The 72,089-nt window shown below is 43.7% G+C and overlaps 1 protein-coding gene across 1 annotated transcript; it reads left to right on the plus strand.

The window, feature by feature from the left end:
- Window positions 1–17,708: 17,708 nt before the first annotated feature.
- Window positions 17,709–43,998, plus strand: SERPINB7 (serpin family B member 7). The gene is made up of 7 exons (XM_052660592.1): window positions 17,709–17,876; window positions 23,017–23,067; window positions 23,641–23,760; window positions 36,333–36,450; window positions 39,311–39,453; window positions 42,314–42,460; window positions 43,600–43,998. Exons 1-7 carry the CDS (start codon window positions 17,709–17,711, stop codon window positions 43,996–43,998), a joined length of 1,146 nt encoding a protein of 381 aa, XP_052516552.1.
- The last annotated feature ends 28,091 nt before the right edge of the window (window positions 43,999–72,089 follow it).

Here is a 72,089-nt window from a genome sequence, read left to right on the forward strand (position 1 = left end):
TTGATTTTTGAATCCCTTTTATAAATGGCATCAACATTTAAAATTTGCCAATTCAGCAATGCACACGTCTGAGCGGAAAATGAGGCTCCCTCTCGGGTGCCGGTCCTGGTGAGCAGAGCTCGCTTCTGCGCCGTCATTCCCCTGTCTTGGCCTGCTTGTTTGCTTTCCTCCCCTGGTGGTGGTTGTTTTTTGACGCCTTGAGGTTGATGCAGGATCCTCTGTGGCCAGGCATTTAACCTGTTTTGGCTAGGAAAACACTGTGTTATTCACCAGTTAGTAACAGGGCCACCCTGGGAATTCATTCTTCCAAAAATTTGCCAACGATGTATCTCTATGTGCAGCTTCTAGTAACCCCTCGCTTCCAAGACCATGTCTTTGTCAGGCAACTACTCGCTGCAAAGACGTGTCTTGTTGTCTCAGCAAGTCTCCCCTTGGGGGCTGAATTCCTAGGTCGCACTGTCTCTCTGTCCTTGAATTTCACCAGTCTGTGGCAACCAAAGAGAACCTGCGTGAGGCCGCTTCCAGCCGGACGTGCTGCCCGTCCGCCCGCCGCCTTTACCCTCCGCTTTCCTGTTCAGGTTGGGAGGGCGGCAGGGCCTCCATCACTTTCTCCCTCAAGCTCACTGCTCTCTGTGACGGCTGTTTGCATGAAAGCTCTGGCTGTCTTAACATCTCCAGTACTTACATAACTCACTTCCTTATCATTGTGATGGAGATTTTCTCATTAAATTCTTAAAGTGTCATTTCTATTAAGGTTATATTGGGGAGAAATGAGGGGGTGAGAATTAAATTTGTGTCTTCAAACCTCATCTTTTCGCACAGCTTTGAAATGGTTTTACTAGTCATTACATTGGGATATAATGAGCTATATCTTAAAAAACTTGTCCGGTTACTCCTGATGTTGAAATCCTTAACGGAGGGACAAACTCTTTTCTTTACAGTTAGAGGGATGACTAAGGAAAGTTTCTCTGGGAAAGTGATGCTGAGAAACAGATTCAGATTAAGAAATAAAGACAAAAACCCCTACTTGCTTTATGAAAGAACACCTTTTGTTAGTGGTCAGAGGATGACAACATAAGTCGGGTTTAGTGGGCGTGCTGGGCACTTGAATGAGAGAGCATGAGGGAAAGGGTACATGTTTCACTATTTCGTAAGTCTAGCCTTGGCAATGATCCTGATTTTTTCAGTGTCCGTAGTGTGTATGTGTGCTAGGGAGATTAAGGGAATGTCATTTCTATAAGAGATGTTATTGTTTCATTGCTAAGTCATGTCTGACTCTTTGCCACCCCATGGACTGTAGCCTGCCAGGCTCCTCTATCCATTAGATTTCCCAGGCAAGAATACTGGAGTGGGTTGCCATTTCTCTCTCCAAGGCATCTTCAGGCCCAGGGATCAAACCTTCAACTCTAGCATTGGTAGGCAGATTCTTTACTACTGTGCCATCTGTCAGAAGGCTAGGGTTAGATAAAGTGACAGTAGCTTTGTGAGGTAGCTAGGATTTTCATTTTCTGTACAGATGATAGTACAATATGAAAATGAAACATTTTTCCTCCAAAAAATAATTCAGGTAATGCCTAGGTATTTACGAATTATGTTTACAGTCTGGCCAACAAAAAATACTATTTGAACCACAATGAATTAAGTTCTTATTTATCACATGCTTACCAGGTGTCTTATAGTGTGTTGAATACAAAGGGAATTTTAAAACAGTGTGGAAAAGATCTTGTAGGAGTGACTTGGTAGAAACTATGTAATATTCCATGTAATCATAAAATATATCATAAAATCATATTATCAAGAAAGAAAGAAATCAATATGGGTTCATGATATATGGAAGGTGTTGGAACTGGTGGGACTTGAGATGGACCTTGAATAATTATATGGAGATAGAAAAACACAATCGGTGGAGTTCTCACACACCCTGAATTTCCAGGATTGTCCCGGTCTATTATTATAATAATAACTACATTTATTAAATACCTACTATATTTTAAGTACTTTACATATATGTTACCTATAATCCTCTCAACCATAAATTTATTGAAATTATCCCCATTTTTTCCAAGTGAACAAATCAAGACATAAAGATTCTAAGCAGCGTGCGGAAAGTCACATGGGTGCGAGGAGAGGAGCTGGAATCTCCTTGACGCCGCGCCCTCTGTATTTTGCTGCCTGACGTGCGCCTCCCTGAAGATGCGTCCTGCTGCGTGGTTCATCACACGTGGTCTCCACCGTGTATGTGGATTGCCAGCACTTCTCCAGAGTCGCGCATCGCCGTGTGTCATTTGTAAAAACCACATCGTGCAAGCTTATCGTTAGATCTGGGGCTCGAGTCGCTTAATTTTTCAGGACAGCGCTGAGCCCTAGGTATGACTGCCCTGGGAGTGGATAAAGCTCGGGCATCCGACCGCGGCCCTGGACGGAGGGCAGTGTGGCCTGAGTTCTGCGCCTGAGGCTTGGCCCTCGTGACCATGGCCTGCGCTCGTGTTCATCTGCTCCTCGTGTTCAGTTCTGCGGCTCTGTTCCCCCCTCCCTAACCTATGACCTGCCCCACTTCCAGGCACACAGTTTAGGAGGGAAGTGAAAAGACTGTTGTTAGAATGTCTTGTTTCTGCAGTTTGTTGGGTTTCATTCATGGTGATCAAGCAGGACGATGGAAAACAAGACCTCAGGGCACTGCCCCAGGCTTTCTTTTGAGCAGGGAGCCCCCACCTGCCTTCCTGAGCTGGACAGGGAAGCCTATTTGGTGTCCCTCCTTGCTGTTCCTTCCAAGCGTTTCCTCCTAGTCCAGTCTGGGAGGGAAGGTCTGCGTTGCTGTCACCGCTGCTACGGTCGGTCCCCGACCTCTCCCGTGGCAGCTGAGCCAATGGGAAGTCTGGGATGTTTTCTCTGAACCTTGGCAGAAGCAAGGTGGGAGGAGCGAGGAATCTCAGGTGAGAGGAGGCTGGAGGAGTGGAGCTCAGCAGTGAAGGCCAGAGAGGTGGTGGGAGGAGGTCAGTGTTGTTCTCATGCGCGCTGGCTTCTTCTCGGCTTCCAGGTGTTCTCAGACTCTCGAGATGGATGGGGAAGCCCTGGAGCCCAAGGCTTGTCATGAGCATTCATCTGCCTTTGTAACGGCTTCGCCTCTAGCATCTGGGTCCTGTAGTCAGACATCTCCTTGCCTGGTAGCACTGTAGCCCGCTGTACCTCCCTGAGGACACTGTGAGCTCCCCCCATGCTCTCTGTCCTGCACAGAGGGGCTGTGCTGTGGTCTCTGAGGCCACAGTGGCAGTGAGTGGCAGCAGAGAACACACCGGGTGACATTGGATACAGGAAATCAGCTTTATTCTTGACCTTGTGTGAAAAATGCCTTCAACCGCTGAACAAGTCCTCATGCTTATAAAAAGGTAACTCACACACTGCATATATTTAAGGCTCGCATCTGAGCTTTCTACCCTGGGCTTCACAACAGTACTGAATGCAGTAAGTCCCCTACATACAAACCTGCAGACTTTCAGAGATGCCAGTGTGTGTGCCAGCCCCTGTCTGCCAGCTGTTGTTCTGTGCTATATGCTTTCCAAGGTACTGTATTGTAAGATTAAAAATCTTTTCTTTATTTTTTGTGTTTGTTTTTGTGTATTATTTGTGTGAAAGTATTATAAACCTATTATAGTACAGTACTAGTACCCAATTGTGTTGGTTGAGTACCTAACCTAACTTTGTTGGACTTGGAACAGACTGGACTTACAAAGGCACTCTCGAAACAGAAACTGCTCACATGTAGGGGGCTTGCTGTGAAGGCGTGTGAGTGTGAATGAATGCACGGGTGTTTACAAGATCATCTTTTTCCACTTCTTTTTTTTTTTTTTTTTTTGAGTGATCCAAAGTTCTTCAGGTTTCAGGTCTAAAACAAAAGCTAGAGACCACAATATAATGATGATAATTCTCAAAAAATAAAGAAAGCCTGGTAGGTTTTAGATACTCCTCGTTGATGATATTTCAGGTAATATCAATGATATTTGTCAGCTTTCACATAATGGTGAGAAGCCTGAGTTTGTGGTTGCTATTGCTTTTAGGAATATTAGGCACTTCTGAGTACTTTCAAGGTGAAGTTGGGAATGCCTCTGAGATATCAAGTAGGCACTGGAATATAAAGTCAAAAGAGATCTGGAAATGCAAATATAGGAGTCCTCAGTGGTAGGTGGTCTTGGACTTGATGAGAAAGGGTAAGGTCTCTGGAAGTAAAAGTGGAAAGAGACACGGGATCAAAGTTTAGAGCACAGAGTGAACAGGCAGAGCCGGTGAAGGAGCCTGAGAGGGTGTGGTCCGGGCTCCACTTGGCTCCCATCCATCTCAGAAGGAAGTGTGGGTGGAGCCCCGGCATCTGTAAGACGGCAAGTGAGAAGCCTGGGGTTTGAATGCATTTGGCATTTACTTGTTCTGTGGTTTGAGCATTTGTTCTCTTTAAAGCCAAGTGCTATGAACACTATTACTTTAAAAATTGGTTTTTCAAATAAGGGCTTTCTTAATCTTTGCCTATTTCAGTACAAATATTTAGAAGAGTCATTTAATACAATGACTTAATTCACTGTATTCAGTGATGCATTCTAGATTCATTTTTCTTTATCAATCATTACAATATGATTGTATTTGAGCATGAGTTTTATACATACAACAGTAGAACATTTAAAATTAAACACTGGATTACCCTCATGCCCGTAATGAAAGCAGAATTGTGAATTAAAAGGTTGATGAGATGTATATGAGGTTAGGCCATATCCCTATTTTTAGATTACATCACAAAACAAGAAAGGGTGGGGGATCAGCTTCTGTAGTCTACATTAAGCATATCCCATCACTCTGGGCTTTCGGTGAATTGTGATTACAGACTTGCTTTATAGGTGCTTGTGGGAAAGAATCAAAGAATGGATGAAAATCATACTCACGAAAGAGATTGAAAACCCTAACTAAAATCACAAGAAACTTTACTTTTCATTATCAAAATACTGACACAAGTTTTCTGAATTGCTACAGGGAGTTGTTGAAGATTTTCTGTCTCCTCCATGCAAACTTGTGTTTCAAATTTCCTTGCTACTAATTTTTTTTAACAAGCATAAATAATGTTCTAACAAGTGGGAACAATTAAGACATTATCCAAAAAGTAAATTGGTGATTAGAATAAAGTGTTCTATAGGGTTTCTGTTATTACTTAAATATTAAAAAATTCAACCTAAAATAATTTTATGCTTGAGTTGGTCTAATTTTTAATAATTTAAAGATTAGCAAACAAAGCACTTAAATTTATGATCAGGTCTAACATAGGTTTGTTTTGTTTATTTTATTTTTTTAAATTTATTTTATTGAAGTACAGTTGATTTACAATATTGTGTTAATTTCTACTGTACAGAAAAGTTATACATACATGTATACATATGTATATATATTATATATTCTTTTCATATTATTTTCCATTATGGTTCAAAATAATCCTGGCAAAGTCACAGCCAAAAGCTGAATTTGGTACCATTCACATTCATCACATGCATGACTGAAAGGGTGATTGCTGGTCCAAGATTTAAGCAGTTAATGTTCAGGTGCTCTGGGAATATAAAGCATTTGTGAAGAGTACTTTAAATAATAGAAAGTCAGAGAAGGAGGTTACAGGCGGATGACCCGTAATCTAGGTGAACTTCAGCTTGCAGGGATATCTTTGGTTTGTGGCAGAAATTAGTGGCTATTGGACCAAGAATGCTGTAGCTACTTCCCTTTGTAAAAGATCATGTTCCTTATGCACTCACTGTTATTTTTCCAAATTAAAGACTATTTATGGTGGCAAATCCTAACATCTCATCATGCCACACTTTGAGAATTCCATGACTTGGGAATGTATTCCAGGTCAAGGAACCCAGAAAAGAACAAGCTTGACCTGTGTTTCTAAATGGGTCACTTTATAGAACTGCATTACAAGACAATTACAATTGTGTTGTATTTCTCAAGTTATGAAAACAGAAACCCTGCATGCCGTCTGTGTGGTGTGGACTCACCTGACATGATCGTGGTACAAGAAGAGACTTCTTAGACTCTTATAACAATGTCTGTCTGTCCGTCTGTGTGCACTCAGTCACAGCTGACCCTTTGCAGCCCGTGGACCATAGCCCACCAGGCTCCTCTGTCCACATTCGGTAGCTGGAGAATCAGAACTTTCTGAGATTGGCAGCCGTGACATCAAAGCTATGCGTGGAAAAAACCCACTTCCTTGTAGATTGAGCATGAAGATAAAGCACGTGTGAAAACGGTGTGTGCCCCACCAGACACTGAGAGGTCCCTCTGTTTATAAACTCGCCCCCTAGTTGTGCAAGACGTTGAAATTTTGGAGTAAAGAATGACTTTGGGTTAGGCAGCCCACTTCCTTTTATTTCTCATCTTTCTGTTGTGCAAGGTGGACACTTCTATTCACTTTGTATCAGCTTTTAGAAAGAAGAAACAGCTAGCAGTTCATTTAGGGAGAAGAGCAGGTGGATAGTCTTTAGACAAAGCCTTCATAGAAAATGGTAAAGATGATGACAGTAGAGAAAATGCAGGCCTATCTGGGTCAAAGGATGGTTTGGTAGTCCCCTCAGAGTGCCTATTTAGAATCATTAGTTTAATTGAGACAAGGAATCTTCCGGAGGCTGTTTATGCCTGGGTGTCTCTGAGCGCAGTGGGTGGATGGAGGAACCTCTTCCTGTGTTTCATCTGTTCCCAAGGAGAGCGTCAGGCAAACGAACTGTTTAGATGACAAGCTCTGAAGATGCAGTGAGTGTAGTAAGAGTCTCTGTTGGCTGTCTATCAATACAAGAGTTGGGAAAGGGACCTTCTTCCCATTTCTTCATGGTACCAAATGCAGGTGCTGGCTTCCTGCTTGGCATCTATGAAGGGATCAGGAAATGGTATTCTTTTAAAACATTTATTGATTTCTTTGACTATGCCAGGTCTTAGTTGTGGTGTGTAGGCTCTAGTTCTTTGACCAAGGATGGAACCCAGGCCCCCTGCCTTAGCAGCGTGCAGGGGAAGCCACTGGACCAGCTTAGAAATCTCAGGAAATGGTATTCTTAACGAGGAAGCAGTGCTCTCCCAATGAGCAGCAGCAGCAGTGACAAACGTGAGGGGTCCTCAGGGGTGACGCCGATGGGGGAACCAGAACAGAGGGAAAACGTGGAAGGCCCTTGTGATGGATGCAGCTGATGGGCAATCTTGTTTCCCTGGCAACGCTCAAAGAGTTCAGCAGGCTTAAGTCCTAGGTAAGTCAGTGGGGACAGATGACTGTCAAAGTCAGATTGTTACGATTCACATGACCTCCATCTGTGCTCATGAGCTGGCAAGGCCTCTGCATATTTGGGTCACCATTGTATCGCAAGGGAGAAGAGTTATGTGACCTGCCAGTTCCTGCTGCTGAGTTTCCTTCCTGGACTGATGTCATTTGGGGATTGGTTAATTCTGAATGAACTGTTGCCAACACAGGTGTGGGAGGCTTGTCTGCATCAAAGCGAAGAAGGAACAATGGGGAGAAGAATTCAGATGCGGCTGACTCTTAGTATATTCTAGAAGGGTCATCCTGTCTGAATATCACTCAGATCTTTTGCCTTGTACCTACCAGCCATTTTATTTCCTGAAAGGACTTTATCCCTACTTTATATTTCTTTGTAGCAGAAATGATGTGGAATTAAAAATATTTCAGCTCGTTCTAGTCAATGATCACAGCCATCAGAATACAGAAGACACAATCCATTTCTAAGCTTGTATTTTCCATACTCACAACAAGCATCAGAAAACTGACTGCAAATGCTAAATCAAAATTAGGTTTCAGGGATTATTTGTGACTTTAGTTTCCTCTGCTATTATGTTAGTTATGAATCATCATGGAAATGAGCACTGGCTCTGTATAAACTGGCAGGAAAGAGGCAAAACTCATAAAATTGACAGGCAGCCGTACAGCGATGGTGCCTTGTGACTCTAATAGCTTTCACAACAGAGGACTCAGTCATCTGGGTAACCACTGGCTTTGCACTGGGAAATATTCAGCCAGAAGAACCAGGTTTGTGATTGGCACTTGTGGTAAAGAACCCACCTGCAAAAGCAGAAGACAGAAGACGTGGGTTCAGTCTCCGGGTTGAGAAGATGCCCTGGAGGAGGGCATGCAACCCACTCCAGTACCCTTGCCTGGAGAATCCCATGGGCAGAGGAGCCTGAGGGCTACAGTCTACTGGGTCACACAGGCTTGGATACAATAAGGAGACAGCATGCACACGCACTGGGCCCAGCAGACGCAGGGGCTGTAACACAGTGCTGCGCAAAGTGACGCTAACCTGGGGTGCTCGCCCACACTCTGACGGCCAAGGTGTCAGCAACCTGCCAGTCCTAACCCACCTCTCCCCATACCTGGCCACTTTTCAAAGGGAAAGCCCCCTTGAAGGAGCTCTAGCCTGTACTCCAGCAGGGAGGATCTGGGTGTTACAGACATAACTTTCCATTACCAGACCAGAAGGGTGGAGAAGAGGCTGGCAGGGTGCCAAGAATGAACTAACGCCCCAAGTTTCAGCTAAAGCTGCTTCATCCAGGCAAGCATCTATAGAAGCCAGGTGAGATGACTAACCCAACAGATACACTTCTGGAAAATTCCAAGAAGAGAAAATTGGGAATAAGAGCAGATGGGAAAGGAGTTGAGAACAGTGCAAAGAGAAGCCCACCGAAACAGCTTAGGGTCCAGATGAACGTCTGAGTTTAAAGAATGACAAAAAATACTGCATTAAACTCTATTTGATTCCACGCACCTTCCTAAGTGCATGGGGAAAGTGGACAGTCTAGACGCGGAACGATTTGTGAGTGAGAAAGGAGACCAGACTCTCATCACTGCTTTTGTGTACCAGGATGGCGGTGTGAATTGGGTTATGGTTTTGCATATTCAAATACGCCTCTCCTGTTCCTGCTGTTGTGAGCAAGAGGTGAGCTCCTGACTGAGTTTGGAGAAAGGTGGAGAAAACAGCCGGTGGCCACATGCAGCAGCCTGAAATCTCTCCAGCCGCATCTTTGGAAAATTGCCCTTCAGGGGAATCAGTCTGTATTCCCTTTGGTAAACCGTGCTTGGTTTGGGGAGCGCTGGGGTCCCTGGTCTCTGCTGAGTGCATTGCATCAGTCCTGATCTTTCAGTAGCATATTCTTGACCTTGGGGCCACACTGTTCAGCCTTGGCTCAGGGTCCCGGCCTATCTTCCACCAAAGCTTTCTCTTAGGAATAGGTCAACTATCAATTATAGACAATGAGCTGTGACCCTATCTCTGAGGCATTTTCTTTCTTTATATTCTGATTTGCTTAAAAAAAATTGAAAGGTAACTTGGATCCATAAAAGTGCGTTCAGTATATGCAAACAGAACCTGATCAGAATCTCTGAAGTCTCCCTCGCTTATTCCTTTCACAAAAAACAAAACAACAACAAAAACTCCCTCTTCTCTTCCCGCTAGAGGCAATCATTTCTTCAGGACGGTCTGCCTGCCAGTGTTAAATCAGCATCCTTGAGAACCCGGTTTTGCTTTTGCTATTGTTCAGCTGCTAAGTCATGTCTGACTCTTTGTGACCCCATGGACTATATACAGCATGCCAGGCTTCCCTGTCCTTCACCATCTCCCAGAGCTTGCTCAAACTCATGTCCACTGAGTCAATGATGCCATCCAATCATCTCATCCTCTGTCGCCCCTTCTCTTCCTGCCTTCAGATTTTCCCAGTATCAGAGTCTTTTCCAGTGAGTCAATCCTTCGCATCAGGTGGACAAAGTATTGGAGTTTCAGCTTCAGCATCAGTCCTTCCAATGAATATTCAGGACTGATTTCCTTTAGGATGGACTGCTTTGGTCTTCGTGTAGTCCCAGGGACTCTTGTGAGTCTTCTCCAGCACCACAGTTCAAATGCATCAATTCTTTGCTGCTCAGCCTTCTCTTTGGTCCAACTCTCACATCCACACATGACTACTTGGTTGGACCATTTCATCAGGGAGCTCGTGTTGTGTGCATTCTTTTCTTCCTGAATTACTTGGTTCCCTAAGCATTACTTCTAACTGTGGGGTGGGACTTCAGGTCTCCTGCATGGTGATTTTGGGCATCAGTGAGCAGAGGAAGATGAATTTTGGGTGTCCAGAATATGTTCTGGGTGTCTATAGTTTGGATTGAGTGACCGCGACCTCGTGTGGAGCAGAGCTTTGGGTGACTAGATACACCTTGGTCTCGGGAGAAGCTCTGGGAACACTGTCTGCAAGGAGAGGATGCATTCTAGTGGACGCCACACCAGGACCAAGGGTAACCCTTGGAGGCAGGACTTTCAGTGCTAAAACCAGGAAAATCCCAGGTAAATGAGGACCAGTGGGTAACCTGGGTCCTTGCCTCCACAGATCCACCTCCAGCTGGGCTCTCTGTCTACTGTGTTAGTTCTGGAATTTTTACTCACGGCTGCTCATTATCCCTAAAGGCTCTCCACACTCTTCCTGTGACAAAAATCCCTGTGAAGAAGCCACTGTAGTATCTGCCTTAGGAAGGGAGATAACACACTAGAGAGATAAACTTCCTGATTTTGGAGGGTAAAATGTAACAAAGGCAAAGAGAGGGTGGAGGGCAGGTAGGGGAGAATTAAAACTGTGTGTGTGTGTTAGTCACTCAGTCACGTCCGACCCCTTGAGACCCCGTGGACCGTAGCCCACCAGGCTCCTCTGTCCATGGATTTCTCCAGGCGAGAATACTGGAGTGGGTTGCCATTTCCTTCTCTAGAGGATCTTCCTGACCCAGGGATTGAACCCGGGTCTCCTGCATTGCAGGCAAATTCTTTACCATCTGAGCCACAAGGAAGTCCCTGAAATTAAAATTAGTGAGGACTTACCCGCATTGAATCTGATGATAGTGAATATATGCGTACATAGGAGATGCAGGGGACATGGATTTGATTAGAGACACGGTTAGGTTAGGGTTACCATGGGGTGAAGAGTCGGACATGACCAACAGCACAGGTAGGCAGGCATGTACACATACACATACATATACATGTATGTAGAACCTAAGTATGTAATATATGACTACACATTTTAAATAAAAATATGAATATAATTGATACTAACTCTTATTCTTGGGCTTCCCTGGTGGCTCAGAGGTTAAAGCGTCTGCCTTCAATGCGGGAGACCCAGATTCGATCCCTGGGTCGGGAAGATCCCCTGGAGAAGGAAATGGCAATCCACTCCAGTATTCTTGCCTGGAGAATCCCATAGACAGAGAAGCCTAGTAGGTTACAGTCCACGGGGTCGCAAAGAGTCGGACACGACTGAGCGACTTCACCTCACCTTACCTTATTCTATGGATGAAAATGGGGGCTCAGAGAAGCTAAGTCACTTGCTGGAAGCCACACAGCTCAGTGAGCTGCCAAGCTGAGATTTAGGGGCCAGTATTTTATCCTTCATTTGTTTCGATTTTGCTATGGTCTAGGTGGTGAGGGAGTCGGAAGCAGACCACACAGCTTGTCATGCGAAGCAGCAGGCTCCTCCACTCTCCCCCTCGCCCTCTGCTCTCACTCAACAGGAGCAATTCTCCCCACTGCTTTTTAAAGACAAGGCCACTGTATCGGAGCGTGACTGCTTGTTGGATTGGTTTCACGGGTGGATGCTTCTCTCCAATCTCAGTCGCTTTTGGTGTTACTTCTTGTATCTTTTCAGACATCCAAGTAACAAGCTAAGGTGGCTCTTTTTTGTTTTACGTTTAGAGATGATCTGTTGCCTTCCTTTCATGGAAGGACAATGGACTCTGTGGACGTCCAGTTCCCTATCCCGTCCCCTACCACCTCCTCCTAATATCCCTACAGTATCAATACACCCTCAATCTTGTTTAACTCAATACTCCATATTGAAACGGAGAAGGCAATGGCACCCTACTCCAGTACTCTTGCCTGGACAATCCCATGGGCAGAGGAGCCTGGTGGGCTGCAGTCCATGGGGTCGCGAAGAGTCGGACACGACTGAGCGACTTCACTTTTCACTTTCATGCATTGGAGAAGGACATGGCAACCCACTCCAGTGTTCTTGCCTGGAGAATCCCAGGGACGGGGGAGCCTGGTGGGCTGCAGTCCATGGGGTCGCGAAGAGTCAGACACGACTGAGCGACTTCACTTTTCACTTTCATGCATTGGAGAAGGACATGGCAACCCACTCCAGTGTTCTTGCCTGGAGAATCCCAGGGACGGGGGAGCCTGGTGGGCTGCCGTCTATGGGGTCGCGCAGAGTCGGACACGACTGAAGCGACTCAGCAGCAGCAGCAGCAGCAACATTGAAATCGCTGTTGTTTTTCGGTCACTAAGTCACGTCTGACTCTTTGAGACCCCATGGACCACAGCCCACCAGGCTCCTCTGTCCATGGGATTTCCCAGGTAAGAATATTGGAGCGGGTTGCCATTTCCTTCTCCAGGGGATCTTCCTTAAGCAGGGACTGAACTTGGGTCTCCTGCATTGGCAGGCAGATTCGTTACCGCTGAGCCACCAAGGAAGTCCACTGAAATCGTCACAATAGGAGACGATTGCCACGGCCCAGCTGCCAAGTGTAGCACGATATGCATTTCCCCGCGCAATCCTGTTTTCTCTGGAGTTAATCATTTTACCTTTTCCTTTTGTTTCAATGTTCTCATCAGTAACATATTCCTCTTACGATGGAGGTAGCTACTCTCCGTCTTGTTCGATATGTTCAAACACATCTGTCCCTCTGAGAGGATATTCATCTGAGGAGACTTCACATGGTCAGGGTATTCCTCTTTAGAATGAAAATGTACACTGAAGATGAGGCTGGGAGGGGAAGAATGTGTAAATAATGTGTCACGCAAGGTCCGAGACACTGTGGGGACTTCCCTGGAACTCCAGGGATAAAGACTTCGCCCTCTAATCCAGGGGCTGTGGCTTCATTCCCTGGTCGGGGAGGTAAGATGTCACAGGTCTGGTGGCCAAGAAACCAAATATACCAGAAGCAATATTGTAGCAAATTCAATAAAGACTTTAAGAATAAAAAATGGTTCATAGCAAAAAACAGAACCAAAACCAACAGCAAGCGCTATGCAGAGTGCAGCCCTCTCCGTGCGGAACGAGCCCGCTCACCCGCTTCCCGTGAGCACAGCGAGCGCTCGGGTCCCAGCCAGAGCGGCGTCTGCCGCGCTCTCCCTGCCCTCTAGTAACTTGCCTCCTCCTCTTCTCTGGACTGCCTGCTGCTCCTCCACGACAGCTTTGCACACGCGCCGGGACACGGCTCCTCAGAGGCGAGGAGCTGAACAAACACAGCACGATCAGCGAGTGAATACGACGAGTATACCATTCCATACCCAAAATACCATTCGAACCACCATATGCCACATGAAAAGACTGCGCGGTGCTCATGTCAAAGTAAGTGAAATTTCATGCTGGGCTTGGATTCATCAGAAACTATCTGCTTTGACTGTTTTGAATCGAGTCTATAGCTAATACTCTGCACACTTTGAATTTGCACTATAAAGGGCCTGAACATCACTCCATTTTAATGACATTATTTCAAATTATCATGGTCATTACAAAAGGAAGTAGGGAGTGTCTGAGTCAGAGGCTTTATATTTCAGAGTAACGCAAGACTCTTTCAGACTCATCCAACCAGCGGCTCACTTCCTCTATGAAGAGAGTAAGGTAAATATTTCCAAAGCTCAGAACTTTAAGTCTGGCCAGACAGTTTACAAGAGACAGACAGAGACAGAGAGAGACACACAGACAGACAGAGAGAGAGACACACAGCGAGATAGAGAGACAGAGAGAGAGAGACCCACACACAGAGACAGAGAGAGAGACACAGAGAGACAGAGAGAGACACACAGAGACAGAGAGAGAGACACAGAGACAGAGAGAGAGAGACACACACACACAGAGACAGAGAGAGACACAGAGAGACAGAGAGAGATAGAGAGAGAGACACACAGAGAGACACAGAGACAGAGAGAGACAGAGAGAGACAGAGAGAGACACAGAGACAGAGAGAGAGAGACACACACACAGAGACAGAGAGAGACAGAGAGAGACAGAGAGAGACACAGAGAGACAGAGAGAGAGACACAGAGAGACAGAGAGAGACACACAGAGAGACACACAGAGACAGAGAGAGACAGAGAGAGACACACAGAGAGACACACAGAGACAGAGAGAGAGACACACAGAGAGACAGAGAGACACACACACACAGACAGACACACAGAGAGAGAGACAGAGAGACAGAGAGAGACACACACACAGACACACACACAGGTAGAGAGACACAGAGACAGAGAGCAGTGCGGGTGGGGAGAGAGGGCAGTGAGTGCGTCTCTGTCGAGAGCCCGTCCCTCAGCGTGGCCCTGGGTCTGCCCTCCTCCCAGCTCCTCTGTCTCGGCTCGTCTGCAGCTGCTTACCCTGGGGCACCGAGGATAGGGGCGCCTGCCACTCAGAGGGCATCCGAGACCACTCAACATGTCATGTTCCATCTTGGAGAAGAGAAACAGGATCAGGGAATTATGGACAAGTCTAAAATTCTATATTTATGATGTTCTTATTTAAGGCATTATATGTTGGAGTATAAACGTTCTTGACGTTAGAATTGAATTCTGTTTTGTCTATCTCAGCTTATTTGATTAGGAATTTGTCAAAATTTTAAACTATGTTTTTGAAAAAATGGAAAGATTTGAATGCATTACATTTGACTTACATGATAAGAGTAAAAATTAAGTCTGTTCAACTGTAGTTTCAATTTTCCTCTATGTGTACTTTAGTTCAGTAAAAACAGGAGGCATTTTTTCCCCTCAGTAATGTACCATGAAACATGGTTACTTTTTCTTGTGCAGACAGAATTATCCTAAGAAGAAATAATATTTTGATCAAACAATAAGGCACACAATTTATCAATTTGGTATAATAAGCTTAGATCCATGAAATATTTTCAATATAATTTCATGTTTTACTAAAAGTGTTTGTCCCTGGTTTTTCTCATGCTTTAAAATTTATTTTTCTTACTTTTTAATTAGACTTTTAAAAAGCTTTACTGAGAACATACCTATTCTGTTTGGTTTGACACAAAAAGTATGCTAACAAAAGAAGCAAGGAATAAAAAAATTTCTCAAGTTGAAATGCACCATAAGTAAGTGAATAGGCTTCAGTCTTCCCTGGACTTTGACATCCTTAAATTTGCTGTTTAGGATTTAAAGACCTTCATAAGCATTTGATTCATGTTAACTTGAAAATTATAAATTAATTCCATATCTGTATATTAGTTTTGGAAGCATTTTTGCAGTTTTAGTGAAATGAAAGATTAATTTAAATTTCTGCATGATTTAAAAAGAATTTTCCTTCGCTGCTGCCCGGGATAGCGGCATCCTTGGAGCGCTGTGCTGATGCTGTCTTCGGCAGCTGGATGTGGATGTGATTAGTTTTCCTCTTCAGTTTAGTTATTTAACTGGGACCCAAATCACTGAGTGTTTGTTGATGACTTGTTTACATTTAATTATATTTTTGTGTGTTTAATTTTTTTTAAAGTTGCTGGAAAAAGAAATTATGGGAGAAAAAAATTAGTTTTGGTAGCATGTTAATTTTCTAATATTAATTCTATGTCATCTGATGGAAATTCAGGGTGAAAAGCAAGTAATTCAGCCATGTATATTGGCACTTATTTGCAGTGGGGTTCAGTCTTCGCATCAGATGAGGGGAATGAAGCTTGCTTTCATTTCTGGAAACCACAAAGCACTTGCATAGAGAGGAACCAGAAGCAATGGCGCGGTGGGCACACTCCTTGGCACTTCGCACGGAGTGTGGACACGTCTGTGCGAGAACATCTAATTGTACATTACCCAGAACAGTTAATCACTTTAAAACTCTTGCTTGAGAACGACTAGATCTAAGAAGCTCTTGGCTGATGGTTCGCTGTAATGATTATTTATCTGGTATGGTTTCTCTGCCATAGAAGAGAAACCTAAGCCCTAGAAGTATGTACTTAATTGTTTGAATGAACACATTCCTGTGTAGCTTCTCTTCTCTTCAATACGACAACAGTTTTGTGAAAAGTCAAGAGGGTGACTAAAAAATTAGAAAATAAAAATTTGTGATTATTGCTTTTTTAGAAAGTGATTTAAAGAATAATTTTAAAAAACATGAAATGTCCCTTTCCCATCTGGGGGTAAAATAGTAAAAGCTGCATTTATAAAACAACAAGAACAGTCGGGACTTGGTTGAGGAGAAATGTACTGAAGAGTGTGTTTTCGTATTTTGGATTCTGAAATTACCAAACAGCTTTCAGACCCCCACTGGACCACTCAGGTAGGTCCCCAAAGAGGGTTTGTATCAATATGTTAATGTGCCCACAGTGCTTTATTAAATGTAATTTCCTCTGTAAATATTTGGAAAGAATTATTATGGTTTTGCTTTTGAAGCTACTTTCCTAAGAGTGATTAATTTCATTTAAACACTATGAGTTTTTGGCAGTCAACATGAAGTCTTGAAAATTATTTGAAGAGAGAGAATGTGACACACAGTCTTTCTTCCTGAAACATGGCCCCTTGAACAGACTGTCCAACGTGAAATCTGTTTTACTGTAACAGCACTTCTGGGGATTCCACGGTGGCTCAGCGGCAGAGAATACGCTCGCCACCGCAGGAGACGTGGGTTCCCACCCTGGGTTGGGAATATCTCCCAGAGGAGGAAGTGGCAGACCGTTCCAGTGCTCTTGCCTGGGAAATCCCATGGAGAGAGGCGCCTGGCAGGCTACTGTCCAGGGGTCGCAGAGAGTCACATCTGACTTAGTGACTAAACAGCAACAGCATTTCTGCTATATTTCAGCTTAGAAATCTGGGAGATTTGAGAAATAGTAGGTCCCATAAGTGTGTTTGCTTGGGACTCAAAACAGAATTATCAAAGACAACTGAAGCTGGAAAGTCCACCTCCAGGAAGAGTGAGACTATGCCCTGGGTGTGAATATGAGAGCAGAAATATAGAAACGTCGTGCTAAAGAAGATCAATGTCGTTTTAAAAAGGTATCGTAATATTGTTGCCAGAAGAGAGTCTTAGAGCTTTGATAGCAAGAATGCTGGGCCAAAAGAACTTTTTCTTTTTGTTGTGAGTTATTTGATAGTTACATCCAAGGCTGAAGAAATGAAGCCTCGGATTTAAAAAATGAATGAATATAAATATCATATGTAGACCACCATGTGTAAAACAGACAGCTAGTGGGAAGCTCCTGTGCAGCACGGAGCTCAGCTTGGTGTTTGGTGATAACCCGGAGGGGTGGAACAGGGTAGGTGGGAAGGAGACTCGGGAGGGAGGGGATATATGTACACTGACAGCTGATTCAGGGCTTCCCAGGTGGTGCTGGTGGTAAAGAACCCGGCTGCCAGTGCAGGAGACATAAGAGACGCAGGCTTGATCCCTGGGTCAGGAAGATCCCCTGGAGGAGGGCATGGCAACCCACTCCAGTGTTCTCGCCTGGAGAATCCCATGGACAGAGCCTGGCGGGCTGCAGTCCACGGGCTTGCAAAGAGTCGGACACGACTGAGATGACTTAGCACGCACGTTATTGTACAGCGGAAACTAACAGAACATTGTAAGGTGATTACACTCTAATTAAAAAAAGAAGCCCCGTAATACCCACAGGAAACGCACTCGGAGCTCTCTCTCTTCTCCCTCTCTAGGCTGCACTCCATTTCACCATGGCCTCCCTCGCTGCAGCAGACGCGGACTTTTGCTCCAACCTGTTCAGAGAGATCGACAGCAGTCAAGGGAGTGAAAACGTGTTCTTTTCCTCTCTGAGCCTCTTCACTGCGCTGGCCCTGGTTCGCTTGGGTGCGAGGGGTGACTGTGCTTCTCAGATTGATAAGGTCAGTCTTGACTGCATCACCAACTGTGGCTTTTGTAATTGATCATCAGGGCAAACAGCTTTTCCCAAGAGAATATTGTGCTGCAATGGTCTCATGTAAAGGAAGAGCTCTCAGTGGACCCCGTCCAGGGGGAGGAAAGAACGCAGCTTGCAACCCCTGCTCTTTAAGCTGGAACCTTTCCAGAACTGCAGCTTTGATACCACGCCTTAGTGTGTGTTTCAAAGTGGGTTTCCCATGCCAGCTTCACCTGGAGATCTCAGTAGGAATGCGAAATCTTCGGCTCCAGCTCAGACCTACTGAATCGGAAACTGCGGGCATGGGGCTTAGCACTTGAGCTTTGCTGGACATTCCAGGTGTACATGGAAGGAGAGAGCCTCAGCCTGAGTGACGGTGGCTCGGCGGGAGAGAACCTGCTGCTGACGCAGGGGACGCAAGAGACCCGGGTTCAATCCCTGGGTCGGGAAGATCCTCTGGAGGAGGGAATGGCAACCGACTCCAGTGTTCTTGCCTGGAAAATCCCATGGAAAGAGGACCCTGGTAGGCTACAGTCCATGGGGTCACAAGGAGTCAGACAGGACTGAGGATGCACGCACACCTGAGTAATATGGATGAGAAGGAAGAGCTAAAAGAGAGGCCAGTGAAGTTCTAGCTTAGGCACTGGTGGCCTGCCCACAGATGACATAATAGTACAGTCTGGGTGATGTCACCAGCATCACCTTCCCCACCACGTTTAGAAACAGCTTATTAACTCACTCCTGCCCACTACCCTGAGACAGACTGCAGGGAGGCAAAAAGGTTATGGTTTCTCCTCCTTCGCTCAGGAATTTGCCATTGAAATTCAGTGGGTCAGCAGCAGGTGAGATACCGGGGCCGAGCTGCATGTTGAAACTTTGATGCCCAACCTTCTGCCCACCAATTCCTCCCCTTATTTTAGTTCATAAACCAGTGCAAGAGGGAAGGGATCCCTGCTGTAACCTTTCACACTTAAGTACGTGTTGAGGGTTCTTTGTGCAGTCAGGGAAGCTGGAAAGACTTGTTTCACTCTCTGGACTGCTCCACCAGTAACTGATGCTAGGGAATAACCGCAGAGTCTAAGAATGCTGCTGTCCCAGAGCTGGAGTGGTTCCTAACCTGTGCGCTGAGCTCCTCACGCTAACGCAATGGTAACAACAGCCAGCTGGGAGCTCCGTCAGGCCCAGGCTCCAGGATAAGCTCTCCGTGTATCTTTTTTGATGCTCACAGTAACCCTGGAGTTGGCACCATTTCCCCGGTTTTATGCAGGGGTTGTCATGCCCTCTCTGTGCTGGTAAATGCAGGAAGGTCTTGTTCTAAAGCAGAGTTTCTCAGCCTTTGCTCTACTGACCTTCTGGGTCAGAGAATTCTTTAAGGGGCTGTCCTGTGCCTTGTAGGAGGTTTTGCAGCACCCCTGGCCCCTTCCTGTTGGATATTATCCGTACACCTCTCCCACATCGTGAAAATAAAATGTGTCCCTAGACACCACCAAATATCCCCAAGAGGAAGAGCTGTTTGTCTGAAGTCAGCAAACTGAAAGGGAGCTCAAAGTACCTTGCCATAAAGCTTCACTTATCCCGAAGTCAGTATTCTGATAAATACAGGCATTGACTTTGGAAAAATCAATCTAGTAACTAATAAAATAAGATTTCCATTCATTATTTAAAAAACACAATGTTTTAGAAGCAAGTGAGTCTGTTTCTGGTACCACATATTCTCAAATAGCTGATCTATCCAATGGTGACCTTGGGCAATTTTTTTTTAAAGACAGCTGCGGAGAAGGCAATGGCACCCTACTCCAGTACTCTTGCCTCGAAAATCCCAGGGACGGAGGAGCCTGGAAGGCTGCAGTCCATGGGGTCGCTGAGGGTCGGACACGACTGAGCGACTTCACTTTCACTTTCACGCATTGGAGGAGGAAATGGCAGCCCACTCCAGTGTTCTTGCCTGGAGAATCCCAGGGACGGGGGAGCCTGGTGGGCTGCCGTCTATGGGGTCGCACAGAGTCAGACACGACTGAAGTGACTTAGCAGCGGGAAATTTAAAAAGTTAGTCTGACAGAAATTTTGGTCAAAAAGAAGAGAAGATTCCTTTCTCCTTGCTAAGCTTCAGTTAATTGAGTTAATTCCTAGGTTGTTTTTATGAGGTAGTCAGCAAAGCGTTTAGAACTCAGAGGAGCAGACACCATTCAAAGGGTTTTTCCACAAAGCCGCGTACATTTTACTAAAGACAGCATCACGTAAAAATCAATGTGACTTTCAGCGTTTTCTCAGCCTTCTCTTGGTTAAATCTGTCTCAAAGATGATAGCAATGGACCCTCCAACTTCCAGGGCTTATTTTAGAAAGGAAATATGCAACAGGGCCGCCCAAGTTTAAGTTCAGTGAACAAAAGCTGGCTAGTGCTTCTTTCCCTCTCGCACGGAGGTCACTGACGATGCAGCCTTTTCTTTGCGACTTTTCCTTTTTCAGTTCTGGGGGTTCTGAGAGGCAAACTTTTAACATGAATGTTACCAATCAGTAAGAATTAAAAAAAATTACTCTTGGTGACCCATGGACTGTAGCCCACCAGGTATGTCTGTACTTGGGGATTCTGAAGGCAAGAACCCTGGAGTGGGTGGCCTTTCCCTTCTCCAGGGGATCTTCCCAACCCAGGGATCGAACCCAGGTCTCCTGCATTGCAGGCAGATTCGTTACCATCTGAGCTACCAGGGAAGCCCCATAATAACATAATCCAAGTAATAAAACTCATTCTTTTGTTTCCTCCCCTTGTGATTACAAAATAAACTCCATGGGAAGGAGGGTCCTTGTTGAACCTTCCTTTCTTAGTGACAAATTAGCAATTTCTTTTTTTTGAGATTTTTTTTGATTGACGTGGAAGTTTTGTAAAGTCTTTATTGAATGTGTTACAATATTGCTTCTATTTCATGTGTTTTGGCCACACATGAGGCATGTGGGATTGTAGTTTCCCGACCAGGGATGGAATCTGCAGCTCCCGCATTGGAAGGGGGCGTCTTAACCACTGGATGTTCAGGGAAGTCCCTTAAATCGGTAATTTCAGTGTTCTGTCAACTAATCATAGTCACAGTGAACCTGACCACAAAACCGTGAGGCAGAATTACGAACCCTGGAATATTCTAGTCAACTGGGTCAGCTGGGAAGAGGTGACCACAATATCCCTGCAGGCCCTGAAGGACGAGAAAGGGTGTTGGTGCTCTTCCTGCCCCACAACTGCCTAGAACTAGGGGAAAAATGACACCCAGGCTTCCAGGGATAGTCCTTGATGTCTGCAAAGACCTCATTTGTGAATTTTAAATCTACAATAGAACAAATGTGTATACCAAATTTGCGTTGTAGACTTTGCCTTCTCTCTCATTCCATCTCATATTATCATCCTGGATTAAGAGGATGTAGAAATTGAGGCTAGGTTCCAATTCTTTGTGGCATTTTAAGACTAACAATGATACTAGTAGCCTTTATAAGTTTTCATATCCCTTTCTGAGCTGTTCTGTTCTCCCCAAGCCACTAAGATGGTGCTATAATTAGGGGTCTGAGGCTTTGAAGCAGAAATCCCTCACAGAGGCCCTGATAGCAACATTGGTTTAGTGAAATTCCCATACGTGTCTCTTTACCCTGCATCAGAGCAGTCCTTCCAACCTTCTACCTACTCCAGCTCCTCACACACAAAGCCCGGAAGGTCCCTTAAGGCAAAGCTACATCTTTTTACAGAAAATTCAACCAATGAGATTCTGAGAGTCACAAACTGAGACAATGGAACAAATCCACCGTTGCCTGGCAGTTATTTAGATCCTCCAGACGATTGGTCAGGGGAATGCAAGATAAATGTTGCTCCGCGCACTGCCCACCCGTGCCGAGGAGGCAGGGTGCACTGTCTGCCCCAGAGGCTGCATGAGTGATTGTCACACGCATGGCACATTTTATTACTTCCTATTAATGGAGCTGTTTTGCATTTCAGATCCCAGAGACAGAGGGCCTGGAAAAAGGCAGATAAAATGTAGTAAGAAATCAAGATGGGCATAGGGACAATTATTAGAATAATGGGGTTATTGAGAGCCATGCTGGAAAAGGAAGCCCCAAACTGCTTAATTCAAGTAATTTTTTGTTTGTTTAGTTGCTCAGTCATGTCCAGCCCTTTGTCATGTCCATGGACGATAGCCGGCCAGGCTCTTCTGTCCATGGGATTTCCCAAGCAAGAATATTGGAGTGGGTTGCCATTTCCTTCTCCAGGGGATCTTCCAACTCATGTCTCTTATGTCTCCTGCCTTGGCAGGAAGATTCTTTACCACTGAGTCACCAGGGAAGCCTCTCAAATAATTGCAGGATCAAAAATTATATCTCTCAAATCCCAGTTTTGCTTCCTATTTAATATTTGCTAGATACTCAATAACTAGTTTTCCCTTTTATGCCTTAAAAAATTATTTATTAGTTGGTGGCACCAGGCCTTAGTTGTGGCACTCGGGACCTAGTTCCCCGACCGGGAATCAAGCCTGGGACCCCTGGCACTGGAGGTACAGAGTCGTAGCCACTGGGCCACCAGGGAAATCTCTTGCTTTTATGTCCTGGTGCATATGTAGTCAGCCCCAATCTTGCCTCCTGTTTCATTAAGCAAAATTTTCACTTTTTATGAGACTATTTTTGATTCTGGTTCAGGTTTAATCAGTGAGTAATTATTAAATTGATCCCCAGGAATGAGCAAACCAAAATTGTTAAACATATTTCACTTTGTAGCCATTGATTTCATGCATTGGAGAAGGAAATGGCAACCCACTCCAGTGTTCTTGCCTGGAGAATCGCAGGGATGGGGGAGCCTGGTGGGCTGCCGTCGATGGGGTCGCACAGAGTTGGACACGACTGAAGTGACTCAGCAGCAGCAGCAGCAGCAGCAGCAGCCATTGATTCACGAATTCCCCAGTTTGTGATGCTTTCCCCAGTGACTGGTCTTGTTCTAAACACATCAATAGGGCAGTTGCGCAGGTCACTGCCGCCCTGTGTGCTAACAAACAAATACACAAACACAACCAGCAACAGTGACATCTCCACTTTTTAAAAAATTAGTTCTCTTCTTGTTTGCCACTACTTGCTGACTGCTTTCCTTGTTGCCTTTTTACAGGTGCTTCACTTTAATACCTTCTCAAGACATGGAAACTCTTCTGATACTCAGGTAAAGACAATATGTTCTAGAGAAAGAGACTGTAAGACTCAATTTAGGAAAATCCCCATCTCACTAATATATTTTTATGTTCTCTCCCCTTTAAAGCAAAGGATCATGTCTCATTCAGATTTCTGTACTGTGGGTATTCCAGATACAATTTTTGATAATTTATTTGTAAATTATCAAGTAAGCCAATATTTTCCTTACGTGTTAGCTAAAATTTGGTGAGATAGTGTGGAGCTAAATGTTTGTGTTTTATCCTTTGATATTCACAGTCAACTTACATTTTACATTGGTAAAATGAATTATTTAGTACATGCATTAGACAAATTCATTATCTTCTGTTAATAGTTTTATTTCAAGGTTATCTATTTATTTCACTAACCCCTTTAATTAACTTTGCCCATAGACCCTGTTTTGAGGAAGGTGAGAAACTGTAGATGCAAGTGGCACTTGCCTGCTTTGATAAGCATCATCACTTTTAAATTCTTCTATGATATTATACACATTTTATTTCATGTGTAAAAAGAATAGACATATCTTTACAGCCCAAGAATAATTTTTTATAAATCTTTTTAACAGCAGCCAGGACTCCAATCTCAACTGAAAAGAGTTCTGTCTGATATAAACACATCCCACAAGGATTATGAACTCAGCATTGCCAATGGACTTTTTGCAGAAAAAGTATTTGATATTCGAAAGGTAAGTGCAGGCTCCTATGTTAGACGGTTATTTCTGTTATGAACCTGAGTCTTGCTCAATTTATCATCTCAATAAAGGCTTGCACCTTTCCATGGGGCCATACCAAGGTGATATATTTTTTTCCTGTCACTATTAATTAGGTTCCCAGATGCCTTCTCAATATTATCACTTTATTTCCAAAGTACAGCTTTTCTTCACCTGAGTGATCACATATTCAGGGTCACCAGGCTGACATGCTCTAAGACAGAGGAGCTTGTCCACTGGCAGTGATGTGGAGCTAGAGCTGGGGTGGGGGGAGCAGACAGTGCATTTAGGGTTGTCCATGGGCAGCAGGAAATGGCAGCCCAGTCCAGTACTCTTGCCTGGAGAATCCCATGGACCGAGGAGCTTGGGGGGCTACAGTCCACGGGTCGCAGAGGGTCGGCCACGACTGAGCGACTTCCCTTTCACTTTCGTGGGCAGCATCGTCCGCTTTTCCTTAGGGTTTCCTGTCTCCTAGGACAGTTCTTCATCCCAGTGCTGAGTTCACCTCCCTTTTTTCTCAGCTTTGCCGTTCCATCTCCCCTCCCAGCAGTTACTTATCTGTTCAATGAGATCACTTATAAAAGGGGGCTTCCCAGTGGCTCAGCTTGGAAGGAACAGTGCAGGAGACGCAGGAGGTGTGGGTTCAATCTCTGGGTCAGGAAGATCCCCGGAGTAGGGAATGGCCACCCGCTGCCATGTTCTCACCGAATCCCAGGGACAGAGGAGTCTGGTGGGTACAGACAAGGTGTTGCAAAGGGCTGGGCGTGACTGAGCGCATGGCACACACTTATAAAAGAGTTCTTGGTGAGAGACTTAGCCGTGTAAGGCTGGCCAGTGGTAGAGTTGCAGCTAAGACTCGACGCAGGAGGCGAAACCTTGAGGTCAGCCGACTGAGTTCTGGCCCCACTACATGGTGTTTGAATCCTCGTTCAAAGACCAGCAAGTCAAGAACGCACTCTGGCTTGCTGGTGTGCCTGACCCATCGTTGCTGTGACAACCGGAAGCTGGCAGCACTGGTCAAGCGGACGCAGGGGCCGCGGTTCTCTGGGGGAAGTCTGTTCTCCCTTTTGATTGCCCGCGTCTCACACAGCTGTACACCTCCACCCCGCGACGCCTCTGGGCTGCTCTCCGCTTGCATCCTTTCCAGCTCTCTGTGCTCCACCCAGTCGTTAATGCCTCGTCTGTCTGTCACCCACTCAGATTCTTTGCCCTTTCCAGCACCACTCCCGAATCGCTTGGCAGCCTGTCAATTATGAAGCATTAGGTCAGTTTGCTTTCAGTCCTCCCAAAGGCACCCTACACAAGTTTTACAGGGGCCGCCATGATGTTCAGCCGCAGTGTGAGTCTCAGTTCCCACAGACGCTGTTAGGCTCCTGAGGGGCCCTCAGCCGTAGCCGGGATGCTGATGCGCCTGCAACGGTGCTGTTTATAGCCTCTTGCTTTGCGTGCTCTGTCCTCCGACTCTCATTGCTGTGTGCCCAGAAGCACAGTGAAGGTGAGATCTAATCAAGAACACGCAAAGCAAGACAGCCTTTTTTTTTTTCTCCCAAACATTTATAAGTATAATGAGTTATTCTAAAAACTGCTTTTGATTTAAATGTACCTATCATCAAATTTCAATCAGATAGATCAGTACAAAGATAGACCATCTCCAAGCTTCTTACATTTCCTCTTATAACACTTTTTAAACTCACATTTGAGTATAGGTTCAAATAAGAGGATACATATTCCACTGGAATTGATGAAGATAATAATGCGTAAATAGTCTCTGTGAAAAGGATGGTATTGCGGAAGACCAACCACCGTCTCTGAGCCCCTGTCCCCCTCCTCCCCCGTCCTTGCTAAATGTGCCTTGGGTAGGACCGCTGCGCATGTTATTCCACACCTGATTCTGCCCCTGTTTTGAATAAACCCAGTGTCCCTATGGATGATTCTGCCTCCACGGTTTCCTGACCTCCTCTCTACACCATCACAGATACCTGAGCCACACCCTGAAACTCGTCGGCGGCCTGGAGCCTGCAGCCCGTTTTCCGGTGGCGCCACACCGTGCGCGCTTCCACCTTTCATCACGGCCCCACCTGTCTTCAGCTGCGCCGAGCCATTCAGATTCCCTGGATCTCTCGACTTTCCCTCAGCGTATCAGCTCTCTCCTTGCCTAGCTTTATTCCTACACTGAACTACTCTCAGCCATTGCTTCCCCCTTCTCTCCCCCCAACAAAGCCCTGAGTCGGGATCAGTGCCGCGACTCCGCCCGCGGTTGCGCCCGGCTACAGAGGGATGCTTGTGGGAAGCGTGCAGTCACCACCACCAGGACGCGGCGGCCTCCCTGCCGCCCAGCAGACGGTCTTCCTGGGGCCCAGCAGCCAGCTTTGGTGTTTCACTCCTGACAGCCGTTTGTGAAAACTCTCCTAACTCCTCTCAGTTTCCAACAAGCCCTTACTACCTCCATCACTTTCAGCTGAAGGCCTTGTCCTCTACTTGACAAAGAAAATAGAGGCAGGACTCGTATTCCAACCCATTTACGGATCTTTCCCCCTCTTTCCATCAAGCTCAGTGGGAACCGTTTTCCTCAACGGCCGATTCCTCCGCTGCTTTCTTGCCTCCTGCCCGCTTCCTTGGTGTTATCTTCCCATCGATATTCTTTATCCGCCTTTTACTAGCTTACTTCTTCTTTCTCATAGCAAATAAATGTACATACAAGGTACCTTTTTTCTCAAGTTTTTCTTTAAAAGCTGCTTAATGATTCTCCTTCCCACCTTATTGTTTCTCACACTGAAAATGTAAGCTTGAAAAATCCAGCTTAATGAAAGGGTAATATGTACTCTTGGAGTCCATTTCCCCACCTTTTACTCCTCAATCCATCGCAATCTGGCTTCTATGTTCAATGCTCCCCTGAAATCCTGTTTATGGAGCTGAGTGCTGCCTTCCATGTGGACGCCCAAGCTATGAACACTTTGCAGTTTCATCTTATCTGCCTCGCCATAGTGCCCAACGTGAGCGAGGCTCCCCTCTCGTGTTTATGGTACTGATTTCTCCTGGTTTTCTTTTCTTTTTTTTTTTTTTGGATAAAGTCTTTTATTTTTTTTTTATTTTTTATTTTTTTTTAATTTTAAAATCTTTAATTCTTACATGTGTTCCCAAACATGAACCCCCCTCCCACCTCCCTCCCCATAACATCTCTGTGGGTCATCCCCATGCACCAGCCCCAAGCATGCTGTATCCTGCGTCAGACATAGACTAGCGATTCAATTCTTACATGATAGTATACATGATAGAATGCCATTCTCCCATATCATCCCACCCTCTCCCTCTCCCTCTGAGTCCAAAAGTCCGTTATAGACAGCTGCGTCTTTTTTCCTGTCTTGCATACAGGGTCGTCATTGCCATCTTTCTAAATTCCATATATATGTGTTAGTATACTGTATTGGTGTTTTTCTTTCTGGCTTACTTCACTCTGTATAATCGGCTCCAGTTTCGTCCATCTCATCAGAACTGATTCAAATGAATTCTTTTTAACGGCTGAGTAATACTCCATTGTGTATATGTACCACAGCTTTCTTATCCATTCATCTGCTGATGGACATCTAGGTTGTTTCCATGTCCTGGCTATTATAATCAGTGCTGCGATGAACATTGGGGTACATGTGTCTCTTTCAATTCTGGTTTCCTCGGTGTATATGCCCAGCAGTGGGATTGCTGGGTCATAAGGGAGTTCTATTTGCAATTTTTTAAGGAATCTCCACACTGTTCTCCATAGTGGCTGTACTAGTTTGCATTCCCACCAACAGTGTAGGAGGGTTCCCTTTTCTCCACACCCTCTCCAGCATTTATTGCTTGCAGATTTTTGGATCGCAGCCATTCTGACTGGTGTGAAGTGGTACCTCATTGTGGTTTTGATTTGCATTTCTCTGATAATGAGTGATGTTGAGCATCTTTTCATGTGTTTGTTAGCCATCCGTATGTCTTCTTTGGAGAAATGTCTATTTAGTTCTTTGGCCCATTTTTTGATTGGGTCGTTTATTTTTCTGGAATTGAGCTGCATAAGTTGCTTGTATATTTTTGAGATTAGTTGTTTGTCAGTTGCTTCATTTGCTATTATTTTCTCCCATTCAGAAGGCTGTCTTTTCACCTTGCTTATATTTTCCTTTGTTGTGCAGAAGCTTTTAATTTTAATTAGATCCCATTTGTTTATTTTTGCTTTTATTTCCAGAATTCTGGGAGGTGGATCATAGAGGATCCTGCTGTGATTTATGTCTGAGAGTGTTTTGCCTATGTTCTCCTCTAGGAGTTTTATAGTTTCTGGTCTTACATTTAGATCTTTAATCCATTTTGAATTTATTTTTGTGTGTGGTGTTAGAAAGTGATCTAGTTTCATTCTTTTACAAGTGGTTGACCAGTTTTCCCAGCACCACTTGTTAAAGAGATTGTCTTTACTCCATTGTATATTCTTGCCTCCTTTGTCAAAGATAAGGTGTCCATATGTGTGTGGATTTATCTCTGGGCTTTCTATTTTGTTCCATTGATCTATATGTCTGTCTTTGTGCCAGTACCATACTGTTTTGATGACTGTGGCTTTGTAGTAGAGCCTGAAGTCAGGCAAGTTGATTCCTCCAGTTCCATTCTTCTTTCTCAAGATTGCTTTGGCAATTTGAGGTTTTTTGTATTTCCATACGAATCTTGAAATTATTTGTTCTAGTTCTGTGAAAAATATGGCTGGTAGCTTGATAGGGATTGCATTGAATTTGTAAATTGCTTTGGGTAGTATACTCATTTTCACTATATTGATTCTTCCGATCCATGAACATGGTATATTTCTCCATCTATTAGTGTCCTCTTTGATTTCTTTCATCAGTGTTTTATAGTTTTCTATATATAGGTCTTTAGTTTCTTTGGGTAGATATATTCCTAAGTATTTTATTCTTTTCGTTGCAATGGTGAATGGAATTGTTTCCTTAATTGCTTTTTCTACTTTCTCATTATTGGTGTATAGGAATGCAAGGGATTTCTGTGTGTTGATTTTATATCCTGCAACTTTACTATATTCATTGATGAGCTCTAGTAATTTTCTGGTGGAGTCTTTCGGGTTTTCCATGTAGAGGATCATGTCATCTGCAAACAGTGAGAGTTTTACTTCTTCTTTTCCAATTTGGATTCCTTTTATTTCTTTTTCTGCTCTGATTGCTGTGGCCAAAACTTCCAGAACTATGTTGAATAGTAGTGGTGAAAGTGGACACCCTTGTCTTGTTCCTGACTTTAGGGGAAATGCTTTCAATTTTTCACCATTGAGGATAATGTTTGCTGTGGGTTTGTCATATATAGCTTTTATTATGTTGAGGTATGTTCCTTCTATTCCTGCTTTCTGGAGAGTTTTTATCATAAATGGATGTTGAATTTTGTCAAAGGCCTTCTCTGCATCTATTGAGATAATCATATGGTTTTTATTTTTCAATTTGTTAATGTGGTGAATTACATTGATTGATTTGCGGATATTGAAGAATCCTTGCATCCCTGGGATAAAGCCCACTTGGTCATGGTATATGATCTTTTTAATGTGTTGTTGGATTCTGATTGCTAGAATTTTGTTGAGGATTTTTGCATCTATGTTCATCAGTGATATTGGCCTGTAGTTTTCTTTTTTTGTGACATCTTTGTCAGGTTTTGGTATTAGAGTGATGGTGGCCTCATAGAATGAGTTTGGAAGTTTACCTTCCTCTGCAATTTTCTGGAAGAGTTTGAGTAGGATAGGTGTTAGCTCTTCTCGAAATTTTTGGTAGAATTCAGCTGTGAAGCCGTCTGGACCTGGGCTTTTGTTTGCTGGAAGATTTCTGATTACAGTTTCAATTTCCGTGCTTGTGATGGGTCTGTTAAGATTTTCTATTTCTTCCTGGTTCAGTTTTGGAAAATTGTACTTTTCTAAGAATTTGTCCATTTCTTCCACATTGTCCATTTTATTGGCATACAACTGCTGATAGTAGTCTCTTATGATCCTTTGTATTTCTGTGTTGTCTGTTGTGATCTCTCCATTTTCATTTCTAATTTTATTGATTTGATTTTTCTCTCTTTGCTTCTTGATGAGTCTGGCTAATGGTTTGTCAATTTTATTTATCCTTTCAAAGAACCAGCTTTTGGCTTTGTTGATTTTTGCTATGGTCTCTTTTGTTTCTTTTGCATTTATTTCTGCCCTAATTTTTAAGATTTCTTTCCTTCTACTAACTCTGGGGTTCTCCAATTCTTCCTTTTCTAGTTGCTTTAGTTGTAGAGTTAGGTTATTTATTTGACTTTTTTCTTGTTTCTTGAGGTATGCCTGTATTGCTATGAACTTTCCCCTTAGCACTGCTTTTATAGTGTCCCACAGGTTTTGGGTTGTTGTGTTTTCATTTTCATTAGTTTCTATGCATATTTTGATTTCTTTTTTGATTTCTTCTGTGATTTGTTGGTTATTCAGAAGTGTGTTGTTCAACCTCCATATGTTGGAATTTTTAGTAGTTTTTCTCCTGTAATTGAGATCTAATCTTAATGCATTATGGTCAGAAAAGATGCTTGGAATGATTTCGATTTTTTTGAATTTATCAAGTTTAGATTTATGGCCCAGGATGTGATCTATCCTGGAGAAGGTTCCATGAGCACTTGAGAAAAAGGTGAAATTCATTGTTTTGGGATGAAATGTCCTATAGATATCAATTAGGTCTAATTGATCTAATGTATCATTTAAAGTTTGCGTTTCTTTGTTAATTTTCTGTTTAGTTGATCTGTCCATAGGTGTGAGTGGGGTATTAAAGTCTCCCACTATTATTGTGTTATTGTTGATTTCCCCTTTCATACTTGTTAGCATTTGTCTTACATATTGCGGTGCTCCTATGTTGGGTGCATATATATTTATAATTGTTATATCTTCTTCTTGGATTGATCCTTTGATCATTATGTAGTATCCTTCTTTGTCTCTTTTCACAGCCTTTGTTTTAAAGTCTATTTTATCGGATATGAGCATTGCCACTCCTGCTTTCTTTTGGTCTCTATTTGCGTGGTATATCTTTTTCCAGCCCTTCACTTTCAGTCTGTATGTGTCCCTTGTTTTGAAGTGGGTCTCTTGTAAGCAGCATATAGAGGGGTCTTGTTTTTGTATCCATTCGGCCAGTCTTTGCCTTTTGGTTGGGGCGTTCAACCCATTTACGTTTAAGGTAATTATTGATAAGTATGATCCCGTTATCATTTACTTTATTGTTTTGGGTTCGGGTTTATACACCCTTTTCCTGTTTCCTGTCTAGAGAATATCCTTTAGAATTTGTTGGAGAGCTGGTTTGGTGGTGCTGAATTCTCTCAGCTTTTGCTTCTCTGTAAAGCTTTTGATTTCTCCTTCGTATTTGAATGAGATCCTTGCTGGGTACAGTAATCTGGGATGTAGGTTATTGTCTTTCATCACTTTAAGTATGTCTTGCCATTCCCTCCTGGCCTGAAGAGTTTCTATTGAAAGATCAGCTGTTATCCTTATGGGAATCCCCTTGTGTGTTATTTGTTGTTTTTCCCTTGCTGCTTTTAATATTTTTTCTTTGTGTTTGATCTTTGTTAATTTGATTAATATGTGTCTTGGGGTGTTTTGCCTTGGGTTTATCCTATTTGGAACTCTCTGTGTTTCTTGGACTTGGGTGATTATTTCCTTCCCCATTTTAGGGAAGTTTTCAACTATTATCTCCTCAAGGATTTTCTCATGATCTTTCTTTCTGTCTTCTTCTTCTGGGACTCCTATAATTCGAATGTTGGAGCGTTTCATATTGTCCTGGAGGTCTCTGAGATTGTCCTCGTTTCTTTTAATTCGTTTTTCTTGTTTCCTCTCTGATTCATTTATTTCTACCATTCTATCTTCTATTTCACTAATCCTATCTTCTGCCTCTGTTATTCTACTATTTGTTGCCTCCAGAGTGTTTCTGATCTCATTTATTGCGTTATTCATTATATTTTGACTCTTTTTTATTTCTTCTAGGTCCTTGTTAAACCTTTCTTGCATCTTCTCAATCCTTGTCTCTAGACTATTTATCTGTGATTCTATTTTGATTTCAAGATTTTGGATCATTTTCACTATCAATATTCGGAATTCCTTCTCAGGTAGATTCCCTACTTCTTCCTCTTTTGTTTGGTTTGGTGGGCAACTCTCCTGTTCCTTTACCTGCTGAGTATTCATTCCTCTGTCTCTTCATCTTGGTTATATTGCTGGGTTTGGGGTGGCCTTTTTATATTCTGGTAGTTTGTGGAGTTTTCTTTATTATGGAGCTTCCTCACTGTGGGTGGGGTTCTATCAGTGGCTTGTCAAGGTTTCCTGGTTAGGGAGGCTTGTGTTGGAATTCTGGTGGGTGGAGCTGGGTTTCTTCTCTCTGGAGTGCAGTGGAGTGACCAGTAATGGGTTATGAGACATCAAGGGTTTTGGAATAATTTTGAGCTGCCTGTATATTGAAGCTCAGGGGAGTGTTCCTGTGTTGCTGGAGAATTTGAGTGGTATGTCTTGTTTTGGAACTTGTTGGCCCTTGGGTGGAGCTTGGTTTCAGTGTAGGTATGAAGGCATTTGATGAGCTCCTATTGCTTAATGTTCCCTGAATTCAAGAGTTCTCTAATGTTTTCAGGCTTTGGAGTTATGCCTCCTGCTTCTGGTTTTCAGTTTTATTTTTACAGTAGCCTCTAGACTTCTCCATCTATACAGCACCAATGATAAAACATCTAGGTTAAAGATGAAAAGTTTCTCCACATTGAGGGACACTCAGAGAGGTTCACTGAGTTACAAGGAGAAGAGAAGATGGAGGGGGTAGTTAGAGGTAACTGGAATTAGATGTGGTGAGATCAAAAGAGGAGAGAGCAAGCTAGCCAGTAGTCACTTCCTTATGTGTGCTCTATAGTCTGGACCGCTCAGAGGTATTTACGGAGTTATACGGGGAAGAGGAGAGGGAGGAAGTAGACAGAGGTGACCAGGAGGATAAGAGAGAGGAATGAGAAGGAGAGAGACAAATCCTGCCAGTAACCAGTTCCTTAGGTGTTCTCCACCGTCTGGAACACACTGAGATTCACAGAGTTGGATAGAGAAGAGATGGGGGAGAAAAGAGACAGAGGCCACCTGGTGGAGAAAAAGGAGAGTCCAAAGGAGGAGAGAGTGGTCGAGCCAGTAATCTCGCTCTCAGGTAAACATGGGTAGTGAAGTTTGGGTTTTTAAATGTACAAAATTGACAACAGAAACCTAAGAGCAAAGATTAAAAATCTAGAGTAGAGGTTGGATTTTAGAAAATACAATATTAAAGAAAAGAAGCAGAAGGAAAAAGGAAGAAAGAAAGAAAAAACACACAGGAATTATTTAAAAAACAAACAAACAAAAAAACAAAACAAACCAAAAAAAAAACCAAAAAACCACCAACAACCATCCAAAGGCTATATATGTTGTTTGCCTTAAAAAAAAAAAAAAAAAAAAAAAAGTCTTTTTTTTTTTTTAAATAGTAATAGTAGGTTATAGAAATAAAAATTAGAGGATAAATAGAAGACTTAACAATTAAAAAAATAGTTAGAAAAAAAAAGAAGAAAAAAGGGAAAAAAAAGAAAAAAAAAAAAAAGGAATGATTTTAAAATTATTAAAAATATATCTGGCCGTTCTCTGATGTTTTGGGCCGTGTGGGATCACTTCCAAGGTGGTTCCCTCTGTTTAACTTCTTCTGTTTGCTGGTTTTTTAGGCTCACTAGTTCAGTCGCGCTGTGGGGAGGGGGGATGCTGCAAACAAATAGCACTGTCGTGTGCACAGTGTCTCAGCCCCGCTTGACCTGTCCCTTCTCGCGGCGCACAAACCGCTCCGGCTCTACGATGCTCAGCCGGGAACCGTCTGGGGCCGGCCCTAGGCTGCGTGCACTTCCCCGGTCCAAGCCGCTCAGGCCGCCCTCAGAGGCACAGATTCGGCTGGGACTGCGCTTTGTGCCCTTCCCAGGTCCGAGTAGCTCAGGAGTTTGGCGAGCGCGATCGCCGCGGCGTGTCACCTTTTCTGCCGCTGCTGCTCAGCTTTCTGGGTGGACCGCTGGCGTCCCCCGTGAGGCAGATGGTGAGTGTCCAGCACCCCCAGACGTCTTAGCAAAGAGGCCTGCTTGCAGTTAGGTAAGTCAAGTCTCTCCGGGTCTGCAATTGCCCCTTTCCAGTCCTTGCGGCTCTGGCTGCCTGTCCCCGGCGGGGGATGGTCTGCAGCCGGCTTTTTCCATCCTTTGTTCTGTGCTCGGTCCTGGCGGTGTCTTATGATCGAGCTTTTCAGGCGGTAGCTATCCCACAGTCTGGTTTGCTAGCGCAAGTTAGATCGTTCTGGTTGCGCGTGGGGCGTTCCTGCCCGATTCTTACAAAGCACTGCAGCCCGCGCCGCCCGCGCGTCCCTGCCCTGCCCCCGCTTCCCAGTGGCGGATGCAGGCGTCTGTGCCGCTTTTCCGCTGGGGGAGTTACTGTTGGGCTCGTAATCTCTTGGTCTTAATTATTTCTTTATTTTTCCTTCCTGTTATGTTGCCCTCTGTGTTTCCAAGATTCGCCACCGACTCGGCAGGGAGAGTGTTTCCTGGTGTTTGGAAACCTCTCTTCTTAAAATTCCCTTCCCGGGACGGGCTTCCCTTCCCGGGACGGAGCTCCCTCCCCACCTCCTTTGTCTCCTTTTTCGTCTTTTATATTTTTTCCTACCTGTTTTTGAAGACAATGGTCTGCTTTTCTGGATGCCTGATAACCTCTGCCAGCCTACAGAAGTTGTTTTGTGGAGTTTGCTCGGAGTTGAAATGTTCTTTTGAGGAATTTGTGAGGGAGAAAGTGGTCTTCCCGTCTTATTCCTCCGCCATCTTTATCCCGTCCCCTCTCCTGGTTTTCTAATCTCAGCCTCTTTGCTTCATCTTTGTTCCTCCAGGCATCCCTAAAATACTAGTGTTCTGTAAACTTTCTGTCCTCAGCCATGTTCCGTTTTCAGCCCACTTTCTTACCCAAGGAGAGAGTCTGTGTTCAGAAAGTGTGCAGTTCCCTAGCCGTGCTCTCCCTGCCCCTGTGTGCTCTGTGGCTGCACCTGCCTCCTGCCAGTCCTCAGGCGGCGCCTCCAGACTCTCATGTGCCATCCCTCCTGTCCTCTGACTTCTCTTGTTCTGTGTTCCCTCTCAGTGAATTATCCACCAAGTATTTGGGTCAAATTTGTCTTCTTCTTTTCCCTAAGCTTCACAGTCCATTAGTGAAGAAGACTTATTAGGTCTTCCTTCTACTTTTCAAAAGAAAAGCTATATTGAATTAATCTGAAACTTACAGAAAAGTTGCAGGTATTATAGAGAAGAAAATTTTTTCCTGAACCACTGGAAATCCCTAATCATATTTGAAGTCTTTGGTGTAACCCTACAAACAATGAGATTCTCCCACATAACCACAGTGCAACCATCATAATCCGGGAGCTCACACTGTTCCGTCATTCTCAGCTAAGCTTTAGGTCCTTTTGCATCTGACCAACCATCACTACATCATCCTATAGCAAAATAATTTACTTCAGAATCATGCATTGTGTTTTGTTGGTATGTATCTTTAGTATCTTTCAATTTGGAACAGTTCCCTAGCCTTTTTTTTGACTTTAAGGATCTTGACACTTTCAATGATTATTCATAATGTCCAGTTTTAGACTAGTTATATTTTAGAAGGCCCTTCAGTGTGAATTTGTTTGATGTTTCTTCATAATTAGAGTCATATTTTTTCCAGCTCTATTGAGACATAATTAACATATAACACTGTGTAAGTCTAAGGTGTACAAGACGTTCATCTGATACTCTTACATGTCGTAAAATTCTTCCCTGGTGCTCAGACAGTAAAGAATCTGCCTGCAATGTGGAAGACTGGGGTTTGATCCTTGGGTTGGGAAGAGCCCCTGGAAAAGGAAATGGCAACCCACTCCAGTATTCTTGCCTGGAGAATCCCATGGATAGAGGAGCCTGAAGGGCTACAGTCCATGGGTTTGCAAAGAGTTGAACACGACCGAGCAGCTAACACACATATGTTGCAAAATGGTGATCACCATTTCTTTAGATCACTCCTCCATCTGATCGATACAAAACATCACGGGTGTTGTTTTATTTTCATCATATTATCCTTATTGCCCCCTGGCAGGATTTTGATTAATCCTATTGCTGACAATGTTATCTTTGATCACTTGATTAAAGTGATATCTGCTAGGTTTCTTGAACAGTTTTTCAGTAGGAAGAGGATGACACAAACAAGGGGCAAGAGGTAGGAGGCTCCTGAAATATTTATGGTGAGAAAGAGTGGTGAGGCTGAGGGGGTGGTGTCAGCCACGGGCTCTGCTGGTCTCCAGCACATCTCATTGTGCTTGCTCCGAGATTTCCACTGCAAGTTCTCCCGTCCTCCCTCCCAGCCTGTTCCTTCACCTTTGAGGCAGAACGTAGTCCTTGAGTAAGGTAGTGGAAATGAGGGGGCAATTTCAAATATATATTTCTTATGGTGCTTAGTTGGTGGTGATTTGTAAGAACAAAAACTGTGTTTATTACTTATAGAGCTGTATCATTTATATTTATAGGACTATATTGAGCGTGCTAAGAAATTATATAATGCCAAAGTGGAAAGAGTTGACTTTACAAATGATGTGGAAGACACCAGATACAAAATTAACAAATGGATTGAAAATGAGACCCATGGTGAGTGCGGTGCCTGTTTATCTGCAAGACTGTCAGTTATATGTGAATATCGAGAACTCCCAGTTTTAAAGTTGGGAGTCTTTTGTGCATATGAGAAACTGCTCCTGCTTACCAGAAGTAATGCTTGCTGTCATTTAAAATTGCTCTAGTTTCTGTCCAGGGAATTCCCAGGTGGCACAATGGTAAAGAATTCACCTGCCAATGCAGGAGACACAGGTTAGATCCCTGGGTTGGGAAGATTCCCTGGAGGAGGAGATGGCAACTCACTCCAGTATTCTTGCCAGGAAAATCCCATGACCAGCAGAGCCTGGTGGGCTACAGTCCATGGGTCGCAAAGAGTTGGACATGACTGAGCATACACACACATAGTTTTTATGATGCTTTGTCAAAAAAAAATTTATTTTAAATTCTCTTCATTTATCAAAATTATATATCTGGCAATGGTGGTTCCTTCCACAAAAAAGCATATTTCTTTATTGACAAGTCTCTTTCCAACTGAAAATGAAATTCCAGCTAATGGTCTGGTTTAGTACAAAACAAATAAAGAAATGTATTTATTGTTTTCTTAGTCAATGATTCCAAAGCTTGTCATTTCTTTACCTAAGAAATGGCCTTGATTTATACTCTGAACAATATATATATATTTGCTGAGTTTGTTTCTGTTTCAAAAATATGAGACATGTAACTTGCACCCTTAAGTGCAAACATTCAAAGGCGTAGAATTATTCCAGGAAATAGGAAGACACCGGCTCAGTTCTGCACTTGCTCATTCATTCATCGTTACTTCAGTAGAGTTAATTTGACCATTAGCTGCCATGTATTCCAAACATGCTCTTCATAAATCAAACCTATTCAATTACTTTCCTAGTGTTATTCGGTCGCTCAGTCGTGTCCAGTGTTTTGCAACCCTAAAGCACGCCAGGCCTCCCTGTCCTTCACCATCTCCTGGAGTTTGCTCAAATTCATGCCCATTGAGTTGGTGATGCCATCCAACCATCTCATCCTCTGTCGTCCCCTTTCCTCCAGTGTTAAAGTATTTTGGCGTATCAGATTACCAGTATCCTTTCTTTATTTGGAGCAGTAATTTATTTCCCTTTTTTCCTTTCTCACCCAAATCTATGTATAATAATTCTCACTGTGATGAGGGCATGGACTCAATACTTATTTGGAGGAACACTTCAAAATGATGCCAATGTCCCAACAAAACTGCCCTGGTTTTAGTAGGTTTAAGTCCTCCACCCCCTCCCTCCACCCCCTCTTCAGTCCTACACACCCTGCCAGAGTCATCCTTCAGAAAGGCAAACCTGATCCATCATGACCACGCCCTTTTTTGTGTTTCAGTGAATCCTGAACAATGCTTCTCCATTGCCTTCAAGATAACAAAAAATTCTTATCAGACTTTCCAGGCTCTATTATCTGGCTCCTGCCACCAACCTTTCCAATCTTACTCTTCCTATTGAATTAGAATAAGTTAGGCTTTCCCCAAATACAGTTAGCTCTTCGACGCTTTCAAGTTTTGAATAAAGAGTCCCAACTTTATGGAAATTCTGCCTGGCCCTCACCTTGCCCTCAGCTCAAGCAGGTGGCCTGGCCATAGGCGCTGTGTTCCCTCCCCTCCCTGAGCGCAGGGCTGGGACCCCAGGACGCTGCCACCGCATTAAGGTGGTGCCCCCATTGCACTTGTTAGTACAGGCTCGTGAGGCCAACACACAGTGAAGCCAAACAAACTGAACCGTCAGAGTTTGGAGCAGAGAAAGGTTTGCTGCAGGACCAAGCAAGTGGTCCCTGTGGTGGACCCAAAAAGCCCTGAGCTCCTGGAAGAGTTTCAGCAAAGCATTTCTAAAAGCCAGGGGAGGTGGGCAGTTGCAGAGTGGCGATCAGCTCATGAGGATTCTCTGGCTGTTGCTGAGGCACCAGGGTGGTGTCACAGAGGTTCGCATTCTCAGCCCTTAGGCTCCAAGAGGCCTGAGGCTATGGGCTCTGGTGTTAGGCAGTTACCATCCTCCATTTGGTGCCGGGGAGGTTTTTTACATCTGCGAGACAACTCAGGAAATGTGGGCGTGCCAAGTCCCTGCAGTTGTGTCTGACCCTTTGTGATCCCATGGATGGTAGCCCACCAGGCTCCTCTATCTGTGGAATTCTCCAGGCAAGAATGCTGGAGTGGGTTGCCATGTCCTCCTCCAGGGGATCTTCCCCACCCAGAGACTGAACCCAGGTCTCCTGCACTGCTGGCAGATTCTTCACCATCTGAGCCACTGGGGAGACCCGTTAGACTCCTGGCCTCCTGCTTCTCTCACATCGAGTGCCACCAGCAACTGTGTGTCGAAGACTGTCATCTGGGCACTTAAGAGAGGGGCTAAAGGAGAGGTTATGGGGGAGGGCCTGCCCAGGGAAGGCCCCATAGGGTCCTGTTCAGTATCCAGAATAGTGCAAGGCATTTAGCAAAAATTTCATGAACATGGAACGTAGGAATTAGCCCATTCAATGAAATGGCCTTAAACTATACTTGGAATGCTATGGCCTCATCAATGGAATAAATGAAGGCAGTTTGGTGTCTATGAGTAGGGAAGGTCTCTGAGATTTGTCTTCTTGGGCCAGCATCCTGTTTTATGTGACTTTGTACAAATTACTTTTCTATGCCCTAGATTTCTCAACAGGCAACAGAAATAATAATAGTGCCTTCCCTACAGGGATTTTGTGAGAATTAAACCAAATATTGCACATGGGAAGTGCTGGACAAAGTAATTGATCACAGAGTATTACCAATATCATGATCATTTTATTTATGTGATAGAAAAATATTCATCTTGTCTTTAGCTTTTTAAAATTTACATTTTTTTCTCAACTTATTTTTCAAAAGGCAAAATCAGGGATGTCTTTCATGAAGGTACCATAAGCTCATCTGCTGTGATGGTGCTGGTGAACGCTGTGTACTTCAAAGGCAAGTGGGAGTCAGCCTTCACCAAGAGCCAGACCCAAAATTGCCATTTCAGATCTCCCAAGGTATGGAATTCTGGTTAATTTAGGAAGGTTTTTGCCAATAATATGCCTTCACAGGGCTTCCCTAGTGACCCACACAGTACAGAAACCACCTGCAATGCAGGAGACCCGGGTTCAATCCCTGGGTCGGGAAGATCCCCTGGAGGAGGGCACAGCAGCCCACTCCAGCATTCTTGCCGGGAGAATCCCATGGACGGACGAGCCTGGTGGCTGCAGTCCATGGAGTCACAAAGAGTCAGACACGACTGAGAGACTGACACTTTCACTCTCACACAACAATCTTAGTATAGTAGAGACGTCAAAGACTTTGTGGTCAGACATGCCGCGTTAGGGCCCTTAGCTTGCTTCATAGGAGTTGCCGTGTTAGGGCGCTTAGCTTGCTTCATAGGAGTTGCCACGTTAGGGCCCTTAGCTTGCTTCATAGGAGTTGCCTTGTAGTCAGACGTGCCACGTTAGGGCCTTTACTTTGCTTCACAGGAGTTGCCTTGTCTTAGCACATGAACCTTAAACCCACAGTCTTTCTCACAAGTAAGACCAAGTGATTCCATTAGTTCACCCAGAACATTCCTTTCAATACTTTGGCCATCTGATGCGAAGAGCTGACTCATTGGAAAAGACCCTGATGCTGGGAAAGATTGCAGGCAGGAGAAGAGGATTACAGAGGATGAGATGGTTGGATGGTATCACCAACTCCATGGACATAAACCCAAGCAGACTCTGGAGATGAAGAAGGGCAGGGGGGCCTGGAGTGCTGCGCTCCACGGTGCACAGAGAGCCAGACACGACTGCAGCTGCACAGCAGCAGCAAGCTCCTTTCGGTCCTCAGTCTTCCATGTTGGAGCGCAGAAATCCAGATTTAACATGTAAACATAGCGGAAAAGGCTACTGAAACGTTCTTTCTGCACCTTTCCACATCAGAAGTTTTAGACACCGGAGTGCTGAGATCTCCGGCAATCAAAGATGAGTGATGAGCGAGGAGATGGGCAGTAAGAGGTTGTCTAGCAGGCCGTGTCTGCGGGGAGAGGAGCGCTTTGGGAGGAAGGAGAAGAAACTTGGGCACAGAGTAGATCAGACGCCAGGAGGACTTGGAGTTTGGCGGCCTTTAGCACCCGCATGGAGGGCGGCCAGCCCTGCTGTGCGTCCTTAACTGCAGGGTCCTAAGGAGAGCCCAACTTGGGAGCAAGTCGATAATGCAGGTGCCTCTGTGAGAACACAGAGGGGCGTAGAAGTATTTTGAAAATCCTAAGGGAAAAAACTGAAACCTGATAAATCGTAATAAACCATAACTCTGTCCGATAGAGATGTTAGCTATGTAATTGCAAGATGAAGCGCATTAGACAGTCCCAGAATTGCAATGGGGCTTCCCAGGTGGAGCTAGTGGTAGAGAACCCACCTGCCAATGCAGGAGACACAGGAGACTCAGGTTTGATCCCTGGGTAGGGAGGGTCCCCTGGAGGAGAGCATGGCAATCCACACCAGTATTCTTGCCTGGAGAATTCCATGGACAGAGGAGCCTGGCGGACTATCGTCCATGGGGTTGCAAAGAGCCGGACGTGACCGAGTGTGCACACACAGAATTTTAATGACTGGGGCTGACAGCGCTAATGGTATTTGGAAATGAGCTTTTATTCCCCACTCTTTCCTTTAGCTCCTCTGGTAGACTGCATTTGTTAACTCATTTCCATTCTGTTTGTTTGTATTTTGCTCCTAAATAATGGCTTATTTAAATAAATATGAGTATGTGCAAATAAAATGTCTGTAAGTATTAACATAAGGTATAATCACATTGTTTAAAATAATCTTCCTGACTATATCCCTTGTAATAGAGCTCTAATATATAGCTTATAAGATAATACGCTGTAGAATCTATATCACTTGACAGCTTTGGCTCCATCCAAAATTGGTGAAATCACCCCTTTGTTAAGAAGTCTAGTTTCCATCTTTCTCCAGCATAACTCAGCTGTGGGAATCTTCCCTGCCCTAGCTTGAAATGAGACTTTGCGGCTCAGCCCCCCTGGTTCCAGACTCAGTGAGAAGGCGCCTGCCTGTCTCACTAGGAAGGCGCCTTCTTTCCTTACTGCGTCATGGGTGCTCTTTCTGGGGTTTGAATTCTTGGTCTAAAAGGACAACCTTTCCAGAGGAAGAAGAACCCATGATTCAGGCATAAAATGTATCCATACTCCTCAGTAGGATCTTCTTTCGTAAAGGGAGATTTTATAGAAATACTGAAAAACTTGCAGGATCACAGTATCTTTTAGGAAAAGACAGTTTATTGTATCTCTATTATGTTTCTAAATCTAGAAGTGGTATCCTAAAGATAAGAGCTACTGTGTTTCCCTCAAGTTAATCTGTCAAATATTTTACAGGAATTAAAAAAAAAAGCTTTACAACACTATTATTAAATTGTAATTTTTATAACACTTGCCTGGATAATACTTCAGATAAGAGAAAAATCTATAGCAATCACTTGAAATTATAATGCTATTTAATAATTATTCACGGCGTGATATAGACATTTTCAGATGAAACACTAGATGCAAGGCAATGTTCCACGTGCTAGCTATAGTAAGGCACATAAGCTTTACAACAATCCTATGCAATGGAGACTGTTTACCTCCACTACAGAGGTGAGGTGTAGAGACATAGAGAGGTGAAGTAACTTTCCCAAGGTCACGCAGTTGGTGAGTCTCAAGCTCAGGTAGTTACTCCCAAAGTCTGTGGTTTTGCCCGAGATGTGGACCAACAGGACCACGGTGGGGAGAATCCACTGGAAAGAAAAGCCTGCAGCGCTGTCCTGTTGGATTGGGTCAAGAAGGGAAATACGGCGGGCTTTAACTGTTTTTCCCAATGACTTGACTTTCAGTGTCCCGGGAAAGCAGTGGCCATGATGCATCAGGAACGGAAGTTCAATTTGTCTGTCGTTAAAGACCCCCCCATGCAGGTTCTTGAGCTCAGATATCACGGTGGTATAAGCATGTACGTAATGCTGCCGGATAATGACCTATCCCAAGTAAGTTACCCTGTTGCTCTCATTGCTGGGGAATAAGAAGACGTCTAGGACCCTTGATTGTGTTCTCATCCATCAACTTCAAGATTTCAAGTTGTCAGAATTAGTCACTTACCCATGTGTTCATTTATTAATCCAAGATTTGTAAACAATGCTCATATGAAAACTTTTCCTGTTATAAATCTGGAATAATCTAGGATCAATTCTCAGTGTTAAGGAGTTGGTGAGTTCAGGTTGAGTCACTTTGGGGCAGTGGTGTTGGAAAGACGTGTGGCCTGCACTCTGCCACTAGGGGCTTCCCAGCTGGCTCAGTGGCAAAGAATCCGCCTGTCAAGCAGGAGGCATGGGTTCAATCTCTGGGTCCGGAAGATCCCCTGGAGAAGGAAATGGCTACCCACTCCAGTGCTCTTGCCTGGAGAATTTCATGGACAGAGGAGCCTGGCGGGGTACAGCCCATGGGTTTGCAAAGTTGGACATGACTGGGCACACACGCGCGTGCACTGTGTCACAGAGGGTCCAGGCTGTGCACCTTGGGCACGTCTCCCTACATTGTCTCGAGCTGCACTTGTCACACGTGTGGACTAGGGGAGCCAATTTGTGCCCAGCTCTTCCAGTGTGGGCGCTGCGCTGGGGGATGCTGATCGCACAAGCCCCGAGGCTACAGCCCTGGGCTCCTTGCTGTTGGCTGCCCGGGGTTCCACTGGCTTGCTCCTACAAGTTGGGCAAGTGTTATTTTCCATGTCTTTCATGAGGCAGAAATGGTCAGGAAACACTGATTCAAATGACTGCTGAGTTCCTTTCTCCCCCTGATCTCTGATTCCCAAATCCCTTCACTTGCTCACTGTTCCACTTTGTCTATATATGCTAATATGTGGGCAGAGGACAGAAATGCCCTGAAATACCAATACAAATAAACCACCCCTTGTCAGAGCAGAGCAAACTGAACATAGGATTCGTTCAAGAGTATTTGAACCATTTATTTTAATCATTTCCCATTTCCAGACTCCCCTGGCACCCTTTCACATACTTACAAGCAAATATCCAGGAGAGGATTGTTATGGAAAACCATATACCTCTGAGGCTATTGTTTCATCTGGTTCTTAAACATATGGTTCTAAATTGTCTTCTAACTATTTCTACAGATTGAAAACAAAATGACTTTTCAGAATCTAATGGACTGGACCAATCCAAGAAAAATGAAATCTCAGTATGTCGAAGTGTTTCTACCTCAGTTCAAGATAGAGAAGAATTATGAAATCAAGCACTATTTAGAAGCCTTAGGGCTGAGGGATATCTTTGATGAATCCAGAGCTGATCTCTCTGGTATAGCTGCAGGAGGCCGTCTGTACATATCAAAGCTGACGCACAAGTCTTACATAGAGGTCACCGAGGAGGGCACAGAGGCCACTGCCGCTGCAGGAAGCAGCATCGTGGAAAAGCAGCTGCCCGAGTCCAGTGTGTTCCGAGCTGATCACCCGTTCCTGTTTATAATCAGGAAGGACGACAGCATCTTGTTCAGTGGCAAAGTCTCTTGCCCTTGAAACGACAACTGGTTTTTATTAGAACAGAAACAACATCAAGGAACCACCACAAGGAGATAGATTTAAGCTTAACTGGAAGCGTGTGATGACTCCTTTCCGGTTACTTCCTTCTAACGCTGATCAGCAGGAGGTCTGGGTGACTTGACTTGACCTGGTGGATTCTCCTGATCTTGCTCTTAGCATTTCTACACCATCCGGCCCACCTCTTTCTAATTTCATCCTCTTTCTATCCACATTGATTTCCACCAGTCGTCACCACAGCCACTTGCACAGAGATCTGGGGGCACCGTCTGGGAACTGTGGAATGCTCTACCTGCATTGTGAGAGTAGCGATTTAGAAGAAGCCCTAGGGACACTCTCTGAGGCCGCAGTCATCACAAAGATTCTAGCTTCACTGCAAATGTCTAGGAAGTAGATCCAGCTGCTGGAAAAAAGTGTCAAGGATAACTTTCCCTTGCTGAGATAAGAAGACATCAGAATTTACTTTTAATGTATCTGATTTGAAATTAGCATCTAATCTAGATGCTAAAAATTATGGATTTGGGATTGGGAACCAATAAAATAGTTCATCAATAATTTTGACTTGACATCTTTCAGCCTTTCCTTAATAGAGATTTGATGTGTACATAGTTTTTCAAATATTAAATTAGTGTCTTTTAACTTTTGCCAGCTGTTGTTCACAGCATATTATTTCATATGCTGTGTAGTTTGTTTCTTTCTCTATTTATCAGAATAAAGAAACACAAAATAATTATACCATGTGATTGTTTTCCCTGGACGAATTGTGGGACTACCGGCACTCTTTTCTAGGCCAAGCAAGCAATTAAAAGAAAGAATGCTTTTTTTTTAAAATATAAATCTGATTTGGTTAACGTAGCTATTTTACTACACATAAAAGTTACTTTTACAGATACTTACATAAGCAGACCATCTAATTTACAATTAAATATTAACATTTAAATTCATAAGGTTACATAATTTGCATATATTAACCCATAGTAATTTTATTATTCAAAAACCTGACCACATTCATGTTCTTCGTGGAGATCTCCGCTCAGGTCGACGCACAAAACACATCCTGTCCACACATACTCATTTCTGCCTCCATCAGCGGCTCCGTGAGAGCATTCTGCGTTCTGCTAAACACACACCGAACCTAAACAGAGGGATGATGTCTAAGGTGAGGGGAAGAGCATCTTTGGAGTTTCTATTTCTAAACGAGCAGAAAGAAGCTTTTTCTCACAACTCTTAATAGAAAGGAGGAGAAATACCGTCATCATCTTCATTATCATCATAATCATAGCTTATTTACTTTACTTTTTTAAGACTTTTTTTGATGTGAACCATCTTTAGAGTCTTTATTGAATTTGTTACAATATTGCTTCTATTGTTTATGTTCTGGTTTTTTGGCCTTGAGGCATTTGGGATCTTAGTTTCCCAATCAGGGATCGAACAATCACCCCCCTACGCTGGAAGGTAAAGTCTTAACACTGGACCGCCAGGGAAGTCCCCCACCGCTTATCACTCACAAAATGACCTCAGACCTCCTCTCGACTCTCCTTACAAACCTGTAAGGTGGAGATTATTATTTATCATTGGTATTCTCATTTCATAAGGAAAGTAATTTTCATAGACATTAAGCAACTGCCAGGGATGATCCGTGCTCTGTCAAGACATGCCTCGGACTTCACTGCAAACCTCTCCGTGCCTTGGCTATGCTGAGTCTTCTCATCTCACATTCCAGCACCTCACGTGGCTCACCCCTTCTCTAGCATGCTTACCGATGGACGCCAAGTGTCTCTGATGACCTCAGGCTTTTCTGGAAGACCACACCCCTTATAAATTTGGGCAAATTCATAATTACACACTACATGCTCTCATGTTTGGGTCATCTAGACTTTCAGGTGGAGAAGGCAGTGGCGCCCACTCCAGTGCTCTTGCCTGGAAATCCCAGGGACGGGGGAGCCTGGTGGGCTGCAGTCCATGGGGTCGTAAAGAGTCAAGCATGACTGAGCGACTTCACTTTCACTTTTCACTTTCATGCATTGGAGAAGGCAGTGGCGCCCACTCCAGTGCTCTTGCCTGGAAATCCCAGGGACGGGGGAGCCTGGTGGGCTGCAGTCCATGGGGTCGTAAAGAGTCAAGCATGACTGAGCGACTTCACTTTCACTGTTCACTTTCATGCATTGGAGAAGGCAATGGCGCCCACTCCAGTGCTCTTGCCTGGAAATCCCAGGGACGGGGGAGCCTGGTGGGCTGCAGTCCATGGGGTCGTAAAGAGTCAAGCATGACTGAGCGACTTCACTTTCACTTTTCACTTTCATGCATTGGAGAAGGCAATGGCGCCCACTCCAGTGCTCTTGCCTGGAAATCCCAGGGACGGGGGAGCCTGGTGGGCTGCAGTCCATGGGGTCGTAAAGAGTCAAGCATGACTGAGCGACTTCACTTTCACTTTTCACTTTCATGCATTGGAGAAGGAAATGGCAGCCCACTCCAGTGTTCTTGCCTGGAGAATCCCAGGGACGGGGGAGCCTGGTGGGCTGCGGCCTATGGGGTCGCACAGAGTCGGACACAACTGAAGCGACTCAGCAGCAGCAGCAGACTTTCAGTTGGTTTCATATGGCTAGGTATTATTTCTCTTAATAATGAACTTTCTGACAGTTTGTATTGTAATGGAAGAATAACATAAACTCTTCTAAGAATACACTCCCCCAAGCACGAGCTCCCTAAGAGAGGACAGTGATCTTCTGCTCCTTTCTAATTTCTCTCAGTGCATGCTTCACTGACGGACAGACCCTACCCAACAGAGAAAGGCATTTTGCGTCTTTAATCACCTGGGTATCTCCTGATGCCAACATTTAGTTTCTGTCCCAGTAGACTACCTGGACTATGTGGAGACCCATGGCTAGAAACACACGGGCCTAACAATAAGACTGACCTTCACTGTAGGTGCCAACAGCACTTCTGAGAAGAGAAAGCCACAGGGAACCTACCTAACAAAGCGGTAACCTGCTGACTTTCAGAGCTTAATTGTGTCACGAGCCCTTCCTCTGATCCCCTCTGTCTTCTGCTTGCTCCTTGCCTGTGGCTTTGTGAGCCAGGACGAGAACCGCATTGTACTGGGCACAGCTGCTTCAGTGATGCTGGAGTGACTAATCTTTTACAAATGTGGAGATTTATTCTTGGCTTGTAAGTTTCCAGTATATATATTGTTGAAGTATAGTTGACTTACAGTGTTTCCAGCACGCAACAAGGTGATTCAGTTATACATATACACCTATGTTATTTTTGAAAATATTTTCCATATAGGTTATTATAAGATATTGATTGTAGTTCCCTGTAATGTACAGTAAACCTTTGTTGCTTGTTGCATATCTATTTTTTTATTAGAAATCTAGCATTCTATTCCTACTAAGTCAAAATGGAATCAAAATGTCATAAATTTTTTAGTTAGCCAAATGTTTATGCCGTGTTTGAAAACAACTGGACTATATGATGATCTTTTACCAGCTTGTTCCACTTTTTCTATTTCGTATTCAGTGTTTCCATTTCATTTAGTTTATGTTTTCCAATTACTCCATCTCTCCCTTTTTTGAATTTTTTTTGCAAACTTTTATCAAGTGTAGTAGAAAAGCTTACATACACACATATATATAAACAATACGCATGCTGGGCGTAGTCACTCAGTCATGTCCGACTCTTTGTGACCCCATGGACTGTAGCCTGCAGGCTCCTCTGTCCATGGGATTGTCCAGGCAAGAACACTGGAGTGGGTTGCTGTGCCCTCCTCTAGGGGATCTTTCCAACTCGGGGATCAAACCCAGGTCTCTCACATTGCAGGCGGATTCTTTACCATCTTAGCCACCAGGGAAGCCCCAGATAATATGTATGACATATCTATTTTAGAAAACTTTTGAATTTTTGCCTAATTTGGATTGTAATTTAGGCAAAGCAGTACATGCTCACGTATACTCAGTGCACTGGGAGGGAGAGAAAAGGATGCAGAATGCAGAGGAAAGCATGGAGGAAAGAAAAGAGACCAAAACGCTTTTCAAATATTTAAAAAGCAATCCACCTTTAAAGGCATTTCTTTCCAAGTGCACCTCTTCAGACTAGGCTTGTCGGTGCTGCTAAGAGTTTGATTCTTGACTGGAAAAAGCTGTCACAATGTTCACAAGTTGTAGGCAGTGTGATAAGTCTGATGAATCTTGTAATATCCTATAATAAGAGAAATCTGAAAAAGAATCCATATTTAATTGAACCATTTTGCTGGACACCTGAAACATTGTAAATCAGCTATATTTCAATTGAAAGAGAACGATTTTAGAGATTTCCCTGGTGGTCTAGTGGTTAAGAATCCATGCTTCCACTGCAGAGGGCACAGGTTCAATCGCTTGTTGGGTAATTAAGATCCTGTGTGCCACATCAGTTCAGTCGCTCAGTCATGTCCAACTCTGCGACCCCACGGACTGCAGCACACCAGGCTCCTGTCCATCACCAACTCTTGGAGCCTGCTCAAACTCATGTCCTTTGAGTCGGTGATGCCATCCAACCATCTCATCCTCTGTTGTCCCCTTTTCCTCCTGCCTTCAATCTTTCCCAGCATCAGGGTCTTTTCTTATGAGTCTGTTCTTTGCATCAGGTGGCCAAAGTATTGGAGTTTCAGCTTCAGCATCAGTCCTTCCAATGAACACCCAGGGCTGATCTCCTTTAGGATGGACTGGTTGGATCCCCTTGCAGTCCAAGGGACTCTCAAAAGTCTTCTCTAACATCGAAGTTCAAAAGCATCAATTCTTTGGCGATCAGGTTTCTTTATAGTCCAACTCTCACATCCATACATGACCACTGGAAAAACCATAGCTTTGACTAAATGGATCTTTGTTGGTAAAGTAACGTCTCTGCTTTTTAATATGCTGTGTAGGTTGGTCATAGCTTTTTTTCCAAGCAGTAAGCGTCTTTTAATTACATGGCTGCAGTCACTGTCTGCAGTGATTTTGGAGACCAAGAAAATAAAGTCTGTCACGGTTTCCATTATTTCTCCATCCATTTGCCATGTAGTGATGGAACCAGGTGCCATGATCTTTGTTTCCTGAATGTTGAGTTTTAAGCATGCCACATGGGGTGGCCAAAAAAAGGACAATTTTAGTAAAGAAATGAAAATGAATGTTTATGAGAATCTAATAAATATCAGGTCGTTAAAAAATCCCTGCCACATATACCTAAATGAGGACATTCTGGGTGGGAACCATTCATTGCAGCACAAAGCTAATGCAGGAGACAAGGACCACTGGACGGTGCAAGTTCCGTGGAATTCAGGCTCCAGGGTGACCACATCCTATGATACATTCCTTTAAACATCTAGAACAATGGACAGGGACACACACCTTCACTCCTAGCTATTAATCAGAGCCTTTCTAGGTCAGGGACTTTACAGGCAAGAAAAACCAGCAAGTGTTCTTTGGTTAAGACACTGTTTACAGGAAATAATAGCACATAAACTAGTGACCAATGCTCCAGACATTTATCCGCAAACAATTTCCTGGTTCTGTGAATAGCTAGCTAGTGAATTATTAACTGCTTCCCCCCCCCCCACCCCCCCGAAAGAAAAACGACCATTCTTTGTGTCTCTGGGGGAACAGCATCTAAACAGATTAATCAGTCTCTGCGAAGTCCTTTCTCATTGTGAACCACCCCTCCCTGCTTTTCGTTCTTGAATCCAAGCTCTTCCCAGGACTGCATATGAGAGATGTAAAGTTCTCTAAATTGGTGGAAGTCTGATTCAAGGTATGTTTCCCTGAGGCTCTAGAGAAGATTTGCACCATTTTGAAGTCCGTTTCTCTCACATGTGTGGGTGCTTAGATGTACAGTCGCGTCTGACTCTTTTTGAAGCTGTGGACTGTAGCCCTCCAGGCTCCTCTGTCCACGGGATTCTCCAGGCAAGAAGACTGGAGTGAGTCGTCATTTCCTTTTCCAGAGGATCTTTGCAACCCTGGGATCAAGCCTACACAGAGCAAGAGGCATTCAATGGGAATACAAAAGACCGAAATTCTAGCTCTTCTCTTTTTTAAAAGTGGCTTTGGATCTTCTCCTTCTTTAATTAGCCTCCTATTCCTGTGCGTATATTTATACTTCGGACACTGTTTTTAAAACTGAAAGCATCTGTCTGTGTGTGTGTGTGTGTGTGTGTGTGTGTGTGCAATTTGATAAAAAGTTGCTAGTGCATGAGCCTGGATTTCACTGTGGTTGTACCCAGTTAGAGTTAGCTAATAGTCTGTTGGAAGGATGCTGTATAAATAAATCTTTAAAAGCACACCTTTAGGAGAAACACTCTCAGGCTAACGGTTTCCTGTGACTGTGAGCTGCTTCCATTTCATTTAGTTTGCTCTGCTTCTAGATTCCTTCTATGACTGGGATCAGCTTATTCGTCTTTCTCTGCCTTTTCACTTCGTGTAACACTTCCTGCGGCCTCTCATGCTGCTGCAGATGGCCAAGACTTCACTCTTCACAGCTTGGAACGTCCTATTGCATAGAAGCAGCACATTTTCTCTATCCGCTCGTTTATCCATGGGCATTTAGGCTGCTGTGATATCTTGGTTGTTGCAGATAATGCTGCAGTGAGCGTCGGTGTGCACTTCTCTCTTTGAAATCGAGTGAATACCCAGAACTGAAATTCCGGGACCGTACGGAGGTTCTGCTTTCAATGCTTCGTTTGTGAAATTCTTTGTTCAGTATTGAAGATATATCCTGGGTCACAGGATAAAAATTAGTTCTTAGTAGGGACTGAAAATCTCTGAAGATATGCTCTCTAAGACCCCTTCCTCGCTAACACTCTGAGACACCACACTGGTCTCTCTGAGTTGGAGCTACAGCTGGTCTGTCACTCCTTGTGGGAATCCTCCCTATGTTTATCATGTTCAGTTCAGTTCAGTCGCTCAGTCGTGTCTGACTCTTTGCGACCCCATGAATCGCAGCACGCCAGGCCTCCCTGTCCATCACCACCTCCCGGAGTTCACTCAGACTCACGTCCATCGAGTCAGTGATGCCATCCAGCCATCTCATCCTCGGTCGTCCCCTTCTCCTCCTGCCCCCAATCCCTCCCAGCATCAGAGTCTTTTCCAATGAGTCAACTCTTCGCATGAGGTGGCCAAAGTACTGGAGTTTCAGCTTTAGCATCATTCCTTCCAAAGAAATCCCAGGGCTGATCTCCTTTAGGATGGACTGGTTGGATCTCCTTGCAGTCCACGGGACTCTCAAGAGTCTTCTCCAACACCACAGTTCAAAAGCATCAATTCTTCGGCAGTCAGCCTTCTTCACAGTCCAACTCTCACATCCATACATGACCACTGGAAAAACATGAGGGTAGGTTTGAAATTCTTACTCAGGGAGGATTACTCTGTTCCTGGCCGCCTCCCTGCCAGACAGAAGAGCATTTCATTCACTGGGTCTCATTGTAGGAGCCAGAATGGAAACTTGATGCAAGGCAACATTCCTTCTCTCTGGCTTTTAAACACCAGTAAATTGTTGTAGCCAGAGGGCGCATGTGATTTTGACATACACGTTATAGCTAATTTTAAAATGCTAATTAATTTATTACATAAAATCCATGCCATTAAATGTTTCATTTTTTCCTGTACATTTCTTGGGTCACTCTGTTGACCCAAGGTTGCAGTCTATTTCACAATGTGTACATCAGCTGGCTCACTCTCTACCCTTTTGTATAAATACTTGAAGTCAGTTCACAATGCAAGGGAAATGATTGTGGAACGAAATTCTGAGAACACAGGAGGAGCAAGCTGTGAGTGCTGAGTAAGTCTCTGTGCTGCAGACATAGCTCTGAGCTCACCAAGCAGAACTGTAACCAACCTGAAGACAAGGTAAAAAAGCAAATACTAAATTGTTTCTTCTTTGCCATGATTTTTGTAATTGGTGATGATTTCTCACAAAGTATAGGGGAAGATTTAGTTGTAATCCTTATGTACAGAGGATCTTGGTGGGCTACATACAGTCCATAGCGTTGCAAACAGTCAGAAGTGACTAAGCAACTGATATATATATATATATATTTTCAAATATAAGGTCGTTCTTGGCTGTCCAGTGCTTAAGACTCTGCACTTCCACTCCTGGGTATGGGTTCAATCCCTGGTCGGGGAACTAAGATCTTGCATGCCGTATGGTACCATCAAATTATATATTTATTATACATGTAAGAAAATAGTAATAATATGTAAATACACACACATGTGTGTGTGTGTGCTCAGTTGCTTCAGTTATGTCCAGCTCTTTGCAACCCCATGGACTGTAGCCCACTAGGCTCCTCTCTCCATGGAATTCTCCAGACAAGAATACTGGAGTGGGCTGCTATGCCCTCCTCCAGGGTTTTTCCTCACCCAGGGATTGAACCAACATCTCCAGGTCTCTTGCATTGCAGTGGCTTCTTTACCACTGAGTGACCAGGGAAGTCCATGCTGCTAAGTCGCGTCAGTCGTGTCCGACTCTGTGTAACCCCATAGACAGCAGCCCACCAGGCTCCCCCGTCCCTGGCATTCTCCAGGCAAGAACACTAGAGTGGGTGGCCATTTCCTTCCCCAGTGCATGAAAGTGAAAAGTGAAAGGGAAGTCGCTCAGTCGTGTCCGACTCTTAGCGACCCCATAGAGGGCAGCCCACCAGGCTCCTCCGTCCATGGGATTCTCCAGGCAAGAGTGCTGGAGTGGGGTGCCATTGCCAGTCCATATATATGTATAATACGCTCCATCACATGTGTTGATGGTGCCATCAGCCTACTGAAGGGAGATACGCACTTTGCGACGTCTTTCTAGTGGTGAAGTGGGTTTCAAATGGTGTGCCCCTACTCTCTCACTCAGTCAGTCCCTTTTGTGTACTTTTGACTCAAGTGAGGTTATGTATCCATTGGGATCGATATTATAACCTTGTCCTCTTTGTCGTTACTTTAACTGAAGGGACGAACCATGGTAACAAGGGCACCAGTGATGACCAGATTCACCGCCATATTTGTTCATGTAATATACGCAGTCCCAGGTGGTTTACAAACAGTACATGATTTAATCCTCACACTAATCCTATAAGGAAACTGTTGTTTAACCACTTTTGCAGAAGAAACGATAGAAACTAGGAGAACTTAAGTAGCTTGCCCAGGGACATAAAGCTAGAACGTGGCAGAGTTGGAAATGTATTTGACTCCAAAATCTGTGTTCTTTTTGTTTCCATGAAGACCCCATTTGAGGATCTAGGGTTCACACACTAGAAATAATTCTTACTCTCATTAGAGATAGACTGAAATAGCAATGTTTTGGCCTCCATTTCTGCTGTTGTCGACCTCTGCCTTTGTATTCTGTACCCCAGGTAAAGGAATGGGCTCCCTCAGTGTGGCAAATGCCCACTTCTGCTTTGATGTCTTTAAAGAGATGAGCTGCGACCACACGGTTGAGAACGTGCTCCTCGCTCCCTGGAGTCTTCTGTCCGCCCTGGCTGTGGTGCTCTTCGGCGCCAGAGGAAACAGTGCATCCCAGATGGAGAAAGTAAGTCACAGACACACTTTCAGTCACGTCTACGTCTACAGACAGTCAAGGAACAATTTCAAGCCCTGACTTGTTATGGAGATTTCATAGATGCAGCTTCGTGGGTGGCTCAGATGGTAAAGAATCTGCCTGCAATGCAGGAGACCCGGGTTCGATCCCTGGGTCGGGAAGATCCCCTGGAGGAGGGAATGGCTACCCCCTCCAGTACTCTCGCCTGGAGAATCCCATGGACAGAGGAGCCTGGTGGCCTACAGTCCATGGAGTTTCAAAGAGTCGGACACGACTGAGTGACTAACCCACACGTAGGTGCCCGACTCTGTAAACACAAGAGGCTGCTCACCTTCACGTGAGGAGACCTACCGTATTGGCGCTATCAAAAAGACAAACAGGAAGACTTCCCATAGCTCTGTTCTAAGGGGCAGGGGATGAGGGGGCGCAGCAGAGGGTGAACAGGAGAGGCAAGTGGACGAGGGCGACCTGGTCCACGGGGAGGTCAGGACTCCCCTCCTCCACCCCACCCCCCAATTTGCATGCTTGGGTCCCCAGGGCCTTCCTGCTGTGGGACACACAAAGAACATTTTGCAAGGATTTACAGACTCTGCAATTATCTTCCCAAGGAGATCACCAGTGCTTTAACTCAACCAATAATTTTGGGTGACTAGAAAAACTATTTCTTTAATAGACATCTTTCAACATACCTTAATCATCTCTCTGCTTGTTACAGAGGGAATGACTGACTTGTGGAACAAAGCTTCTCTTCAGTCTGGATTTAAATTGGAAATTAATTTGGAAGGCTGGAGTCAAATCCTGAATTTAATAATATATTTCTTTTTTTCTCTTTTTTTAATTTTTATTTTTACTTTATTTTACTTTACAATACTGTATTGGTTTTGCCATACATTGACATGAATCCGCCACGGGTGTACATGAAGAATTTAATAAGATATTTAAACTCAAGAAAAACTAAATGAAAATGCTCTTGTGTTCAATTTTATTCTATTTCCATGCAATTGGTGAAGAGATCTCCAGTGTCTTGCCCAGAACGCATGCCCAATAAATTCATGTTTGTGGAGAGGGAGAACTAGCTGAGAACGAGGATGAGCTGGGAGTCTTTACAAATCATCCTGGGAGGAGTACGTGCAGACGCACCCCTCCTCTCTCCCTCCCTTCGCAGTGGGAGCTGGCCAGCAGGGGACTCTGTCCACACCCGTGCAAGCCTGAGGTCTTGCAGGCAGGAAGACGGTGGGGCCATTGTGTTAAGGGCACAAGTTAGGCAGAGATAGAGTCTGGAGTAGAAGTACTTCTGTATCTTTTCTGAGTTAAAAGGGAACCAATTAACTCAAAAAGCTCCCTTGCTGATTTCCATACAAATGAGGAAAAATTCCTCATATTTTCATCCTGTTAACAATTATTTTAAAACACTCAAAGACTGAATCCAGTGCTCAGAATTCTAGGTTCAACCATCATGCTCTCTTTTGATTAGGGTGAGGACCACCGCTGAAGCAACATCAGAGGCACTATGCATGCCAAGTTCCTAGATTATGGAACAAAATGCCTCATGATATAGGAGAGCGTGCTGGGGTCAGTCGTGTCTGACTTTTTGTGACCTCATGGACTGTAGCCCATCAGGCTCCTTTGTGCACGGAATTTTCCAGGCAAGAATACTGGAATGGGGGCCAATTCCTGCTCCAGGAAAGAAGGTGGAAATGTTGGTCACTCAGCCGTGTCTGACTCTGTGCCACCTCATGGACTGTAGCTTTCCAGGCTCCACCGTCCCTGGGATTCTCCAGGCAAGAACACTGGAGTGGGTTGCCATTTCCTTCTCCAATGCATGAAAGTGAAAAGTGAAAGTGAAGTCGCTCAGTCATGTCCGACCCTCAGCGACCCCATGGACTGCAGCCTACCAGGCTCCTCCATCCATGGGATTCTCCAGGCAAGAGTACTGGAATGGGGGCCAATTCCTGCTCCAGGAAAGAAGGTGGAAATGTTGGTCACTCAGCCGTGTCTGACTCTGTGCAACCCCCTGGACTGTAGGTTTCCAGGCTCCCCTGTCCATGGAATTCTCCAGGCAAAAATAATGGAGAGAGTTGCCATTCCCTTTTCCAGGAGATCTTCCAGACCCAGGGACTGAACTTGGTTCAGGCAGATTATTTACAGTCTGAACCACCAAGGAAGGATTCCTACTCGAGGGGATCTTCCCAACCCAGGGTTTGAACCCACGTCTGTTGCGCCTCCTGCGTTCGCAAGCAGACTCTTCGCCACTGCACCACCTGGGAAGCGCTGTGATTTGAAGGTCACCAGGCAATCTTAGAATTGGAAGAAACCATAAATTTCCCACTCTCCACTCTATGATTTAGTCTACACAGGGACCCAGCAGGCAAGAGATTGTGCAAAGTCCTCTGATGAGGCAGAGTTTAATGTGAAGTAGCTTTTTAACAAAAGAATCAGACAACTCTATATTTTAGAAAGTTCTTTCTAGCCTTGAGTTAAAATTTGCCTTTCTATAAGCATAGCTCCCTTATCACTTTTCTGTTCCTACAAGATACACACACCCGCAAATCTTGTCCTCTTCCATGTATGTTAAGAAAGTTAATAATAATATCTGCTGATATCTACTGCTTCTTACCCCGTTTTTACTCCAGGGCTCTCTTGCTCTTGATTGTGCTCAGCTCTGTTCAACTCTTTGTGACTCCATGGACTGTAGCCTGACAGGCTCTAGGGAATCACACAAAACGAGTTAAATGTACTCACCCTTTAAATATGTGAAGAGATTGCAATGTTTTATCTCAGTTGTTCTCTGATGAAGGCCTTCCTTAGGAAAGTATAATTATACCTCTTTTAAGTCAACAGGACTATAGCAAACATTAATTCTTAATGGAGAAAATGATACAAGCTATGAAATCTCAAGGGGATACTGTGAGTGTCAAATCAGATAATGTTTATAAAAATCATTTATAAACAATTTCCTATTATGTGAATTCATCCATTATCTTGTCTGCTCAGTGAGTAACCGATACTGTTAATTGTCCACGAATAAATTAAGATTCACTTCTTTATCCATACGACTATTTGCTCTTCATCTAACAAATACTTTTTGGGTTAGTACTATGTTTTACAACTGGGAAGGCAGGGTGAGCAAATGAATGGCCCATAGAAGTGATTAAGTGGAGCTGATTTTGAAACACTCTTCTACACCTTTGGGTTTCATTCTGTCTCAAAGTTTGCCTTCTGCCTACAAAGATGAGCACTAGTCAGTGCCCGCACGCCTAACACTTCAGTGGTTAGACTTCTGCCCAAGAGCATGTGAAGAGTTTTCTTTTTAAAACTCATCTGTCCTCTTTGACATCTTTTTTTTCTTTTTTTAAAAAAATGGCTTCTGTGGTGGCTCAGACAGTAAAGAATCTGCCACGTTCGAATGCTGGGTTGAAAAGATCCCCTGAAGAAGGGAATGGCTACCCACTCCGATGTTCTTCCCTGGGAAATCCCATGGACAGAAGAGCTTGGTGGGCTACAGTCCATGGCATAGCAAAGAGGTGGACACGACTGCAAGCGAAACTCCTGTGTCATAAGGCATATTGCTTCAAAATCTAGGGACTTCTTTTTTTTTTTTTTAAAGGGACTTCCATATTAAAAAAAAATGAGGAGCAAAACTAATATACAGATGAGAAGATAGATGGTCTGAAGCATAGAAAGTTCATTAAATGTAAGAGCTTAACATTTATAGCAAGAAGGTGATTTGTATATGGGGGGAGGGGCTTCCCAGGTGATGCTAGTGGTGATGCTAGTGATGCTAGTGCCGATGCAGGAGGTGCAAGAGACACAGGCTGAGCAGCAGAGAGCTGGACACGACTGAGCACACACAGTCACACACACAGACACAGACACGCAAACACAGACATGCACACACAGACACGCACACACAAGCACACACAGTCACGCACACACAAGCACACACAGTCACACACACAGACACGCACACAGACACGCACACACAGACACACACAGACACGCACACACACACAGACACGCACACAGAGACACACACACACAGACACGCACACACACACAGACATGCACACACAGACACACACAGACACACACACGGTCACGCACAGAGACACACACACAGTCAAACACACACAGACACGCACACAGACATGCACACACAGTCACGCACAGAGACACGCACACAGACACACACACAGACACACAGACAGACACACACACAGTCACACACACAGACACGCACACAGACACACACACACAGTCACGCACAGAGACACACACAGACACACACACAGACACGCACACACAGACACACACACAGACACGCACACACAGACACGCGCAGACACAAACGCACACACCCCTGGTCTTATGGAGAGGCATTTGCACACAGTCACACACACACAGACACGCACACACAGACACACACACAGACACGCACACACCCCTGGTCTGATGCAGAGGCACTTGCTTGTGCTTTGACACAGATTCTTTGTTTCCCATTGCAGGTGCTGCACTTGAATGACTTAACAAGAGCTGCAAATTCTTCACACACAAGGGTAGATATAATCTTACTTTCCTTTTTACTTCTCTTAGAGTAGTCTCTCTTCAGTCCATGAGGACTAAAGGCTTAAGGCAATAAAACAGAGTATTTATTCCAGACATGTTTTGAGCCTTTCACTTTCATATTGACACAGTCAACCTTCTGGGTTTGCTGTTTTAAAATAATCATGATGAAATTTTGAAATAAGAGGTGAGAAAATGAGAACTGTCAAAAATTTGAGGTAGAGCCCTAGCCTTTAAAGAAAGGCAGCAGAAGAGAGATTATTCTCAAAGAGTTTTCAGGATGGAACCCCCAAGGCTACTCAGGCAATAGAAGTGCTTCAAACAGTGCCTGGCCCAGGGTCAGTGCTCACTAGGCATAAATGTATCATCTGGGGGAAATGGTGGCTCAGACGGTAAAGAATCTGCCTGCCAGGCAGGAAATCTGGGCTCAGTCCCTGGGTCAGGAAGATCCCCTGGAGAAGGGAATGGCAATCCACTCCAGTATTCTTGCCTGGAGAATCCCATGGACAGAGGAGCCTGGCGGGCCACAGTCCATGGGGTCGTAAAGAGTCAGACACGGCTGAGCAACTAACACTTTCACTTTAGCTAAAGATGATGGTGGCAGTTTAGTTGCTAAGTCGTGTCTGACTCTTGCGACCCCATGGACTATAGCCCACCAGGCTCCTGTGTCCATGGGATTCTCCAGGCAAGAATACTGGAGCGGGTTGCCATTTCCTTCTCCATAGCTTATCTTTATGAGTTTTAGTGTTCAATGTTTTCCCATATTGCTAATTTTTAGGGGAAATTTGTAACGTATACCTTCTGTAGCATTTTAGATGTGACTTTCTCACTAGTACCTATGGTGGGGCTACTAAGACCAACCTTTATTGCTCAGAATTCTTTATTGCAAGATACAGAAAAACATTTTTCCTGACACGAACTATATTAAATACGTCAGCACCGACCTGTGTGCTCTGGGCCGTCTTCTGGAGGAGACAGGGCAAGCTCTGACCGGGGCAGAGGCCTAGCAGGGCCCTCACACTGGTAAGACGATCGTGATGCACTGTTATCAGATCGTCAGGCCACTCTGCTTGGTGAAAGGCAAACATTTCCATACACCCTCATGGTAGAATTACTCTTCGAATCTGTTTTTATTCCGCTACATGTTCTGGACTTCCCTGGTGGCTCAGATGCTAAAGCATCTGCTTACAGTGTGAGAGACCCAGATTCAATCCCTGGGTCTGGAAGATCCTCTGGAGAAGGAAATGGCACCCCACTCCAGTACTCTTGCTGGAAAATCCCATGGACAGAGGAGTGTGGTAGGCTACAGTCCACGGGGTTGCAAAGAGTTGGACACGACTGAGCGACTTCACTTTTTCACTTTCACAGCATGCCCTAATGCAAACCCAAGAGCCTCTTGTGTAGCCTCAGTTGACACTCACGTGTGTGAGAACAGGATCCCTATTTTCAAGTGTTTTTAAACTTCCCTTTAGTGTGAAGATGCAGCAGTCCATCCACTCATTCAAGCGCTCCTCTCTGAAATCAGCAAGTCCAGCCACAGTCAAGTCCGCATGGCAAGTGGACTGTTTGCAGAAAAAGCCCATCCATTCCTCCCGGTGAGTTAAAATAAGGCATTTTTCCATAAGTAGGGTAGTCCACATGGCAAGTGGACTGTTTGCAGGAAAAGCCCATCCATTCCTCCCGGTGAGTTAAAATAAGGCATTTTTCCATAAGTAGGGTAGTCCACATGGCAAGTGGACTGTTTGCAGAAAAAGCCCATCCATTCCTCCCGGTGAGTTAAAACAAGGCATTTTTCCATAGGTTAGGGTAGGAGTCTTTCCTTTCTGTCTTCATTTAATTCATTCTGGTATTGTTTGTGCTATCACAATGGTGAGAAAGTAGAAAAGATATTATATGTATATAATGATACAAGATATATATTTATTATCAATTAAAGCAATAATATATATTATATATATTATGAAGAAGGAACTTCACTGTTAACTCACTCCAGTGTTCTTGCCTGGAAAATCCCATGGACAGATGAGCCCGGCAGTTTACAGTCCGTGGGGTCGCAAAGAGTTGGACACAAGAGTCCAAGCAGCTGAGCTTGCACACATGTGTATTACATCTTTTCTTATGTTTAGACAGAGAGCTTGCCATGTATTTTATATGTGCATTTCATTCCATACAGGAAAAATGGAAGAGAGCCTTAATATTCAGATGCAAGTTTGCCGCATGTTCAACTGTGTTTCATATGGACCCAGGCGAAGCATAAAGAACACAATTTTATAGAATTCAGGATTAAAAACAACACTGACAAAATTTTTGTTATCAATAATAAAAGAGGAATTAATATTTTGAACTTCAAGTTGAGGACTCTAATTATGCTAAGTTTGATTATCCTAATGAAAGGTTGTTGTTGAATTACGACGCCGGGATTCTTGGCCCCCGGAGGAGAAGAATTTAATCCGGGGCCGGAGATGAGGCTTGATCGCTCAGAGCTTTTGTGTAACAAAGTTTTATTAAAGTATAAAGGAGATAGAGAAAGCTTCTGACATAGGCATCAGAAGGGGGCAGAAAGAGTACCCCCCTGCTAGTGTTGAGCTGGATGTTAATAGTCACCAGCAGCCTGTTAATGAAAGAAAGGAATGTCTCAAAACTCAGAATGGCACCAGGCCCCTCACCCATAAGATGTATTTTGGGATAATCTTGGCTCCAAATGGTTTATCTTGGGCCATGAAAGGATTAACTTGAATCTTGAAGAAGGGCAGAACACTATACAAATAGTGTCATTTACATAGATTAGAGTATAACATACTGGTTTATCAAGTAGGTTTGAGCCCAAAAGGCGGAACCAACTTGAAGACAGAGTTTGGGGTAAATGCATAGTACATTAGCATAGCCTAAGACAAACATTTCCATAAAAAAAGGCAATGGTTAACTTCAAGTGAAACCAGGTGTCATTATGGCACCACAGAACGTTAAGAGAAACCTCCTTTTAAATTCGTATAGAGAAGGAAAAAATATCGCTAGTTTGTTTCTTCCTGCCGCTTAAGAGAGATAAAATGTCTGACACTTGCAGGCTATTTCCTCCATTTGGAGACCCCTGGCCTTCCTGCCTGTTACCCTCTCACTAATTGTGCAGTTTTAAGTATAAAGTACAATCTCAGAGGCTCCAAAGAAGAAAATTGTTCTTATCATGAAATAGCATGCTGCAGCAATTTGTTCATTTCATTTAAACATCTTCTGAAAGCATAAAAATTGTATTTATTTTTACTAGCTTGGACCTAGACCTGCATTACAATATTTAATATATTTTCCCCATTTATATAATTCCTACCATGTATGGTCTAAATGTTTTAAAATCTCAATTTATATGCTATGTCTTTTCTTTTTCTATGCTCATTTTATAGAAATACTTAGACTGTATTAAACAATTATATAAACTAAGACCTGAAAATCTGGATTTCAAAAATCACTTAGAAGAAGCCAGAATACAGATTAATGCACAGATTGAAAACAAGACAAAAGGTAGGAGATCTATGCCATCTTCTTTCTCTCCATCTTCTTTTTTTCTTTTAGGTGTAATTACATTCAGTGACATGCTCAGATCTTAAAACATTCATTCAGGCAGTTTTGACGAATGTGTATCATGACACAGAGCATTTCCTTACCCTGAGAATTTCTTCCATATCTGTTCCCGAGCAACCAGTGATTTTATTCCACATCACAGGTTAACTTTACCTATCCTAAAGCTTCAAATAAGTGAAGTATTGCAGGATGTACTATTTTGTGTGTTTTCATTCATGTATTTGGATATATCAGTATGAATATACCAGTTTGTTTATCCTTTTTCTTCTTTTTGGATATCTGGGTCATATCTAGTTTGGGGCTATTATAAATAATGTTACTATGAACACTTTTGTAAAAAGCTTTTGGATTAATTTTTTTTTTTTTTTTCATTTCTCTTGAGTAAATACTTGGCATAAATTCTAAGTCTTAGACCATAGGGATGGATGTTTAACTTCTTAAGCAACTGCCAAATAGATTTCTCAAGTGGCTGAACCGTTTACATTCTCACCAGGACTGTATGAAAATTCCAGTTACTCCAAATCCTCTCTGATTTTTGGTGTTGTAAATATTTTTCATCTAACTCTTTTAGTAGATTTAACTACTTTTCATTTACTAACTTTTCATTTAACTCTTTCATTGTGGTCTTTATTTGCATTTCTCTGGTGACTATAAATATTGAGCATCTTTTTCAGTGACTGTTGGTCTTTAATATATCTTAATTTATGAAGCTCTGTTCAATTTATTTGTTCATTTTTGATTGGATTATTTACTTTTTATTATTGAGTTGCAAGAATTCTTTACATATTCTGGATACAAATATTTTGTTAGACACCTATGCTGCTAATATTTTCTCTTAGTCTCTGTGTTTATTTTGTTCACTGTATTTTTGATGAGCAGAAGTTTTAATTTTAAATGAAGTCCAGTTTATCAATGGTTTGTGCTTTCTGTGTATTTTCTGAGAAATTTTTGCTTACCTACGGTCACAAAGATATTCTCTGTTTTCTTTTAGTGGATTTATTGCTTCAGTGCTTACATTTAGGTTTATGATCCACCTGAAGCTGATTTTAATGTAGGATGAGAAAGAAGGGGAACGGTTCTTCTTCCTTCCATGTGGATAACTGGTTATTCTAGTACCAAGTGTTAAATATCTCATGACATTTTCCATTTCATAAAATGAAAGTTCCTAACATCTTATCAATTTTACTCTTGAGAAGTGCTGCTGCTGCTAAGTCACTTCAGTCGTGTCTGACTCTGTGTGACCCCATAGACGGCAGCCCGCCAGGCTCCCCCGTCCCTGGGATTCTCCAGACAAGAACACTGGAGTGGGTGGCCATTTCCTTCTCCAATGCATGAAAGTGAAGTCGCTCAGTTATGTCCAACCCTCAGCGACCCCATGGACTGCAGCCTTCCAGGCTCCTCCGTCCATGGGGTATTCCAGGCAAGAGTACTGGAGTGGGGTGCCATTGCCTTCTCCGCTTGAGAAGTGAGGAGGCGTAAAAGGTCAAGGCTTTCTTCTGCAACTTTCCCAGTTATTTCTTTTGCTTGATTATAGTAGAAAATCTTTGGATAAAAGAAGTGATCTGTAAAATCACTGACTCAGATAGTCATTGCTTTCAACATAGGATGGTATCAGGAGGAATGTCACAGCAAAGTCACATGTAAACGGTTAATGTATTGGTATTCATAAACCATCTCTTCACTGGGCAACTTGGTGCCATATGCGTTAGCCACGACCGCTCATCTCACATCCATAAAGCAGGCAGGTAAGCTGTGCACTCACTTTACTTTCTTTCACGTTCTACATTAGGTAATTAATTTAATTTTTGCAAAACCACATTTTCCTTAAAGCACAAATGCATTACATTTTTCAAACAGGTCCATGACACATGACAAGACAGTAAGATCAGATAGCCGTTTAAGTCCATGACACCTCCCAGGGAGTGGCCCCAGGCCCCTGGGCTCGTTCTAGGGGGTGACAAGTCAGGCTGAAGTCTAGTACCTTAAATAATGGCTTCACTTGAGTGCCACAGAATTGTGACTGTTCAGATACTTGCTCAAAAGTCTTCTTGGCTCACCTGAAGGTATTGAGCGGCGATTACTAATACAAATATAAATTCAAAGATGGGACAAAATGCAAAGCAAAACCAATGAAACCAATTTCCACCGCATGGTCAGTCACATACAATCTCACTGTTTCTCCTCCCAAAGGTGAAGTTAAGGAGCTCTTGTTCCCCAGTAGCCTCACAGCCTCCGACCAGCTGGTGCTGGTTAACGCCGTCTCCTTCAGAGGGGCCTGGAAGTACGCATTTCAGAAAGACCGGACTGTGGCCATGGCTTTCAGACGGGATGAGGTAGACTCTCGACTTAATTTGCTTTTTCTCTTAAAGTTGGTCCCCACAAATTTTGCTTTAAAAAATGTTAAATAATTTTTGGCCTTAGGTTAATTTCCAAGTGACTATCCCAAGTACCTACCAGATAAAGTCCAGATTTATTAATAGATTAATGAAAGTTTTATTTTATTTTGCTCTGTTTAGCACGACAGTTGCATAATTGAAAAACTGGTATAAAACATAGACCTTGGACAGGTTTCAGGCAAGTCCGGGCTTCGGGCTAAGCTTGAACCATCACTAAACAATTCATTTCCTGCAAACTGGAAATGGAATCCGGTAGTAGACAGTAACGGCAGTAGCTGCTTGCGACGTAGGCCAATTGTAAAGTGAGTGTGAACTCGAGAGGCTAAGCAAAGCTGGAGAACGGTGTTCATAATCAGAACGACTGGCTCCTGGGATTTCCTGGTGGTCTAGCGGCTAAGACTGCATGTTCTCAATGTAGGGGGCCCAAGTTCCATCCCTGGTCAGGGAACTAGATCCCGCACGGCACAACGAAGGATTCTGTGTGCTGCAAGCAAAACCTGGCACAGCCAAACAAGTAAACAAATATTTTAAAAATAAATAGATAAATAAAAAGTTTCTGGGTAGGCCGTCCTGCTATTCGCAATCTCCCCAACTTCTTTCCTTCTTAATATATGTAACAAATTTTTAAGTTTTTATTTTTTGGCCATGCTGTGCAGCACGTGGGGTCTTAGTTCCCTGTTCAGGGACTGAACTCTTGCCCCTTGCATTGGAAGTGTTGAGTCCTAACCACTGAACCACCAGGAAAGTCCAACCAACTCCTCTTCTTTGTGTCCTCAGCATATCCTAAGTGTCAGGCTGCAACCAAAATAATGCTTGTTATTTAACAAGAAAGAATGGGTCTGTATATTATGAACAAGTTCCTAAACTATCAATTGTATATACTCTATCAAATATATTTCCAAAAAAGCTTGCCATTATTGGTCAATTAAACACTTGTTATAGCCAACTGTAAAATTACAGAGGGTTTATATTTCTGGATAAGTATATTAGAATACTTATTACATGAATACTTTCTCATGTAAAAGAAATAATGAATGACCTTAAGGAAAACATAATTCCCTAGCCAAACATATTAGTCACAGCTGGAATTATCCAGTATTATCTTTCCAAAGAATATTGTTATCAGATATTGAGGTCATTGGACATATAGTGAAATTATATTGCTATTACAAGCTGTTTTTTTTTTTCTTAATGCAAATACCAGGGCCACATTCCTGGAGATTCTGATTTGCAAGAAGTGCTTGAGTAGTTGTATTTTTAAGTAACCCATGTAGGTCCTTCCAAAGATTAGCCAAGTTTGGGGACCATAGTATGAGGAGAATGGAATGGAGATTTTCATAGGGATCATAGAGAGCTACTTAAAGGGGCAAACATACCCCAAAGCAAGCCAACTTTCTAGAGGAAACAAGTCAGAATCTGACAAGTTAACGTCAAAATCTTTATTTTCATAGGAAAGCCTGGTCCATTTGGTTTACATGATGCAGCTATCTTTATGTTATGAGTAGCCTTTCAAAGAGAAAAACATAAAATAAGGTTATGGTCATAACTAAATTTCTTTAACTGACCTCAGTATGTGGAATTCACTTAGCACATTATTACGTGCTTTGCTATTAATATTTTGTAGCTATTTTGTAATTTGCAACCCAATGCTGTGAATTGGTCCAGATTAGTCATTACTTGAGCTGGAAAGACACTAAATTATGTTCTTCAAAGGACCTGTCTGACTTTAAAAAATGGTTATCCTGATAAGATCTTATGATGCTTATTTCTCAACTCTTTGAAGTAAATTAACTGCTTCTGGGCATCAAAAATATACAGTTGACTAAAAATAATATATTGAAAGGCATAAACACTTTGCACTTCAGCAGCTACTTAATGTAGGCTGCCCTCCCCCCTTTCAATCAGTACAACAGTGATCAATCATGGATATTTCTGAGGCAAGGTGGATAGATTTTGGTTTGGTCACTCCTTGTGGGAAACTTTGGAGGATAAGATGTAAATCCCTCATGCTTTAAATGGAAACACAGAAAGGAGGTGGCTTTGTTGTCTCACTGATGTTACTTTTATAGTCTCAGAGCAAATCTGTCCAGATGATGCGTCTGCAAGGGCACTTGAAACTAGGCTCCATCATGGAGCCTCCAGGGCAGGTTCTGGAGCTGCCCGATGTGGAGGATCGCCTGAGTATGGTCATCATCCTACCCAGCAAGGATGTCAGTCTGGGACAGGTAAACCACTCAGTCTTTGCAGCCACAGACACCAGAAAAGGGTCTGGCTTGGAAATTACACATGCAGGAAGCTGGAGGCTCCAAATAACTGCTTATGCTTAAAGCAGCACTGCATGCTTAGTTGCTCAGCCGTGTTCTACTCTCTGTGATCCCATGGACTCTGGCCCGCCAGGGTCCTCTGTCCGTGGGATTCTCCAGGCTAGAATACTGGAGTGGGCTGCCATGCCCTCCTCCAGGGGACCTTCCCCACCCGGGGATGGAATATGCATCTCTTGCATCTCCTGCATCAGCAGGTGGGTTCTCGACCCCTGTGCTGCCCTGGAAGCCCCCATACTATGCTTGATCTTAGCCAAAAGGCTAAGAAGTGACTATGTGCACTTAAAAAGCAAAATAATCCCCAAATAAAGCACCCACACACTAGGGCATGTTACTTCTAATGGTTTTAGTTTTAAGTTTTGAAAGCACAGTCACATGCTTCCTCTTCCAGGCTTCATGAGTTGTTATTTTACATGTAGTTTTTATATGCTATGCATCAGCACCTCTTTTGGACCAAAGGAATTGAGGGATGAATGAGAAAAGGGATGGTAGTTCAGGGAGTATGTTGATTGTATTAAAATTTTAGTTGTCACATGAAAGAAGAAACGGACTAATTGTTTGTAGTTACCAGAGTGAGAATTAAAACTGATAGGCACCAATTACAGGGAAGCAGATTTATGGTCAAAATGGGAGAGGTCTTTCTCACAAGGTGAGCTGTGCAGCCACCAAACCAGGCTGTTTATAAAGAAGTGGGTGGTCGATGTCAGGACTTCTCAAGCGGATGCTGGTGGGTGTCTCAGATGCTCCTTGAAGGGCCTCCTCTATGATCTTTTTCACATTTGAGATTAATTGATTCTAATGATCCAGAAATGTTAGTTTGATACAAATTCAGTCTCTACGGATGTCTGACTAATGAGAATTCTGGTTAGAGTTGAGGTAGAAATTCACACTGGGCAGCCTAGAATTGGGCATTCCAGATGGCTCAGTGGTAAAGAATCCACCTACCAAAGCAGGAGATTGCAGGTTCCATCACTGGGTCAGAAAGATCCCCTGGAGGGGGAAATGGCAACCAATTCTAGTATTCTTGCCTGGGAAATCCCATGGATAGAGGAGCCTGGAGGGCTACAGTCCAAGGGGTCACAAAAGGTCAGACACGACTGAGCAACTAACAACAACAAAAACAACAGCCTAGAATCCCAATTTACGTGACGTCAGAATCTAGAATCCCAACTTACGTGACGTCAGAATCTGAAGATCTCAGGTTCCAAAGATGTCTTCTAATGTGGCCAAAAGGAAAGACAGACACATATATAAATTTTATTGTTACAATACACAAACAGTGCAGCTTAGAGAGGGATCATGACAGAAACAAAAGTAAACGTTCCCTGTGATAAATTATTGCTTTTCCAAGTAACTCTCGGATGGTGTGCCAAGGCATAGATCCCAGGGCTGCATGCCTCATATTCAGTTATTGAACATGGTTGCGCTTTCCCCACTTACTCTTACAGATTCTGCTTTCCAAACAAGGAGAAGTAGCTTCACCTACTTACAGCCTCACATCTAGTCCTTAGGAAATTTCACATTTTGGTGTAATTTTATTTTCTAAAGAAAAAGTTCATATTTTTCGTCTTTCTTTCTTTCCCGTAGGTTACCAGGGAGATCACTCACGAGAAACTCAATAACTGGATAAGCTCAGGCAATTTGAGAGACACAGCCGTGGTCTTGCACCTGCCGCGGCTCAGGCTCCAGGGGTTCCCTGAAGACCTGGCGGCCGTCCTGGCGGCTCTGGGGATGGAGGATATCTTTGACCGCTCGAAGGCTAACTTGTCTGGCATAGTTGCAGGAGGAGGCCTCGGGGTCTCCAAGGTAATACACAAGGCTATGCTGGAGGTTAATGAGAGTGGTTCAGAGTTCACCCTAACCAACCAAACAGTCAAAGTGGAAAATCCTGAAATATTCAAGGTGGATCATCCTTTTCTCTTCTTTATCTTACACAAGGAAACTAAGATGATTCTTTTCTATGGCAGAGTCTCCAACCCTTAAGGAAGGGATGGGGTTTATAGTCAGCTTTCTGATTCTTGAAATTAGCATGCAGAAAACTCTCAGTATAGGTACAACTAAAAGGGATACACCATACTTCTAAGCAATGTTTTGCCTTCAACTATCTCATGTAGAACATCCAACCCATCCCTTCTTGGTTTGGTTGATTTTGACTAAACAAGTTATAGCACACTGCTAATTACACTTATTAAAAAATTATAATCCATACCATTTCTTTTTTTCCTTAAAAAAAAAAAATAACAGCTTTGTTGAGATATAAGGCACACACTGTAAAATCCCCCATTCATCTATACCTATTTACTTATTTTATCTGAAGCATGGCTGACTTACAACATTATATTGGCTTCAGGAGTGCAATACAGTAATTCAGTATTTTTATAGGTCTCACTCCATGTAGAAGCGTCCTAAACTACTGACTGTATTCCCTGTGCTGAACGAGGTGTATCTGCACTTTCTTATGCCTGGCAGTATCACCTCTTAACCCTCTTTCCCTATTGTGTCCTCAGCCCCCATCACCCACTGGTGACCACTAGTCTGCTGTTTGTACCTGTGAATCTGTTTCTGTTTTGTTATCCATACCGATTCTTTCTTAGGTAGCCTTCAATTCACTCCGAACCTCATTTATAGGATGCTGAAACTCTGAATGCTTTTATCTAAAGAAATGATATTATTCCATGTGATTAGGTTACCAGGTTATTTGTTTACATCACCTGCAGCTGAACTTACTAATGTATCATAAAAGGAGGAAGTAGTGGTGATACCATACTGGTAAACATTTGCAGGTTGCCTGGAGTGTTTTGTGTTGTGTAACTTTGCACTGCTTGTGCTCCATGGGTGACATCCTAAGTACACAACCCAGAGTTTATTGCTAACAATCTCCATTGTCTAAGCTGATGTCGGAGTCACTGTATTTTCCAAATGTAGTACTGCCAGGAGCAGCCGAAGACGTACAAAAAGACAATTCATGCTGGCCAAGCCAAGGAAGGAAAGCTAAGGAGCAGGTGGGGAAGGACAAAGTGTACACTACGTTGAAACATTTCAACTATCTGGCTTTTTCATTTTGATGTTGGTCATTTTCTTCTTTTTAATTTTTTATATCTATTCCCCTGATCAGTCATACAGAAAAAAAAGAAAAAGAAACAGAAAATATAATTGGGAGAAGAGAGACTCATGGTTTTGTGAACTATTTTCTGTAAAAATAAAGTACTAAGAGTTCAAACAGAATGCACAGAGGCTAAGTACTAAACCATTGTGCCCCTGCTGCCAAGTCGCTTCAGTCGTGTCTGACTCTGTGTGACCCCATAGATGGCAGCCCACCAGGCTCCCCAGTCCCTGGGATTCTCCAGGCAGGAACACTGGAGTGGGTTGCCATTTCCTTCCCCAATGCATGAAAGTGAAACGCGAAAGTGAAGTCGCTTCAGTCGTGTCTGACTCTGTGAAACACCAGAGACGGCAGCCCACCAGGCTTCCCCATCCCTGGGACTCTCCAGGCAGGAACACTGGAGTGGGTTGCCACTTCCTTCTCCAATGCATGAAAGTGAAGAGTGAAAGCGAAGTCTCTCAGTCATGTCCGACTCATGGCGACCCCATGGACTGCAGCCCACCAGGTTCCCCCGTCCCTGGGATTCTCCAGGCAGGAACACTGGAGTGGGTTGCCATTTCCTTCCCCAATGCATGAAAGTGAAAAGTGAAAGTGAAGTCATTCATTCATGTCCGACTCTGTGCGACCCCAGAGATGGCAGCCCACCAGGCTCCCCCATCCCTGGGATTCTCCAGGCAAGAACGCTGGAGTGGGCTGCCATTTCCTTCTCCAGTGTATGAAAGTGAAAAGTGAAAGTGAAGTCACTGAGTCATGTCCAACTCTCAGTGACCCCATGGACTGAGGCCTACCAGGCTCCCCCGTCCCTGGGACTCTCCAGGCAAGAACGCTGGAGTGGGTGCCCCTGCTGGAAGCAAAATGAGCGAGCGTCCCTCCCCAGGGCATTTCCTTGCCAGGGTGTGTTTTCGGAGGGTGGCATAGCCAGCTCTGCTGATTGGTTCTGGAATGCTCGCCCTACTCTTTCAGACAAGTAGAATCATGATGCTTGATTGGCCTTGGCTTTTTACATAGCGTGTTTGTCTCCAGTGGACTTCCCTGCTGGCTCAGATGGTAAAGAATCTGCCAGCAATGCAGGAGACCTGGGCTCATTCTCTGTGTTAGAGAAGGGAATGACTACCCACTCCAGTATCCCTGCCGGAAAACCATACGGACAGAGGAGCCTAACGGGCTACAGTCCATGGGGTCACAAAGAGTCAGACATGACTGAGCAACTAACACTTTCACTCCAGGCATGAAAAGAATGTTATTGATAAAAAGCAGAGATATTAAATAATCTGGCATTTCTTTCACCAGTAAACTTAATAAATTCATGTATTTGTCACTGACTGAACCCATTGATTATACCTTCTGAATTCTACACAGAGTTCTGAATTCTACTGATACTTCAGTTACCTGACTAGGTGCCTTGCACCACTAGTATTTTTTTCTTTTCTTTTCTAAAATTCAGCCATTTTGACTTTTTTCTTCCTAGACTTGCGTTTCAATGTTGATTGAAGAGTGTAGGGCTGTAACTTCATCTTTCCACACTCATTTTATTTCTCAAATTCTGCTGCCCTCCCTCCAGAGGCATCACTGCACGTCTTATGGTCATGTGCTGTCATCTCTTCACTTCATACCTTTCTGTCACTGTCTACTCTTCCATTTTCCTTCTTTTAGCTGCTTTACTTCTGGCTTCTTCTCTGAGTAGAGAGAAGATTTTCTGGGTCTGCTAGAACATTTCTAATTCTTTTACAGACTCACATTGTCAAACTGTGGTATAAGACTAGATAATGTCAAACGTTATGTGAGACTAAGACAATTTTCTTTCCATTGTAATGTGTCAGAGCTTAAATTTAATCATAAAATCATTGCTGAATATACAAATAGTTTGATGTCTTTGATTAACACATTTTGTTTTAAAGAGCATAAGATTCATTTGATAGAAGAAAATGCAATGCAGTTGAAATTAGGTAGCAATTTCTGTTTCCTGAAAACTGGTGTGGATAGGTAAGAGTGTTACACACAGGACATGCCAAGAGTCACATAAACCAACCAACACCCATGAATATATTAGATTTCTTAACATTCAAAGAACGAAATTGTGCATGGAGTTCTGTGAATTTCACCTGCCTAATGAGGACAAGTCAAATGAAAAATAAGAAAAATATCCAACCGTTGAGAGAGAAGGAAAGAGAGACGATGAGTAAATGGATCTGTCTAAAAAGGAAAAGAATGCAGTGAAAATCAACCACTGAAAAACAAAGAACATTTGGAAACCTAAATATGATTTAGAATTACTTTTAATAAACACTGATTTCTGAAGATGATTTTTTAAAACTGACAATGGTTTCTGGTAGTGTGAATAAAGAAAGATGTCCTTTCTTCAGATAGAGAAGATGTATTTGAAAAGTCTGAAAAGCGTGGGGAACACGTGCAGGCCAAATTGACAGCAGGGTCGTACGACAGGGTGAGCATCAGGTCCGAAGAGATTCCTTATTTCACGCTTGGTAAGACATTTCATTTCTCTGCATAAAAATTTGCGACTCTGCGTGACTCGCCCTGTAATAGCTTCCTCTGTCCTTGATGCATGGTTACCTTGGGTCTGTACATGAG

The sequence above is a fragment of the Budorcas taxicolor genome, chromosome 22, assembly GCF_023091745.1.
Source record: "Budorcas taxicolor isolate Tak-1 chromosome 22, Takin1.1, whole genome shotgun sequence".
Taxonomy (NCBI): domain Eukaryota; kingdom Metazoa; phylum Chordata; class Mammalia; order Artiodactyla; family Bovidae; genus Budorcas; species Budorcas taxicolor.

Coding starts and splice junctions, on each gene's coding strand:
- SERPINB7 (XM_052660592.1), top strand. CDS start 17,709: ATGGCCTCCCTCGCTGCAGCAGACGCGGACTTTTGCTCCAACCTGTTC. Junction 17,877..23,016: donor GTGCTTCTCAGATTGATAAG/GTCAGTCTTGAC, acceptor GCCTTTTTACAG/GTGCTTCACTTTAATACCTT. Junction 36,451..39,310: donor GATTGAAAATGAGACCCATG/GTGAGTGCGGTG, acceptor ATTTTTCAAAAG/GCAAAATCAGGGATGTCTTT.